Source organism: Lotus japonicus, chromosome 3, assembly GCF_012489685.1.
Source record: "Lotus japonicus ecotype B-129 chromosome 3, LjGifu_v1.2".
Lineage (NCBI taxonomy): Eukaryota > Viridiplantae > Streptophyta > Magnoliopsida > Fabales > Fabaceae > Lotus > Lotus japonicus.
In genome coordinates, this window is record NC_080043.1 from 54,620,906 (window position 1) to 54,692,994 (window position 72,089).

At 39.8% G+C, this 72,089-nt stretch overlaps 2 protein-coding genes and 1 long non-coding RNA gene across 4 annotated transcripts; 1 reads left to right on the forward strand and 2 right to left on the reverse strand.

Moving 5' to 3' along the window:
* Positions 1-3,352: 3,352 nt before the first annotated feature.
* Positions 3,353-6,963, reverse strand: LOC130749261 (uncharacterized). The gene is made up of 4 exons (XM_057602589.1): positions 6,231-6,963; positions 4,738-4,934; positions 4,306-4,660; positions 3,353-3,690 (listed from the first exon to the last, which is right to left on the reverse strand). The coding sequence occupies exons 1-4, from the start codon at positions 6,840-6,842 to the stop codon at positions 3,583-3,585; spliced, it is 1,272 nt and encodes a 423-aa protein (XP_057458572.1). The 5' UTR covers positions 6,843-6,963; the 3' UTR covers positions 3,353-3,582.
* A 1,862-nt stretch (positions 6,964-8,825) lies between these two features.
* Positions 8,826-12,239, reverse strand: LOC130749263 (zinc finger BED domain-containing protein RICESLEEPER 2-like). Its single transcript, XM_057602591.1, has 2 exons — positions 11,636-12,239; positions 8,826-11,026 (listed from the first exon to the last, which is right to left on the reverse strand). Exon 2 carries the CDS (start codon positions 11,016-11,018, stop codon positions 10,077-10,079), a length of 942 nt encoding a protein of 313 aa, XP_057458574.1. The 5' UTR covers positions 11,019-11,026; positions 11,636-12,239; the 3' UTR covers positions 8,826-10,076.
* A 14,627-nt stretch (positions 12,240-26,866) lies between these two features.
* Positions 26,867-42,289, forward strand: LOC130743315 (uncharacterized). 2 transcript variants are annotated; one of them, XR_009021435.1, is made up of 7 exons: positions 26,867-27,040; positions 27,121-27,227; positions 27,458-27,576; positions 28,333-28,442; positions 28,715-28,919; positions 39,866-39,937; positions 41,269-42,289. It is a non-coding gene; the product is annotated as an uncharacterized LOC130743315 (long non-coding RNA). The 2 variants fall into 2 exon arrangements; XR_009021436.1 differs by lacking the exon at positions 39,866-39,937 and having other exon boundaries at positions 26,868-27,040; positions 41,269-42,288.
* Positions 42,290-72,089: the final 29,800 nt, after the last annotated feature.

Sequence of the window (72,089 nt, forward strand, 5' to 3'; positions counted from 1 at the left end):
TGATACCTTGTCCATGACTCTGATTACTTATGCGCTCTGATTACTCGATTTTCATCTATGTCATAAGTTTTTCACTCTGAACTCTTATATCATTTAGCTCAGAATCTAGACTTTACTAACGTTTTCATCAAGTATTAGATTCAGGGGGAGCTAAGCTCAGAATCAAGCAGTGACTTGAATTCAGAATGAGCAAGATAAACTATTCACTTCAGGATAAGTCTTATTCTATATCTCTAAACTCTGAGTGAATTCAGTTTAATGTTTAAGAATTGTTCATCAAAAATCTTAGTTTTGTCATCATCAAAAAGGGGGAGATTGTAAGATCAAGTTCTGATCTAGTAGTACAACTCTATGTTTTAATGATTACAAGTTAACCTTTTGATATGAACAATTGTGGTACTCTAACGTGTTTTTCTGAGTGTGCTATTTACAGGCTCTGACCTCAACTCAATCTCACACAAATCAGAAGCACTGTGTATAAAGAGTGACCCAAGCAACGCTTTCGCATTCACCATGTTCAGTATGAACAGTGGAAAAGCTTCAGAAGTTCTGAAGTTATACAAACTCTGATGTGGACTCAGTCACTAGAAGTTCTGAAGATCCAGAAAGTCTGATAACCAAGAAACACTGAAGGCTCAGATGTTCTGATGGTGTAGAAGACTCTGAAGATCCAGAAGCTGAATAGTGGAAACTCTGAAGTCCAGAAGCAAGAAACTCTGAAGGCCATGTTCTTCCCTCTGAGTTCAGAATCAGAAGATACAATGGTCAGAGGATCTGTGCTTTCCCTCTAACTCTGATCAACCGGCTTCACAAGTTCCAATATGAAGCATTCCCCTGATCAGAAGTCTCCTAGGTTTAAAGGTCGCGTCGCTATCCAAGTACAAAAGCAACTGTATCTTCCTGACGACCTACCTAACGTTCTCAGCCACAGCAGAAGCTGGATTTTCCAGAACTGCCCTCCAACGGTAGCATTTCCCATGCATCGCTCAACCCTAATCCTTGGAGTATATAAAGAGGCTGAAGACTGAAAGAAACGGCTAGAAGCATTCACATACGCAAGACATATTCAAAATCTTCTAAGTTTTCTTTCATCTGAAATTCATTGAGTTTACTATTAGCTTTTTAGAAGCAAATCTCTTGTAAACAATTCTTTGATAAACAGTTTGTTTAGTTCCTTTAGGAGATCAAGGTTGATCGGATCCTAGAGAAGACTAAGAGAGTGAATCTTAGTGTGAGCTAAGTCAGTGTAATTGTTAGTCACTTGTAGGTTTCAAGTGCAGTTGTAACTCTTACCTGATTAGTGGATTGCCTTCATTCTAAGAAGGAAGAAATCACCTTAACGGGTGGACTGGAGTAGCTTGAGTGATTTATCAAGTGAACCAGGATAAAATCCTTGTGTGCTTTTCTATCTCTTATCTTTAGCACTTAAGTTCTCGAAAGATTTGTCAAAATCTTTAAGGTGGAAGTTTTATACTGAAAACGTTATTCAAACCCCCCCTTTCTACCGTTTTTCATACCTTCATTTGTGTGGGTCATTCAGTTGAAGAAAATGGAGCATTTTTTTTTCTTTCCTTTATACCCTTGTATCATTGTTCTTTTTTCTCATTCCTTTCATTGTCTCATCGTTCTTCGACCCTCCTAGCCACCCTTTGACGTCCAAAAGAATGGCACGATATGCATCTGTCCAACGAGGCAATCACCGACCTCACTTTCTTCTGTAACCAAGCTTAGGAAAAATCAATTTCTACTTTATTCAACATTTTGTGTCTTTGAGAAATCTCTTTGCTTCTTCTAATGGATGGATGGGTGTTTATGCTCAATTTTGTAGTAAGATGAGGCTCGATGGATCTTTCCTACTCTACAATCAAGGAAATAGATAGTAAATCAAACTACTCAAAAATAGTATGTTCTCTACTAGACATATACAGACTTGGGTACCCTTTTCTATTTTGATATCTTTTCACCACCCCCAAATTAAGGATAGAGAGATAAAAAGACTTCCCAATTAAAAACTTAACAATTCAATTAATTTTTTCTCTACTTTAATCATCTTTTGAGATTCTCATTATTTCTTTCATATTAAATATGAGGGTAAATTTGAAAAAAAAAAAATTTGGTCCTTGACAGCAGTGAAACAGTTCGAGATACGGTGACGGTCTTTTTCAACAAAAGACTTTCCCAGGTTTGATTTTTTTACATCACTCATATGGGGATCTAACTTATCTACCATTAGATTAATCATAAATACTTTATTGAACTTATAAAGTGATTTATATTTAGGAATAAGAATAAATCTTAAAAGATGGTTTATAGATGGGAATTGAGGAAGTATAATATAGTGTTTTTTTTTTTTAAAGCAGAAGATAATATTTTATTTATAAACTAGAGAACCAACATACAAAGAAATTGATAGAAACAAAAAGCTCTCCAACAAACAAACAAGTAAGCCCTCCCAACCCTAAATAACAACTCGAAAATCGACCACCCAAAAAGCAAAAAAAGAATCCCCAAAAGAAAACCTCTTAAAAGTTAACATCCGAGATGATTCATCTAGATATGACCTATCAAACCTTTAATCATTAAAAAATTAATAAGTACAATGTATATATTAAAAATTACAATACTAAATATATTAGTATCTAAAAATTGGCTTTTTGTTTTACATCAGAAAGATAAATTGCACCATCCAGAGATGAATCCCTGGACTCCCCCCACCCCAACCCATATGTTCTATAACTCTTACCACTTGAGCTATCATTTATACCAAATGTCTTTTATGAATTATTCTTTTAATTTTTTCTTAACTAAGGCACTAGCTAAATTGTAATACGCAACACGAATAATAAATGTGTCGATTGTGAAGATTTGTTTTATTTTGGGCAAATGTGAATTGTGAAGTTTGGATTTCTTTCGAACTTAATCTTGATTCACATCGAGTTCAACTATATAAAATTTCGTGTATCTATTGTGTGTTGAGAATTACGATATTTGAAACCACATCTCTGTTGATGCAAACAGAAAAACAAGCATGCACTAAACAACAAGATCTAGTGAAATTAGCTCTGAATATATGGTCTTGCCTTTTGAATTTGAGGCCTTCACTCGTAACTTAAAATATCATCTTAAGCTCCTTTTCTTTTTTATTAAATGCAGATGTTTGGATATTCGTTGGCACCAATGCAAATGAACTTTAGCACGTACCTCATAACAAAAAGTGAACATCACTCTTCTAATGAGTTGGAATGAAAGTTCATTGACATCGTACTAAACTGGTATCCAAACACGTACTTAGTTCCCTCCATCACATTTGCTAATGTTCTTTGTTTAATTTACACAGAGGAAAGAAGCAAAAAACTAAAATTGTAGAAGACAAAACCTTGCCATGTGACATTATGGTCAGGCCAGAGATAATAGTTAAGCTTGTGTTCTATGTGGTTTTTGGTGCCATTAGAAGCTAGACTTTCGAATATAATTCAAAGCTCCATTTCCACTTTTCGTACTCGTTTGTCCCTATGTCTTCAAATATAATAGGAACAAGAACAACAAACAGTGATTCAAGACAAACAAATATGCACTCACATGCTACAACTCTGTAACTTCACCCTCTCGACAATTTCCCACCCACACGTTCAGAATAGATGAGCCCTTACGTTGTGATGGAAGAACTCTGCAGCAGTCCCTCCTTGGTGACTGCAAAAGAAACCGATGATTACATGAAGGACTTCATATAATTTTGATAATTAGGATGTCATCAAAATTTGTGAATATCTATTATAAGGATATAACTATAAGATTTCATTATGATACCATTATGTAAATTTAAAGAGTAAACCATAAACTTGGATCCCTAAAACTAAAAGGAATTAAAATCTTCTATAATCGTTTGATGTCATCTTCTCTTAAAATTGTGTCATGTTAATTAAAAACGAATATGAATATGATAGTTATCATAACTTTATATGTGAGGTTTTTAAATGACATAACACAATTTTATTGTTGAAACAAGTAAGAGGACATCAAATAAGAACAACAGAAGATTTTGATCCCTTGAAAGCTATTGGGTCAGCCGATTTACTCCCTAAAAGGTGAAAATTATATTTTTGTCCTTTAAACATGAAAAAGCCATCAATTTAGTCCTTTGTCTTTTTCATCTTTCAGGAATGAAAAGACATATAATTTTCATCTTTCGGATATTAAAGTGATTGACCAACTATTTTTCAAGGAACAAATTTGACAATTCACTATGTACTTAAACATAAGAATGAATTGTACATAATGATTGTGTGTGTCTTTCTTGTTCCCTACCTTTTTCCAACGTAAAGGATCTGGAGTCTTTGTAACAACAATGGAAGTGATTTTATCTGGTGAATCCATTCTCCATCGGCAATAAGGAGATTTAGAATACTTGTCACGAGCATAAGTGCTAACAACTTGTTTAGCCTTAGAATCATAATGAGTATTGGTCATGTAGTAAATAAAGGGTTTCTGACAAGGGTGTTTAGCCACAGGCCTTGTGTTAAATGCATATGCAGTGTAATCAGCTCTCTTGTACCAATTGAGAAAGGTTCTTGATGGCATTTCTAGTTCTCTCGGGGACAACACTCCCCTCAGGATTTGAACCACATAGCCCCACGAAACAGATATTGACCAATACCTGTTACTAATATAATATAAAAATATTAAGATGTTATTTACCCAACAACTTGATCTTTTGGGATTATTGATTCATAACAATACCTGCTCTTATCATAGCAAATTGATTGTTGCATTATGCTGGCTGAGTCATGGTGCACAGCTTCCATGAGGTGCCTGAGGGATTGGGCTCTTGACATCCTTGGGAATATTGGTTGCACCACATCAAGGTGGTGCAAGGACACTAGTGGAGCCACCGGGTGTGCCCCTAGAAGGCCTAATAGGTCTCCATACACATCATACTGCATAAGCAAGCTAAGAGAATTAAAATCACAAAGCACTAGTCCCTATAATGGTAATATTGTTTAAACATTAAGGCGAGAAAAAAAGGATTTATTAATTACTGAATATCCCTCTTTTGAAATTTGAATTAATAGTTATAGAATAAAGTGGGTATAATTGGTTTTTTTTTCGTTCTTGATTTCACGGGTTCCAAAGTTTCCTCAGTAGATAGTCAAAGACTAATCCATTTCCACATAAAGAGATCATAAAAGTTGCTTTTGTACCTCCTAACAAAGCACTTTTCATATACATGAAAAAAGATCAAACTCTTACCAACTATTCTACCTTCTAATAACTATTTTGTTGATAATTCTGATTTGTAGACACCTAAGAATCTCATGAATACAGATCATCTACTGCCTCTCTAGCCTCATCAATCATACACATCACTATCAACTATCTAATTTGATATATTAATTTTTGTTGAGATTAATATAAGCCATTAATTACAAAAATCAATGGTTAAAATTACACGGAACAATAGTTGTAGCCAAAAATTTGTTGAGAAAATCTAAATTATACCTCTCATAATAAAGTCTTTTTCATACACATGTTAATTGATCAAACACCTCTTAATAAGTTTAAGGGACTCGTTTATCTACCAATTATGCTAAATATTGATGGAAATCCTAATATATAAACACTCACACTACACCATTTTATGCTTTTGGTAACACTGATTTATGCAACAGGCGAAAAGTGTTGCCTAAAATGCATCAAGGATCAGTTTGCGCATATTCCATAAAGAGCTTGTTTTAGGCAGCACAATCACAACACTAAGTTCTTATTTTATAATAGGGATTAGTTATTACGTGATAATTTTTGTTTATTCCACACAATAGGTTACATTTTTTCATAGTATTGTTAAAGAGTACAAGTTGCTACCAAAAGCAATAGGTAACACTGGAACATGAGACAATCGAAAAATGTGGTGTAAAGTTTAGGAAACACTTTTCGTATCTTTGACTACATTTCTGAGCTGTTGCAAAAAGAAAAAATGTTGTGGTGTAAATAATATTTTCACCCCATGTATCATTTAATTCACTTTTCTATCTCTCTCATTCTAACACGTCACATCATATAATATCCATAACTTTTCTCTAATCCCCTTTTTCCTGGACGTATTATTGAGGGTGTATACACTCACTTACGATTTACCAGCCATTTTCCAATTTATAGCCATTATCTTAATCAAAATTTCTTACTTTATCTTTTGAATCCCACACCCTCAAGAGCAAAATCACTTTGAATCTTACCTGGTGAAATCCAGCTTCCTTAGTGAGTGGTACCCCGAGCTCAGCCATGCAAGCTTGAATTCTATCATCACTTCCATACAAAGCAGGGTACCTCTGAATGCAACGATCCTGCATCTTTGCTAGCTCCATAGCCAAAGGATAGCTTATAGCAAATCCTCCCCCACCATAAGCCATGGCATATGAAAAATGTATGTTCTGAACATGACTCTCCGACGAACTCCCAACATAATAGAAGTGCCTGTGATCATACTTGTTAAGAATCCTAACCACATTATCAACCATAAACACTGTGTCATCATCGCCCATCACGAACCACCGCACATCCTTCAACCCAAGCTTTAGTGTCTCTGTCACCACCCTTGATATCCTCAATGCTGACCTTTGCCCCTGGCGGTTCACGTACCTGAATCTTGAAGTGTCACCAGAGATTCTTATCTCCGGTAGCCCTTCGTTTCTTTGGATTCGCACACGCTTATCCATCCACACAACCCCTCTAGTTTGTTTAGGCCTCCACCATGTCTTGATGTACTCTTTTCTAATGTGCCACAAGTTTGATGAAGCTGCAATCCCAAAAACAATGTGTTTCAACTCTGTTTCATGTCTGTGTTTCATCACTTCAGGGGTTAACCGAACCACAACAGGGGATTTTATTTCCTCTTCTTGTACTTCTTGTTCTTCTTCTTCACAGGGACATAACCAGAAAAAACGGTAAGCGAAAATTTATCGCATTAGAGAAGATTAACAATCACTAATTGAAAGAAGAAATATAAAAATGTTAAGGGGCGAAAATAACATTTAAGTATTATTCTATCCAGGATTTTTTTTCTCTTGGGGTGCAAGCGCGCTTTTAAAGCTCTACCTGGGTCTGTCCCTTCTTGTTCATGTTCTGTATGATCTTTTTCTTCTTCTTCTTCTTCTTCATCCTCCTTTGAATCTTTCTCTATTAGTGGTTGTCTTTGTTCAGAGGTGTGTGATATGTTGTAACTAGTGATCTTAAGAGGTTCTTTGGTGATGGTGTCATCTAAATGGGTTGTGGTGGTAGTGGTGCAATCTTGTTGGTCATTGTTGAAGAGGAGAAAATTGGTGGAATAAAGGATGTAGAGTACAATGGTGGTGAGGATCAACCAAGTAAAGATGGTTCTCAAGCCATTGTAGAGTATACGTTGATGGGAAGAAGAGTTCATTTGGTTTTTTTCCAATTAAAGCTGAAATTTTTTGCTTATTGGGGATCTTGATTCAATTTTCTAAGAGATTGTTAATTTACTATTTTCTAGCTCAGATCAGAATTGTTTGGATCACATAAAAGGGTATTAAGTGTTATCATTTTTTTACTATTTTGTTTTGATTTTGTGTTTTTTTGTGAATGTGAAGTTTGTTATGCTTGGAAGCGAAGTTGAATGCGGTTCAAATGGATGCATGGTTGACAATTGCAGTTTTATTTATCTTGATTTGATAAGTTCTTTACCTGAATTTTGACTGTATAATTTGTTTGATGATAATTACAGATGAAAATATGAGTTTAAATTTGGACTAAATTAACATTTGTTCTATTTGTTGTATGATATATGCAATTTTAGTTATTAAATGAACAAAGTATTAAATATATTCTATACTTGTAACATATCTAATACATTTACATTTTGATTCAATATATTATATATAGCACTGTTATTTTTTTTTTATGGAAAATGTAATTCAATTAAATTGTCCCCTACTAAACATCCGAGCAGACATAAGAGTCAATAGAGGGAGGATTACAGTGAAACCACGCCTCGTCATGAGACACTAAAACATGTTTGGTGACTTCGAACTATGTGTACTTATTTGCATTCCTAAATACATGTGATAAACCAATGAAACAAAATCTAGGCACTTACTTATGTATTTCTTGGAAAATCAATCCCACGTAGGAATCCTGCACCACACTACTATTGATCTTAGAAACAAGCAAGGCACAATTTGATTACCTCCAAGTAGGGGTGGAAATAGGCCAGGCCAGATCAGGCTTTACGTAAATAGGCCTGGCCTACTTAAAAATTTGTAGGCTTAAGTCTGGCCTATTATCTATCATAGCCTTTTTTTTTTGCCTGACCTTTTTAAAAGCATGGCCTGACCTGGTAACCTATTTAAAAGTCTATTTTAAAATAATTTTTAAATAGGCCAACAAGCCTACATGTAAATAGGTCGACCTATAATGTTTTAAGCAACAATATTAATAAAAACAAAAGAAAAATTTCCTGCATTTGTCTAATATACAAAAATTCCTTCAATGTAAATATTTTCTCAAAACAACAACTTGATTACTTTAAAGCACCAAAAATGAACTATTACAATGTGTTGTCAAAAGAATAACTTCAATTATTCTAAAGCTGTCAAATTGCACTAAAACAAATGCTAACAATTCTTGAAGGATCTGAGTATATAAAATGATATCATATGCATGTTACCAACAATCAAAATGTCATAGAACCTGGGTAATTCAATAATTCTTCAAGAATTCAAAAACATATGAGTTCTATAATATGCACTAATAATAAGAAAAGATCTCAACCAAGAATCAGATTTGAGTACTAAGCAACTCATTACTTTGCTATTTAATAAATCTGGAAAAATAACCTCCAAAAACTTTCCATAACATACTAGATTCATAGACAGTACTCAAGGAAAATAAGTCTCAACTAGACAACTACACAAATAACATAGGACAATATCTCAGCAAAAACCATCATATCAGTATTTAAAAAATCTGCCAGTATGCTCCTTAAGAATTATACTTATGACGCAGCCAATCCCCTCCACAAATGAGTGCTTCAATAGATTTTTCATTCAATCTAGAACGAAATTCATCAATGACTCGCCCTCCAGCACTAAATGTAGACTCAGATGCCACTGTGGAGATAGGTATAGCCAATATATTAGCGACCATCTTGGATAAGACCTTATACTTTAAGCTGTTGTTCCTCCACCATTCCAATGCACAAAATGAGTTATTATTACCGTCGGGAATATAAACACCTTCATCAAAATAAGCTTGTAGTTCTGACTTCATTGGGGGAACCGCTTCCTTTTCACGCACAAGATTCATAATTTGGTCAAATCCGGTGACAAATGAAGATCTAGATTCAGTTGAGGATGTTACATTGTTACCACCATCATTTGCATTTGCAGCCACAAAGGATGACTCCTCAATACTCATAGACACATACTCATCATATAACTTTTCCAATGAAGTTCTAACCTTACTTATATTCTCCATGGCAACTATTTCAGGTTTATATATCAATGGAAAGCATATATCAACAATGTGAAATTTACACCTAGGATCTAAAACACTGGCAATAGCCATAAGCAAATTACACTCTCCCCAGTATTTGTCAAATTTTTCTTTCATTGGGGCTGCCATTTCTCTCATGAAGTCATCTTAATCCTCAGACTCATTGTCAATTACTTGTTTAACTCTCCAAACTTCAGCAAGATATAAATTAGTAGTTGGATACTCACTACCTGAGATTACATGAGTAGCTAGATCAAACACTTCTAGAAGTTTGCAAACCTTCTCAACTTTTCTCAAATCTTCAAGTGAAGGTGAATAAACATAATGCGACTCTCTTTCATTGTATGCAGCAAAGGCAGTCTTGAATTTCAAAGAAGTGGACAACATCTGAAATGTTGAATTCCATCTTGTTGGACAATCAATAACAAGCTTCCTTTCCTTCAAGCGTTTCTGTTCAACCACATCACAAAAGGCCTTTAACCTTGCATCATTGTAGTTGATATATTTCACACTTTAACAAATATTGACAATGACACTCTTGATTTTGCTTAAGCCATCTTGCACCAACAAATTTAATATGTGAGCACAGCACCTAACATGAAACAAAGCACCATCAAGAAATAACTTATTGCTAGATAAGTTCTCCTTGAGATTTTTAAGCATTTATCATTGTAAGCCGCATTATCAACAGATATGGAAAAAATTTTATTCTCAACCCCCCAAACTTTTAAACACTTGAAAATGGCGTCAACCACATCAACCCCACGCATAGGAGCTGGCACTTTCACAAAACTCAAAACTCTCTTCTGAAGCTTCCACCCGGCATCAATGAAGTGACCTATCACCACCATATATTCAGCTACTTGGTGGCTTGATTTCCACATATCTATTGTCAAACTAATCTTATTCACACTTTTCAGCAATGCCTTCAAATTTCTCTTCTCCATCTCATATAAAGCTAAACAATCATTTCTTATGGTTTTACGAGTCACCTTTTGAAAATCTGAATTTGCATACTGGAATGCCCACATCCAAACATCATTTTCAACCACACTAAACGGCATTTCATGAACCATAATAGCAGAAGCAATGATTTCCCTCATCTTTTCATCATTGTATCTAGCACCAGAATTCAAAAACGGGTTACCTGAGTTACAAGGCTGAAAGGGTATGACACTTTGCTTCTTTTTACTAACCTTATGAGCACTCCTTTGTAAGCAAATTTCTGAATGCCTTCTCAGATGGCTAGTACTGGCTCCTTTCCCACCTGTAGAAAATTTTTCTTTGCAATATCTGCAAACTGCTTTCTTTACACCTCCGGTAATTTCAATTTCATCAAAATCTGCCCAAACTGAAGATGTTTTCTTCCTCTTTTTCTTGGTTACCAATTCTTCACCGACCTGATCTTGGACTTGTTCACCATCTTGTGCGTTATCTTGCAGCTGACTTGCCTCTGGTTGGACATGCTCGTTCACCTCAACAACAATAGGATTGCTCTCAAGTGGAGTAGACATTTGTGAATCTGAAACAAAAATAGAACATTAAAAAAAAAGACTATTAAAAAGATTTTGAATTAAGGAGTCAACTGTTCTAGAGATTAATGTTAAAACACAAGGCCTTTTGTGGCTGATAGATTAGGATTCAGGTCTTATATGCAGTTTCATCCAATCCCCAACCCTCAAAGATGTATGTATCCATGTACCGACTTGTCAATGTAACCTGGAAATTGTTGGCTCTGTCTAATAAAAAAAGATTTTGAATTATGACATATTTCCTTGAACTTTCACTATGGGTCCATTAAAAAAAAGTTGTTCACAAACTTTATAAGGAACGGTTCAAACTATTTGGTAGCTTAGTAACATGCATCCAAACAAAATAATATGGCATAGCAGATAGTATATCAGGTACGTGAACATCAGAAAATACAATGGTGGTGAATTTGGTACTACCCAGAACTTAGATAAATCAACCAGCTTGGCACACAAAAAATTTCACCAATTTAAGGTAATTTTTTGTTTCTAAAACATGCTAGTTGATCCATTAACTCCTTTTCTATTTCTGAATTTGTAGCTTATGATGATTTTTTTCTCAAAAAGAGACAAGAGATGCATAAACATGTAAAAGAGCATACCTTGTGCAGTTGTGCGGCTACAAAAAAGCAACTGATTTGGATTGTTAGAAGTAAGATGGTATTGTGCGAGTGTGCGTCAATGGTGAAGCAAGGTGGTGCGAACCGTTGAAACTTGAAAGAGGTGATGCAGAGAAATTAGGGCCGGCTCATGGAGATGGAGAATGGAGAGAGTGAGAGTCTAAGAGAAAGATTCAAAATTAGAAAGGCAACTTTATTGACAACTAATAAGAATTTGAAGGCAAATAGAAGGTCAAGGGTTACTCCAGTCTCAGGGTTCAAGAAAGAAAACGGCTGAAATATCAGGTGAAGCACGTTGGATTTGGATACTTGGAACTTGGAAGTTGGAAGGTGATATATACTTTAATAAATAAATATATATATATTATATGAGTTAATATATTAAACTGGCCGGCCTGATAGGCATAGAAGGCTTTTTTATAAGCCCAAGCTGATCTATTTAATTAAATAGGCTTCTTAAAAATCCTGAACCTAGCCTTTATATTAAACAGGCCAGGCCTTAAACAAGCCAGGCCATAGGCCCCTGTCGGCGGCCTAGCCTATTCCCACCCCTACCTCCAAAGACCAAAGCCCCATCACCAATGCAAGCATCACGCCTTCTAAGAAAAAAAAACATTAAAAAATTAAGAAAAAATATTCTTAAAAAACTAATTACAAAAGTGAGTTGTTTGCGTCATATTTACCGATGAGTAGGAGAAATACTTTAGTGGCGCTGACGCCATACCCAACCACACCAGTCAACACCAGCACGATGACCGTTGACACATGAATTTTTTTCTTGAATAATGTATCTACCATCAACACTATTAAGGGGACTTTTGTCCATACTGCATTAAAGTTGATCAGAAAGTTGTCGAGAATTTCTAGCGTTGCCATGCTACAAACGCTCCATTAAAAAATTTTGACACTCACATCATGGAAGACTCGAGATCCTCACATTTCATATGAAAAGTGAGTGAGTGCACTATCACTCTTCAGGATGTTTTGCTTTACAAATGAGTCTTAGAATTGCGGGATAAGTTGCTACCGATGCTATCTTTACTCATTGGTAATCCTTTGTGTAAGAATTTCTGACATGAACTGAACAAACATAAATGTAAGTTAAAGATAACTTGGTTTGTTAAATGAGCATTTCAAAAGTGGGCAATTTCCTTAAGAATAAAGACATTTGTAACACCCCGATTTCCGGGTGCCACTTTAGTAACCAAAAATAAACTCTACGCGGAAAACAGGTAATTTTTTTTTTCGTTTGATTCCTTTTAAATAAAGTGATAGAAAATAAAGACATAGCCCAACCACTAAACTAACCAATATACATCAAATTTAAGCATGTACAGCCTCAGCTGCACTCCTACGTCACGCGCACTCGCAGTGACTCCAAAGTAGTGTGCCCGTAGGCAAATATATACAGAACCAGAAGTGTAAGTGAGAAAATTATAATTACAACCCACCAGAAGAAAGTCGGCCTCAAAATGGCCTAAGCAAAGACCCCTATGGTCCGACTGACTCACTGTGATCCCTCAGAAGAGAACCACACAAAAAGTCATGCGTCGGGAACCTACCCTGTCCCAAAAGCAAAACGAATCAGAGCTCTACACAAAATATGACGCCAGCCTAAACCTACCCTCCCGTACCGAGTCCACAGCGAACTGAAGTCGGCAAGTTGAAGCTCAGCTCCATGCGTCGTAGAACTCCTTTCGTCAGACGTCAACGCTCGTCAGTCCGGTCCTCCATGACCCTTCCCCGGTACGTCGCCCGATGTCCCACAAGATAGATCACCCAAGCGGTGGGGGCATGACGGTCCAACAACTCATACCTGATCCCCCCCCCCTCGAGGGAGAGACCATCGAAACCCAATCCACCGTCGACATCTGGCAGCAGGCCGACCGCCCAAACACAAACATGAAACCAAAGCCAAGGCGCTAGGGTCAACTCACGGAAATAAGTAGATATACACTCAACATGTGATATGGGGTATAGATATATATGTTGATATATATATATATATATAAACAATCCTAGCATGTTATTGGCTCTAACAATGCTTCAATAAATCAAACAGCACACGATTCCAGTCAGAATGAATGTATGCGTGAAATGCAATCATGATCCGGATTGTGACGCGTTCCCGTTCGCCACAAGTGAAGCATTCCCGTTCTTCACTATGGATGAACCATTCCCGTTATTCATCCTTGGTGAACCATTCCCGTTATTCACCATATGATGAACCATTCCCGTTATTCATCATTAATGCAGTGGTGAACCATTCCCGTTATTCACCATGAGATGCACAGGTGAACCATTCCCGTTATTCACCCGATTGATGCAATATGGTTAGCCAAACATCGAATCGTCCTCACCACACAAGTGTTTAGCTCAAACCCAATCTCAAAACAAACCCAAGAGTTAGTGCCGGTCAATACAACACAACTCGGAGTTTAGTGTCGGTCAATACAACACAACTCCAATAACAAAACCCAAAATCAAAGCCAGAGTCAGTGTCGGTCAATACAACACGACTCAGAGTTAGTGTCGGTCAATACAACACAACCCCAACACCCAAAACCCAGAGTTAGTGTCGGTCAATACAACACAACTCGAATAACAAGAGTACTAGAGTACTCGGTGACTTTCAATCATCACCGTAGCTCACCTCAGTGGCTTTCCCCAATTCCAAAACCCACAACAAAAGTCGACTTTTCCCTGTCTTTCGCAATTATTTTCCCCTTTAGGTTCTCCTATGATTATTCGTTTAGTAAAAACGTTTCGAATTGGATTAGTCAACTTATGAGTTTATTTCTCAAAGTCTAAGTCTCCCAAAGTCTCTAGTTTTCGAAAGTCTAATCATTCTAAGTTTCCAAAGGCCAACCACCCATAAGAAATTTCCCGGGGAAAGTCTAAGAATACGAACAAAGGCTAAGTCTCAAAACTCAAGTTTGAACTTGCCTAGGGTTGTACATCCAACCCGAAATATCAAAGATCACCAGATCAATGAATCCCCACTCCGAAGTCGCGTCAAAACGCACAATTCAACAATATCTCAACAACACAAGTTATAGAAAACATCATAATATCAGTTCATCAACATAATCAACATCAAAGTAAAACATAAGTCGAATTCATCGACGCCTATCATGCAATCATAACTAATATGTAAGTTGCCCTAACCTCGAGCTGCTCCAGTCTCGTGGTTAAAATCTCCTTCACACAAATGCTCTGAAACTCCCAAAGTTCCTTCAACTGAACCTCGGAGAAAAACAAAGCAGAATCCAAACAAAATCGATTAGTTCGATCGCAATACAACACATAAACGATAGACAAAGCATTAAAGCTTCAGAATACGACAATCGGGTACGAAAAGACAAGTTTTCGAAAACGAAAACCTCCCCCCCCCCCAACACTACAAGCTCACGGCCATAAGAGAAAAAAGGCTCCAGCTCTTTTTCTTCGATCAAATCTGTGTACAAGGTAGTTTTAGGGTAAAACTAAGGCAAAGAAACTGTCGAAACAATTTTCGGACAATCGGATCAAAATACGGCCATTCAGGGGCGTTTTGGTCCAAAATAAAAGCTCAAAACCTCAAAGTTATCAGTTCGGAAAACAAATTTGACAGCAATGATCCTAACGACATCCGTGACAACAAATCCTAAAGGCACGAAGTCAGATTACGACTTTTCGACAATAAAGTTTCGAAATGTGCGACAAAAGAGTTTTGAATCAGTTTTTCAGATCCTGGACAACTCGATCACAATCGGCGAATACTGACGGAGGTTTTAGACTCTTGGGAACGTAGGGAACAAACCCCAACCAAGAAATCAGAGAAAACGGACAGTTTTACAAAAAGCTCAAAACTGTGAGCACAGAAACGACTACAGAAACGCAGTAGAAACAGTAATCAGAGGTAAGAATCAAGCTAGTTACCTCGGTACCTCGAAGTAGGGACGAACTGCGCGAAGATCGGTCGAGTTTCGGCGAAAATCTCCTCTCCCTCTCCTCTCCCTAACTCGCGGCCTCTTTGGAGCAAATGAGGAGATATTTTGCTTTTTCGACTATTTATAGGCAGGTGAAATCGCGGGAAAATGAAAATTTCGCGATTCCGATTTTTGCAGCACGTTCATCGATGAATTCTAAGAGAGATTCTGGCGTCAGAATTCCAGAACTCAAAACAAACCTCTGACATTTGGGAAAAACGATATCTAAAATCCCAAAAGCGGTGTAAGTTAATCTGTCCCGAAAAAATACTTTTTGCTGTGATGGTCAGACGACAAAACTTCCTTCTGAAGAAAGATTGGAAATGTCGAAACAAATCTGGCAACGCGAACGGAAACTTCGTTAGAAGCCCCGAATAGAAAAAGTCTTCATCCAACGCTTGAATCCAGGGTTTCGAAGCAAAGAAATTAGCGTCGTCGGACTTCCGAGAAGTGAATACTATCGTGCGTATAGTCCAGGGTTCCGAAATGAAACGCTGGTCGAAGGAAAAATAAAGAGAATCTTTAAATTTTCCAAGGATTTGAAATCTCACTTAAAACGTTGCTCTAGAAGCGAAATTAGTCTATTCTGGACACGCTTGCCATAAGGCAGGTGTGCAGACGACTCGCACTAATTCCTCCAGCGACTACGCAACATTCCTCAAGCAATTCCTGAACTTTCTTCTTCATTGATCTTCCTCAAACATCAAGCTCCTGTCACGCTTACCCTGATTCTACGCGTGAATCGGAAATTAACTTGTTCTGCAAATCCAGGTCTTACAACATTGAACCTTTGAAATAAGTGGACCGCTTAAGTATCAAAATATAGCACCACAAGAACGTAGGCTTGAAGATGATGCCAATGGATAACATAAATACATCGTTTGTTCATGAGAAGTTCTACTCTTAAATACATTTTTGTTCAAATGTTTTTACAATAATGGAGGAGAGAAATGTGAGATAAAGCTAGTCAAAATAAAATGAGTTATAAAAACGTGTCGAAGAAATGTATTAGGAAGGAACTCTTTCTCCGTTTCATAATAAATGTTCACTTAGAGAGAAAAAGTTTGTTTCACAATAACTGTCCATTTAAAATTTCAATAGAGCATTAATTGATGTTTTTACATATAATGTCCATATGAAAAGAACAAATGAGGACAAATAAAAATACACTTTAAAGGTTAAAATAGGAAAACAAATGATATGTTTCAAAAAGTTAACGATATTAATTGTATTTCTTAATATGTGTGTATCTTCTCTTTCTGGACAATTATTTTGAAACGGAAGGAGTACTTCTTAATTTGCTTCATTTTTGTTATTTTCACAAATTTTCTTTGTGTTCATATATCAATAAATTTAGGCTTAATCGCACTTTTGGTAAGCGATATGTGCCATTAGGGTCTCTAAACTTTAAAAATCTAATTTTACCTCCCCGACGTTAACCTCTGTTAACACTTTTGGTCCCTCCTCACTTTTCCATCAAAAAACTAACGTTTTTTGGATTTTCCAGAAAAGTGCATCCTCTTCTTCATCCTCTTCATACATCCTTCCATCATTTTCATCATATCCTTCAATTTATTTTTTTCCAGAAAATCTAAGTTCTTCAAATCCAAAAACTCGACAACCTTCCATCTTTCTTCATCTTCCCAAATTCATCATCTCCAAACTTCACTAAAAACACCGTAAACCCCCATACGTCATCTCCAATAATCCATTACAGATTGAGCAAACAACCACCCCATAAATCCCCAAACATTAAACCCAATTTTTTTATAAACAAACTTATTAAGGGGTTTAAAAACCCAGACAAAATCAAATTAAAAAACACAATTACAAACAAAAACAGAACTAAAAAACACGAGAACAAAGGGGGGCAAGGCTACAAGAAAAAACCGGCCAGGAGAAATCAACGAGAACAAAAAGCAAAAACCGCAAGGGACCCAACCTTCTCAACCAGAACAAGCAAGAAGGAAAGAGACAACAAGTCAATACGACAATGCAGAGGCACAAAACACAAAACCTTCCTCCTTCAATGCTCAAATCTGCAACTTCACCACCATCCTCGGATCTGTGAGACTCATAACCCACTCTTCCGATCTGCGACATTCAACGCACCATCTTCACCCCCTTTTCTTCGATCTAATCATTTTCTTTTATGTATTCATTTTCTTGGATATGCTAATTCTTATCCTTTTCTTCGATATGCTCGTTCTGGGATCATGGAGCGGTTACGGTGGGAGGGATAAAGGAGTTATGGGGTTGAGGGTGCTTGCGTGGATCTATTTATGCCTCTTTAGGTTTTTTATTTTCTGGGCTTTGGAGTTTAATGGTAGAGAAAAGAAGAAGCAGATGAACATGATGAATTTGCTGGGTTCTTATTTATTTTTTTTAATTAATTTTTTTGATTTAATTACATATTTTCCTTTAGAAACGTTAATTTTTTGACGGAAAACTATCCGGGGACCAAAAGTGTTAACAAAGATTCATGTCGGGGATGCGCAATAGTTTAGGGAACCCGATGACACATATAGCATTCGTGGGGGACCAAAAGTGCGATTAAGCCATTAATTTATCATCAAAGCACATCCATCCATAGTTATTAAACTTGGACTAAACTAACCGGTCTTAGCGGTTCAACAATGAATCAGATTTATAGCCGGTTCGATTGTGTCGTTCCTACAATAAAATCGGTCAAACTTGGGTTTAACCGAAGAAAATCAAATAGGTTTAACCGGATCATTATTGTCCAAATTGAAAAATGCATTGATGTGCAATTTACTAAAAAAATAATGTCATGTAAAATTGAACCCTAACACACTCATTGTTGTAAGGAAGTACAACTACCACTAAGCTAAGTTTGTTTTTGAAATAAGTTACACACAAAAATATGTATCTATCTAACGGCGAAATCTGTGGTACAAGAACAAAAATTGTGGGTAGAGTACTGGAGTGACATGTACTAGTGAGACAATTACACTTGGAATTATTGCCAAATAATATTGTAGACTTCTTAAAACTCTAAATCAACCCAATAGGATTATTCTAATTATAAACCAACCCCATAACTTACGTGTGTTACGAATTTAGTTCTTCTATCAGGTGAATTAAATGAGGTTAATTTTTTTTAGACATTCTTCATATCTGTTCATTTCCTTCTTCATTTCGCCACTGGGAAGAGAAATTCTCGTGCCAGGAAAAGGGGGGAAAACTGATTAATTGCTTACCCAAAAAAACTGATATGCTCTTTGCAACAATGATATATGCACACCTTATTTTTTAAACACTTCATTTCCACCTCTTTTTATTTCTATCTCTCTTCTCTTATCATGTATCACAATTCATACTTTCTCTCTCTTACTTTTTTTTTCTTTCTATATCACATCATTCCACCTCAAAAAGAGGTGTGAATGCAACATTATTCTGCTCTTTGTGTTTACTACTTGATCGGTTGAGAAAATTGTTGGATATTTTATGGATTAGCATTAATCATTTCATTAGAATGTTTAATCTTTGAATTATTAATATATCAATTAATGAGAATTAATTATAATTATAGTGCTTAACCACTTGATGGATATTGTTATTGGGTTTTTCTGATGAGTAACCCATAATGGGTTGGGTTATTTATTTAGGCACAGTGAGAAGCCCCTGCTCTCATCTGATAGGTTATAAACTTGCCTCCCCATTAGGCAGTTAACCTAACCTACTCTACACACTTATCAGAATAGAGAACAGTTTTTCTCACACATATTAGGATTCGTTCAAGAACATGGATTCTTCTCTTGCACCAGGTAATTAAATATTATGATTTAATTATATATGTATATATTAACCAACATGTTATGATTTTGTATCTACATCCTATCTAGGCTACCCTTATAAATTTCCAGCAAAAATGTGATGGTTTTGACTGGATTTATGTTGTTGATTCAGAAGGTGTGTCTTCTGTTGGACAACTCGTGTTTTTTTGGCTGGGGAGTGGAGGTGCTTCTTTGCTGCAATTGCTGGATGTTTTCACCATTTTCGTTTTGCTTTATCACTTCTCACTTGTTGCTTTCTGTTTCGTTTTTCAAAGAATTCAACAGAGAAATTTCAGTGTTGAAGAAGATGAATTTCTTGTTTATTCAACATAATCAGAATTTACACTGGATCAATCTATTTATACATCAATTATCCTGTAACAAACTTTCTAACCTACTAACTGAATGCCAGCTGTAAATCCAGCTGTAACCAACCAACTAATCAACTAACACTAATCTTATTACAATCAGGTCCTCATGGACTTTGTGTTAGTACTTTTAGTCCTTAATCTTTTACACCCTCCCTCAAGCTGAAGATGGAAAGATATTGACCATGGCAAGTTTTGCAACGAACCCTTGGAAAATCCGTGGTTGAAGAGGTTTAGTGAAGATATCAGCCACTTGAAGAGCAGTAGGAATGGGCAATAGCTTGAGAACTCCAGCTTGTAATTTCTCCCTTACAACATGGCAATCGATCTCAAGATGCTTTGTTCTCTCATGAAAGACAGGATTGGCTGCTATATACAATGCACTTTGATTATCACAAAACAAAGCTGGGGTTTTTGTGCAAGTAATCTTAAGATCCTCAAGAAGATAAAGTAGCCATTGTAGCTCACAAGTAGCATAGGCTAAGGCTCTATATTCAGCTTCACTTGAAGATCGAGAAACAGTAGTTTGCTTTTTAGCTTTCCATGAGATTAAGGAACCTCCGAGGAAAAAGCAATAACCAGAAATGGATCTTCGTGTGTCTGAGCAACCAACCCAATCTGCATCTGAATACCCTTGAAGAGAAAGAGGAGTATTCCTTGGAAAGAAAAGACCTAACCCAGGAGATGCTTTCAAAAACCTCAAAACTCTTAATGCTGCTTTATGATGAGTGTCCATTGGATTACTCATAAACTGACTCAGTTGCTGTGTAGCAAATGAAATATCAGGTCTTGTAGTAGTAAGATAGAGTAATCTTCCCACTAGCCTTCTGTATGCAGCGGCATCAATACATGGTTCTCCTTGGTCATGAACCAACTTAGATGCTGGATCTAGGGGTGTTGTGACTGTCTTACTGCCCAATGTTCCAGTTTCTTGCAGGAGATCTAGACAATATTTTCTCTGGCAAAGAGAAATTCCCAGTGAAGAATGTGCTACTTCCAAGCCAAGGAAGTATTTAAGTACACCTAGATCTTTAATTCCAAAAGCCTGATGCAAGGAATCTTTTACCAGCTGAAATTCTGCAAGCCAATTTCCAAACAGTATTACATCATCTACATAAACAAGTAACCCAGTAAAATGATCCCCTTGGAATTTGACAAACAGAGAGTGATCTGAGGATGTTTGTGAATAACCAAGATTCTTCAAATGCAAAGATAACTTCTCATACCATTTCCTACTTGCTTGTTTAAGCCCATACAATGATTTCTGTAATTTGCATACTTGATTAGGCTTAGTTGAAGAGACTCCTGCAGGAATTTCCATATAAACATCTTCATCTAGTGTACCATGCAGAAATGCATTATCTACATCGAGCTGATGTAAATGTCAATTCTTTGCAGCTGCAAGGGCTAGTACAACTCTTACTGTAGTAAGCTTAGCTACAGGGGAAAAGGTATCAAAATAATCCAGTCCTTCTATTTGATTATACCCCTTTGCTACTAATCTTGCTTTATATCTTGCAAGGCTACCATCTGCATTCCTCTTAATTCTATAGAACCATTTACTGCCTATAGGTTTTACTCCTTGAGGTAAGTCCACAAGCTTCCAAGTTCCATTCTTCTCTAATGCAGATATTTCTGCTTGCATAGCTTCTTGCCAGTGAGAATGTTGACTTGCCTCTGCAAATGTAGTTGGTTCTTGATCTGTAGAAAAATTACAAACAAAAGACTTATGTGCAGAAGACAGCTTATCATGAGAATAATACTGTGTAATGCTATGAGCTGTACTACTTCTGGAAGGCAAAGAATCATATTGGAAGCCTTGGAGATATGCTGGCCTTTTAATATTTCTGGTTGATCTTCTGAGAGTAGAATCATTTCTCTCCAAATCTGTAGCTTGCAATGAAGTATCCTGAGATGAAGATGACAATTTCTCAGACTGAGATGAGGATGTCTCTGTGGAGGAAATAGGTTCTGTAACTGAAACAATCCTTTCTCCCTCAAGTACTTCACTTTGAGTATCAAAACTGGCTTTGTTGGTTGTATCTTGACTTTGTGTTTGCAAATCCAAACAGGTCCAGGGTTGAGATGCTTTACCCTTATAAGGCAGAACACACTCATGGAAGACCACATCTCTAGATACAAAAATCTCATGGGAATTCAAGTCCAAAAGTACATAACCTTTGATCCCTTGCTTGAACCCCAAGAAAACACATTTTCTTGCCCTTGGTTCTAGCTTTGATCTATTAAAACTTTGAGTACTTGCAAAGCATAGTGAACCAAAAACTTTAATCAGCTGTAAATCTGCTTTCTCCCCAAAAAGTAATTCATAAGGAGATTTATCACATAACAGTTTGCTTGGTATCCTGTTCATGAGATAGATAGCATGCAAAACAGCATAGCTCCACATTCTCTTAGGTAGACTAGATTGAAAAAGCAATGCCCTTGCTATATTAAGTATATGTTGATGCTTTCTTTCTACCCTCCCATTCTGCTGAAAACACAGCTTTTCTGGTGTAGAATGCCCTGAGCAGAATAGAAATCTAGCAAGCTAAACTCTGGTCCATTGTCACTTCTGATGACCTTAATAGCTCGACCAAACTGTGTCTTTACTAGAGTAACAAAGTTCTTAACCTGATGCTGAACCTCTCCTTTACTCTTAAGTAACACAATCCATACAAATCTACTATGATCATCCAAAACAGTCAAGAAGTATTTATGATTATGAATAGAAGAAGTGGCAATTGGGCCCCAAATATCCATATGCACTAGATCAAAACATTCTTTTGCATTATGCAAACTTTCTGAAAACATTTTCTTCTTTTGTTTTGCCAAATGGCAAATATCACAAACAAGTGATTTATTTACAGAAATAGAAGAGTACAAAGCATTCAATGCATGAATCCTATCATGTGACAAGTGACCTAGTCTGAAATGCCACAATGCACCAGGAGGAATAACCTGTCCTGAGCTATTTATTTCAGTATTTACATTATTAACAGCAAAACAAGTACTAGAAAAACCAGGAACAACTAGATGGTAAAGCTCATCCTCTTGTAAGCTACCCAAACCAATCCTCTTCTTGGTGTGAACATCCTGAACAAAACAGGTAAATTCACCAAAAATGACTTCAAAAGCAGTTGCTTTGGCTAACTTGTGAACTGAGATCAAATTGTATGTAAAATTAGGTACAAACAGAACATGTGTAAGCACAATTAAGTCAGTGATCTTAATAGTGCCAGCATAGCTAGTTTGGATAGATGCACCATTAGGTAATTTTACACTAATTGGTTTTATCTTGGTCAATGTATCAAAACTCATTCTGTCAAAGCATATATGGTCACTAGCTCCAGAGTCAATAATCCAATCCTTAGTATTATATTGTTGTGAACAAGATAAGGCAAGAGGCTTACCATGACCAGTGGTTTCTGCCTCACAGAATCTGGATTTGAGCACATGATTGACAGAAGCACCTCCAATGTCTTTAGACTTCTGTGAAACTGTTGCTTGTTGTATCATAGTCAGGATCCTCTTATACTGATCAGCAGTGAAAAGATCCTCATTTTCTTTGTGCAAAACTGAGCCTTCATCTGCATCATCTGTAGAATCATAACCTCCAGAGATATTATTAACATGACTAACAGCATTTGAATCAGCCTTGGGTTTAAAAGTTGTAGGATAGCCATGAAGTCTATAACAAACTTCAATAGTGTGCCCTGGCTTCTTGCAATGTGTACAGTACTTTCCAATGTTCTTGTATCCTGAACCTGAAATTTTTCCTTTTCCATAAGACTTCTTCCCTTCTACTGCATTAACCAGTGCTTTAGAATCTTCATTTTCTTCAAAATCAGATTGCCTTTCATGCTGCATAGCTAGTGATACTATCTTAGCTATGGAAGGTAAAGGACGCGACATTAATATTTGTGATTTTACCACTCCAAAACTCTCATTCAGTCCCAAGAGAAACCGGATAGCATTATCTTGTTCCCTAAACATCTTAACATGCTCAATTGCTTCACATCTACAGGGTACTGCACATCTACACTGTGGAATTGGGCGATATTGCTCCAATTCTTCCCAAAGTGTTTTGATTTCAGTGTAGTAATCATTCACAGATAGTGTATTTTGTTTCAAATTTCCTATTTCATTTTGCAATTCAGAAATTCGAACTAGATCGCCCTGTGAAAACCTATCACGCAGATCCTTCCAGACATCACATGCATTCTCAACGAAAACTATGCTATTGGCTATGGAAGATGTTACCGAATTGATGATCCAAGAATGGATTAGACTATTGCAGCGTTCCCACGCTTCATAATTTGCATCTCCAGACACTGCGACTGGAATTTCGCCATTGATGAACTTGAACTTGTTCTTCGCTACTAGGGCTCGCTTCATCGATCTCGCCCAAGCGTTGTAGTTCCTGCCACTGAGAGGTGGTGTCACCATTGTGGCAGAGGGATTTTCACCGGAATGGATGTAGAACGGTGAAATCGGATTCTGTGCTGGCTCCAAGACCACATTTGTTGCGGATTGCCATTGTTGTTGCTAGCTTGTGCTTGACGCACCATGGTTGCGGAAGCTGGTGATGGCAGAGCCCACGTTAGGGCTCTGATACCATCAAAGAATTCAACAGAGAAATTTCAGTGTTGAAGAAGATGAATTTCTTGTTTATTCAACATAATCAGAATTTACACTGGATCAATCTATTTATACATCAATTATCCTGTAACAAACTTTCTAACCTACTAACTGAATGCCAGCTGTAAATCCAGCTGTAACCAACCAACTAATCAACTAACACTAATCTTATTACAATCAGGTCCTCATGGACTTTGTGTTAGTACTTTTAGTCCTTAATCTTTTACAGTTTTCTTTTATTCTTCTACTCTGCCTTTTCTTTTTTATTTGCTGATATGTAAATGAAAATATATATAATGTATGTATACCTCAGTGGCTGATATATAGCCATTTTGATCTTTACCCATTCTAATAGAAGTTTCAATACATGGTAGTAATCATATAAACAGTGGTACTTTCAAAAAAAATCATATTAACAGTGGTAAAACCTAGTTTTACAGAGATAATTATTAAAAAGGAGCATATTTAGTAAATTAAAATTTAACTGGGTCATAATGTAAAGGCTTAATTGCAACTTTGGTCCCTGACGTTTAGTAATTCTACGATTTTAGTCTCCCACCTAATTTAATTACACAGATGGTCCCTGACTTTGCTGGCAGTCTGCAACGTTGGTCCTACCGTTTGTTTGTTAATGGAGGAGGTTTACGTGGATGGTCACTTAACTGATGTGGAAGTTGAATTGGAGAGAGAAAGAGACCAGCAACTGATTCAACCTTCTTCCTCGTCTTTAGGGACTCGTTCGTTCTTTATCTCTTCCCTTTTCGCTAAATCTCAAGCTTCAAAACATCTTCCTCACGGTGCTTTGTTTTTTAAGGAGGAAGAGGGTAGAAGATGACCGTTGCAGGTCTCACGTGCAACTCACGTGCTTCCCTCTTTCTTCAGTCCTTCTTTCTCTCTCCAATTGGACATCCACGTAAGCCTCCTCCGTTAACAAATAAACGGCAGGACCAACATTGTTGACGGACAGCAAAGTCAGGGACCATCCGTGTAATTAAATTAGGTGGGGGACTAAAATTGTGGAATCGGTAAACGTCAAGGACCAAATTTGCAATTAAGCCTAATGTAAATAGTGTAAAACAGTGTTCAGTCAGCACTTACTTATCCACTTCATCTTAAATGTCCAAAGATTATTGGTACATGTCACTACTTATCTACACTTATTTGAATTTATGAGCACCGAAGCGTGCAGCATGAAGCATTCAACAATTTATTTCACTTAGATTGAATCTTAGTGTTGATTCACAAGAATTTGAATTTTTAATTGCATCATATTCACTCTTTCATTCCATTCCATCTGAAAGTGCACACATTAATTCTTTACCGTCTCTCACTCTCCTCTCGACTATTGGTTTTCCTTTGTCTCTTCTAGAGCTGGGCGAATTGGCCCGCGCCCGCGGGCCGGCCCGCTTAACCCGCAGCCCGCGCGGGCTGTGGCCCGGTGTTTGGTTGCCCGTTTAAAAGCGGGCCTACGCGGTCTGGCCCGCTCAACCCGCGAGTTCAGGCGGGTTGAACCGCGGTTTTGCGGACTGGACCGCATTACAAAAGAAAAAAAAAGTCTTGAATTGAAGAACTCAGAACTGGCCCAACAGAAGAGAAAAAAAAAAAGTTTAAGACAAGACAAAAGTCCAACCCATTCCTCTCTCTAAAATCTGATTTCATTCCTAAAACTAACAAATCCTAAATTACTTTGGTTCCTCAATCCTCTCTCTCTCAAAAACACGACACTCCCCTCTCTTGAAGTCCCAGCGCCAGCCCAGCAGCCACTCGCCCACCACGCCACGCCACCGCGCCGCCGCGCCACCGCACCTCCCCCCGCGCCACCGCACCTCGTGACCACGTTTGCTCCTCCTCTCTTATCTCTTTCCCCTTGTCTACCTAAAGTCCTAAACCCATTTTCAACGTTATGTATTGTTTCATTTGTTTGGTACTTTAATAAAATTAGCCTTACTTTCTGCACAATGGGAACAAAATAGCTTCATAACTAACACAGACAAAGACAATGGAATTTGAAATTTCCCTTTCCATGCACAAATATGACAACAAACCGCCATCCTTCCTCTAATTGCCATTTTCACATTGTAGAGCTTGCTGCAATTTTGAACAAAAACAATTAAGTTTCATCTTCTAATGTTGTCTAAAATATATGCTAAAAAATCCATTTATTTTTTAATTTAGTCATTTATAAGGTTTTTAATGAAAAAAATATTTTTAATTTAGTTTTAAATTGTATTTTTATTATTTTTTAATTTGGCCTGTGGCCCGCGGGCCAGCCCGCTTATCCGCGGGGCGGGGGCGGACCAGCGTAATAGAGGCCCGTTTAAATGCGGGCCTACGTGGGGCAGTCCTACGCGGGGCGGGCTTAAGCGGGGCGGGCCAACGCGTGGCGGTCTAACCGCATACCCAGGTCTAGTCTCTTCACTACCCTTCAATCCCTCATCAGTCTCTTAGCCCCTAGATCTTTCACATTCTCTTCACTACCCTTTATTAATTTCTTTCACTTCCATGTGAAGATGGTTTCGTCCCCATTTTCATTTCTCTCTTCTTTCTGAATTTCTATGCGGTTTCCAGAGTTGTCACTTTTATGGCATCTTTCACATTTTATTTTAATTTCAGGTTTATCTCCTTTATCATTACGAGGTTCTTCATTTGAATGCACAAGGTTCTGATTTGCAACCCTTTCTTCACCGTGGCAGAGATAACGAAGAAATCCTAAGCATCCAACGCAGCAAACACGAAAAGGGTTTTTATGAAATCATGTGCGGCTGCTTCTATCATTGTTGTTTGTGTTGAGTTCTTCCAGGTGAGTGTCTTCCCTTTTTTGTATTCTCATTCGGATAGTGTTGAAGATGAGAGACCCTTGATTTTCCTAGCTTACTACTATTTTGTGATGCATCAGACATGGGGCTTAATCCCTTATGTAGTTTGATGTTTTTTTTTTTTTTTTTTCACTTTCTGCTCTTCTGTTTTGACATATTGGAGGTTGACTTGATTTGTAAATTTTGAAATGGTCTTCTGGTCTGTTTTGTACAGGTTGTGAATGAGACATTGTTCAAAACAATCATTATAACATGAAGGCTGAAGAGATTAATTGAATGGTTGAATATGATCATTTTCCAGATGTGATGCTAGAAAGAAGTGGTTTGACTAAGGTTTGCACATATTGCTTTTTGTCTATGCTGCAACTCTAAATATTAAGATTTAATACATATGGAAATCAGTTTCAATACTCTGAAAAAATGCTATCTGTCTTCCCCGAGGTTTGGGTAAGAAACCCAGATGATATAAAAGGAGCTCTATAGGTTTGTAGAATTTGTGATTCATTGCCCTTTATCAATATTTGAGAAACGTCCTCTAACGTTGATGAAAAGAAGAGACAGATGACTCACTCAACTTCTTTGTCTCTCTAGCTAATTAATTTAATTTCCCCTCTTAATAATGATTGATTTGGTTAGCTATTCCTTGCTTTATGTATACTTTTAAGCTTATAAGGAAATTTTGAAACGATTTTTTTTATAATTGTAAGAACCACCCAAATTTTTATTAGATAATATTGAGTATGTGCAATGTCTTATTTGAGCCAGTGATTAATTGTGCATTTAAAACAGCTTATGTCTCTCTTATGTCTGCGAAGGCGTGCATTAGTTTGATGCTAAATTGGTAATGTGATCAAATGATGAATGCTTTGGTTGCTTTATTCACCAATTTTAGACTATTGTTTTAGAATAGTGATAAAAATTCAGTCATTACAGTTTGGGCAATGACTTTAAGTTGTAGATTGTTGATTTGTTTATCCCTTTTGCTTTAGTTGTTTCGTCATATCCATTTTGACAGATTTCGTTTCATGTGGAATGACTCAAGCATAACTTATCTAAATTCTTTGTGCTTGGACTGTACTTTGATTGCAGATTGTCACCTCCTTTCAACAGTTGCAGTAGGAGTAAAGAAGGCAAGGAGCGGAAGAAGTATGTGCTAACTAGTAACAAAGCTACTGCAACTCTAGCTTTAATGACAAAAGGTTGGGCATTAGAATAACTCAAATGGTTGTGATAAAAAGCAAGAGGTGTATCCTCTATGTTGCCTGTTAACATAATATATGAAGTCTTTGCATGTGATTTTTTTATCTTCACTGGTTCCAGCCAACGGACTTGACATTTCAAATCAATAATCCAAAGTTTAAATCTTAATCTTTGAGCAGAAATATTCAGGATCTTTGTTTGTTCACACCTGTTATTATAATGCAATGTTGGAAATTTATCGTTTGGTCATAATTCTGTTTTGTAATTATAGGCTACAATAGCTGGATTTTTGTCAGGGGGCTGTCCATTGAAGAAGGGGAACTGCTACTAAAGAGCAGTGTCAAATTGGCAGTTGAAGCCGGTGACAATTTCTGGAATTTATTGAAAAGAAATCCTAGTAATAAATATAGACAAACTTTGGCTGCAGCCTCTATCGGAAGCTATGGGGCTTACCTTGCTGATGGCTCAGAATACAGGTACTTTTGCACCTCGTAACAGTTGACACTTCACTTTAGATCCTACTCATTCTCCTGAGGAACTCCTTTATGTATTTTCAGTATGTTAACTCTACCTCCGATCGCAAGGGGGCCTGACCCATATCTCAGATAGTTTAATCAGCTAAGTCTTTCTGGGACAGCAAATTACTGTAGAACTAACCAGACTGCGAGACAAGGGACTTATTGACGTATTTGGAAAAAAAATGACAGAAATCCTTTGCTACACCGCTTGCAGACAGGCGTCGATCAATTCGACTTATGCTTTACTTTGATGTTGATTATGTTGATGAACTGATGTTGTGATGTTGTGCTTTGTTGGATTGTGCGTTTTGACGCGACTTCGGAGTGGAGATTCATTGATCTGGTGATCTTTGATGTTTCGGGTTGGATGAGCAACCCTAGGCAAGTTCAAACGAGGGGTTTGGGACTTAGCCATTTGTTGGGATTCGTTGGTTTACTTAGACTTTCCCCGGGAAACTTCTTTTGGGTGGTTGGTTTTCGGAAAACCTAGAATGAATAGAATTTTGTAAACTAAAGACTTGGGAAACCTAGATTTTGAGAAATAAACTCATAACCTGACTAATCTGAATTGAAATCATTTTTATTAATGTTTAAGTATAGGAAAACTGAAGGGGAAAATATTTACGAAAGACGGGGAAAAGTCGACCTTTGTTGTGAGTTATTGGAATTGGGGAAAGCCACTAAGGTGAGCTATGGTGATGATTGAAAGTCACCGAGTACTTTACGTACTCTTGTTGATGGGGTTGTGTTGTATTGACCGACATTAATCCCTTGGGTTCTCTTGTTGTTGGAGCGGTGTTGTATTGACCGACACTTAGCGCTCTTGTTGTTTGGGCTGTGTTGTATTGACCGACACTAGACCCTTGTGTATTCTTGTTGGTGGAGCTGTGTTGTATTGACCGACACTTACTCCGAGTTGTGTTGTATTGACCGACACTAACTCATGGGTTTGTTGAGATTGGGTTGTGAGCTAAACACTTTCGTGGTAAGGGCGATTCGTTGTTTGGCTAACCACGTTGCATTCAATCGGGTGAATAACGGGAATGGTTCACCTGTGCATATCATGGTGAATAACGGGAATGGTTCACCTTGCATAAATGATGAATAACGGGAATGGTTCATCATATGGTGAATAACGGGAATGGTTCACCAAGGATGAATAACGGGAATGGTTCATCCAGGATGGATTTCATCCAGGATGGATAACGGGAATGGTCCATCCATAGTGAAAAACGGGAATGCTTCACTTGTGGCGAACGGGAACGCGTCACAAATCCGGATTCATATTGTGCATTTCACGCATACATTCATGCTGACTGAGACTGTGTGCTGTTTGTTTATTGAAGCAATGTTAGAGCCATAACATGCTAGGATTACTTATATGCTTATATAACAACTTATATATATATCCTGTCACATGTTGAGTGTATATGTACTTATTGCTGTGAGTTGACCCTAGCGCCTTGGCTTTGTTTGTATGTTTGTGTTTGGGCGGTTGGCCTGCTGCCAGATGTCGATGGCCGACTGGTTCTCGGGGGTCTCTCCCTCGGGGGGGGATCAGATATGAGGTGCAGGATCGGGATGCCCCACCGCTTGGGTGATCGATGTTGCTGGTCACCGGGCGACGTATCGGGGAAGGGTCATGGAGGACCGGACTGACGAGCGTGGACGTCTGACGAAAGGAGTTCTATGGCGCATGGAGTTGAGCTTCAACTTGCCGACTTCAGATCGTTGTGGGTTTGGCTGGGAGGTTAGGTTTGGGCAGGCGTCATGTTTTGTGTAGAGCTCTGATTCGTTTTGCTTTTGGGATCGGGTAGGTTTCCGACGCATGACTTTTCGTGTGGTTCTCTTACTGAGGGATCACAGTGAGTCAGTTGGACCATAGGGGTCTTTGCTTAGGCCATATTGAGGCCGACTTTCTCCTAGTGGTTTGTAATTATAATTTTCTCACTTACACTTCTGGGTCTGTATATATTTGCCTACGGGCACACTGCTTTGGAGTCACTGCGAGTGCGCGTGACATGGAGTGCAGCTGAGGCTGTACATGTACATATGTTGTATATCGGTTAGTTTAGTAGTTGGGTTTTGTCTTTACTTCCTTATCGTTTTGATTTAAAGGAAAGAAAACGAAAAAAAAAATTACCTGTTTTCCGCGTAAAGATCATTTTTGGTTACTAAAGTGACACCTGGAAATCGGGGTGTTACATTGTGGTATCAGAGCTTAGTCGAGTCTTTTGGGAGTCTTTGGGGAATAGGTCTTCTGTGCTAGGTTGTGTGACTCTGCAAAGAGTGAAAATTGATTGTCTGCAGAGCGATTTTCTCTCTAATTGCTTGCGTTACTACTCAATCGGATTGAGTGGTTTGTCTAGTGCTACCGTATGGCTAGTACTAATCGGACGTTTGATGAGATATAGGATGGTGGACCTTAACCGGATGGCGGAGGCAATAGCTACACTGATCGAGGCAATGATGAACCAGGCTGCGGAAGACGCTTATATGCGCGCTGAAGAGGCTGCACGTGAGCATCACCAACGACTGATGGCGACGGCGATGTATCAACAAAGAGGAATGAACCGAACAGGAGTTGGGGGACCAATAAGGTCAGGATCTCAAGGCTACAACAGAAGGGAGAGCTACCATCAGTGGGGACCGTATCAGCGTTTCAAGGGAAGAGATCTTATCTCAAGAGTCTACAAACCAACGACTGCTGATACTGGAGGGGAGCCAGTTGGTGACAAAGGTGTGACATGTACTCGTTGTGGAAAGTTTGGGCATTTTGCTAACAAGTGCTCAGTGACTGGATGGAGATGCTTCAAGTGTAACCGAGAGGGGCATCTAGCTGTGAACTGCAAGACACCCCAGGAGGAAACGTCTGATAGTAAGATGAAAGGGAATGATGCTACCAGAGATTGTAAGGCACTCAAGGGCGAATCATCAGGGAATGTTGGGAAAGGAAAACGATTTGCTACAGAGGAAAGGATTCATACCAAGGAGGGGGCAAGAGCTGAGGAGTTGAACGAGGAAGAACGTGGGAACGATGGTAATATTTTAACTGTTCTTTTATTCTAGAATAACTTACTCTTTTCTCTTCGAAGCGAGTGTGACGCGCCTAACTTGTATTTACTACTTAGACTATGATCCTATGATTATTATCCCTAGTAGGACCTTATTCGAAGTTGCTCGTGTTTTAACTATAGGAGTTACACGAGGTTGGGAATAGCACACTAAGTCTAGAAAGTAGCCTTCCACCGATGCGATTATGAGGAAGCTAGTAGCTGAAGAACGAATCTTGGGGAGATTCCGTATGGGTAGTATACGTGTCATGTTGAGGGTGTGTAGTTTCGTAGCGGGATCATTAAAGAATTTAGTATCAGGATATTTGTGACTACTGGAGGATAGGAACTCATTGACTGTTCCAGTGGGTTTTTCTAAATTTCCACCTTCGATGTATTAGGCCTGATCAACCTAATATTGAGGGGGTGATATTCGGAATCACAGCTGGTTATGGACTTTGATAGAAGGACGGGTAAGATGAATTTGAATTGATTGAGGATTAGTCGGATTTGGGAGGAAAGTTCGTGTTAAGCATTTGATTGTAAAAGATTAAGATTTGAATCTGTGGAAGTCGACGAGTGTCGTATAGACATTGATTGGTTAGTTCGTGTGATTACTCCAAGTAGAGGTAGACCAAGTTAAGAGATTTAGTGCTGGAAAAGTATTAAGTAGTTTCTCGGAAGTTATGAAGTCATAGGTTATGTGATTGCTGAGGGGAGTTGTTAGAGACTAAATAAGTTGGATTTAATCATGTTTTAGATGATACCTTGATGGTAGCGAGATTGAGAAGAATTAGCTCTGAACTAGATTGTTATAGTCGAGTTCGAGGAATAAGTTTTGCTAAGCGTTTGATTAATATGTGGAGACATTATAGTCTTAAGAGATGAATTTTCGTTTGAAAAGTGTTGAATTAATGATTAAGTTGGAGAAAGAAAGTTTTAGCATAAGTTGAATACTTGAGGTTGGTGATATGGATTCCAAGGAAATATGCTGAGATTACTAAGTGAGATTTACTAAGTTGGATTGAAATCTTAGGGTTAAGATTGAATCTTGAGAGCCGAGAATCACGTACGAGTAGGAGATCTTATGGTTGTAGGTGTGACAATAGGAGTTGAATCTTAGAAGATTGAAGACCTGAAGGTGAGTTTCGGGTTAAGACCATTGAGGTGTAGTATAAGAGAGATCTTGAAGTAAGGGAATTCTGGGTTGTGTGGAGTGTTAAGGTTGGTGATCGATTGATGTTGATTATGAGGTTGCGGACATCATGACCATGTGATAAGATTTGAATGATGTTAGCATAATAAGTTATGATTATGGATAGCAGGATCAAGTGGTGAGTGTGGAAGCATGACGACACTTATCAGGTCGTTTGGGTAAGTGAAGGAGTTATAGTTTTAAGGAACGGATATTCATTTAAGAAGTATTGAAGGATTAAAGGTCGTTAGAGGACCAAACTTGGTGTAGGTTTAGGTTTTAAATCTATGAATGTCTATCTAAGGTGTGTAAGACTCGAAGGTTGTCAGAATTTGATTGAGAGATTAAGAAGTTGAGTGACGAGATGGTGATGGAGTGACAAAAAGGAAAGTGTTAGTATTAAGATGAATACTTGAAGTTGTTATGTTTGGACAAGTTCCTCAGAGTTTAAGAGGGAATGAAACTTTGTTATGGATTTTGATGGTGCATATTACGGGTAACAAGTGAATTTTACTAAAGTTGAATGAGAATCCTAGGGCTAAGGTTGACCTAGTGAGCTGAGATTCATGTACACATAAGAGATTTAGTGGTGTTAGCGGCTACGATAACAGTTAAATCTCAGAATGTTGAAGGATCGGATGATACAATGGCTAGTTAAGTCCCTTGGGGTATAGTTATGATGTAATCTTCTAGAGGATAAGTCTCGATTTGTGCGAAGTGTTAGGGATTTCAGTGAGTGTAAATAGGTTTGAGTGAGGGAAGTTTCGAGGAAGAAGACGGTAAAAACGGATTGTTAGATATTAAGAGGAGGATTATTGTAACACCCCGATTTCGGTGGCGTCACTTTAGTAACCAAAATAAACTTAATGCGGAAAAACGTGAATATTTTTTTTTTTCGATAATAACTAAGACAAGACTGAATTAAATAAAACCCAAAAGCGAAAAGCAATAGAACTAATATACAATATATAAACAGCCTCCGCTGTAAGTAACCTCGTCACGAGTAAACCTCCAGTGACGGAAAGAAAAGTGTAACGCCCGAAGGCAAAATGTACAAACCAAATCTAAAGGTAAGTGTCCGCAACACTATCCCTCAAAACTGAGAATAAGCTGGCCCATCGGCCTGAAACAAGACCTCCTAAGTCCAACCAACTCTCTGTGATTCCCGTAAAGAAGCCACACAAAAAGCTATAGGTGGGAAACTACCCTGTCCCCAAAGAAAACAAATGATGTTCAGAGCTAAGACTCTACTCCTACACTAATCCCATCTCGAGGAGCTCACACCAGCACTAAAACCTACATGCTAGCATGATCGTCGCCCGAATCTGAATCCAGAACGACCTAGTCTATGTACACCATCCGTCCTCCTCTCGCTACCGCGATGCGCTCCTGTTCCAGCTTCTCCACTCTAGTCTCCCCCGAAGGGTGAACCGTCATGAACCCGCCCGCCAAAGACATCTGACAAAGGGCGTTTGTCCGCCAAAGCACACACAGAAGACGCGAAGGTCAACTCCAAAGAATTATGTAAATAATAAACCCAATAGGTACAATTAATAGATAGCCACTTAGGCTTATAACTAGAGATATCATTCCTAGGGTTGCATGTTCCACAAAATCATAACGACAATAATAACAATTAGCATGTTCCAAGTAAGTTTATCAAATAGCAACCACACTCATCAACTAAGTCAGTATGCATGTTGCGTGATATGTATGCAGGTTAACCCAGTCAACCAATATGCAATCCGGAACGGATGGACATCATCGGATCAGCCCTTCACCAGCCACGGTGGTGCCATTTCGGCCCGTGATGTCTCTTACTCCAACAGGGGTAGTCAGATCAGCAGTAAACCCGTAGGTCTGCCATTTCGGTCTGCTACAAGAGACGTCTACAAACGCTCTTTCACGGCATTCCGGGTCTTATGACCATTTTGGAAACCGACGAGGTCCAGAGTACGTCCTGTGTTAATACCTCATTAATGTTGCATGTATGCAAAATGATTAGTCAAACAACGTCTCCGACCTCACTCGACACGTCGCCACGTGTTCTAGGGAAGTTAAAGTCTCTAAAAGCTTACCCTAAGGTAAAGTCGATTCTGCGACCAAAAGACACACTTCATAACGACACATAGCTGCTCCAACAGCACCACAACACACGCTGCTCCAACAGCACAATAACACACGCTGCTCCAACAGCACAACAATAAACGCTGCTCCAACAGCACAACATCAAACGCTGCTCCAACAGCACAACGACAACATACTCAACACTTGGATCCGACGACACTCCTCGTTTTCCAAAATTAAGATTTCACTTCCAATGCCTTCCTTCGAGGTTGTTATCATTACTTAAAGATTTAGAGGTTATTTAAGGTCTTATGAGTTTTCTTTATAAAATAGATTCCATTTTGTCTTATCGCAAGTCTTATACATTTGCAGGATCTCCCAATCCCAAGTCGCTTCCAGAGGATGTCTCGATCCACTAAACAAAATCAAGGCCCGAACCTCGTTCGTCCTATCAAACTTTCTCAAAACTCTCAAAATAAAATCGGCATGACCTGCCCGCTATTCTCACCATTCAGAATCTCAGATTTCTAGTGTAAAGCATATTTAAATCATCACAATCAACAACATGTCATATATCAAGAAATCTCATTATTAACACTTAGCACTTAGCATATAAAGCATGCACCACACATCCTAGATTACCCACATAGCACATAGCATGTAAGTCAATCTTCAAAAACATTCAGTAGATGAATCATCTACATTGTCAGCCGAAGCCTCAGAAAACATTTTCAATCACACACAATCTCAGTGCATAAACAGTAAACAATGTCGAAACATCGACCCTAAGCATTAACTAGAGATTCAGTGAGAAGCCCTCACCTGCAGATTCTCCAGGATTATCTTCTAACTCTTCCTCACAAGCAAAGCGTTGCTCCTCAGGAAATTCCTCAAAAGTTCCTTTAAAGCAAAGTCACAGAAATACTATCAGAATCTATCGAGAACTAAGCTATCGATACTTATTAAGGTTACACGAAGTACTCTATACTCTAAGGTACGATAATCTAGCGCGAAAGGACAAGTTTTCGGAAAAGGAAATTTCCTCCTCCCCCTCTAATAGGCTCGGCCACTTTGGTTAATTATGGGGCTCGATTTTTCTTCGATCAAACTTGGTTCCTATGCTTTCATAAGCCGTAACTAAGGGTATTCTGAACTCGGAAAAATTATCGGATCAAAAATTGTCGCAGGGGTATTTTGGTCATGATTTTTAACTTAGGATTTTCAAAACTGAAATCCCAAAAATAAAATTTTGCAGGGACGTCACCAACGACGTTTATGACAACTAATCCTACTAACACTAAGCTAAGGCGATAGTTTTTAGCCTAAAGGTTGAAGCTTTACCTCAAAAACTCCAAAAATGGGTATTTTAGGTTCAAATTGATTCCGGCGGAATTCCGGCGACATAACGGAAAATCTAATCCGGCAGAAGTGATCTTGGGCACATATAGAAGAGGTTTAGAATCAGAAATGAAAGATTCAGGATAGTTTTGCAAAAACCCATAAACTATCCACTCAGAAAACTCTACAGAAAAGCTATGGAAAAAGCGATCAGAGGTATGGATTAGCGACTATACCTCGAAGCCTTGAAGCAGCAACTGATTAATCGACGATCAAGCAAGGTTTGAACAAAAACTCTTCTTCCTTCTTCCTTGTTCTTGGCCGCGGGTTTGAAGAGAGAAAATGGAGGAGAATTTGAGTTTTTCTTCCTTTCTTTGCTATATATAAAGGTTGGAAATTCGCGGGAAAATGAAAGTTTCGCGAATCTGATTTTTCCGGCGTCATTCTCCGTGAATTAATAGATATGTTTTGGCAAAAGGATTCCAAAACTATAAAGAGGTCTCCTTGTATTTTTGGCAACTAAAGCAAAGTCGGTGCAAAGTCGGTGTAAAACTATTTTACCCGATAAGTTGCTTTTTGCATCGAATGTCGGAATGGAAAACTTCCTTCTGAAGAAAGATTGAAATCATCAAGAGAAATGGGTGTACGCGTGTAGAATATCCATTTGAAGCTCTGAATAGATAAAGTCTTCATTGTCGAGAAATTCTAGGGTTTTGAAATACCAGGGATTCGGTTTCGGCAAACTTCCGATGATTGGAATCGGACGTTCGTAGATCCTAGAGTTTCGCCTCGAAACGATTGTGATATATGGAAGAAGAGAAATTATAACATTTCTCTGAAGATTTTTGGAATTGACTGCCATCGTGCCTAAAAGTGAAAATTAGCTATATACTAGGGTTTCTGACCTAGGTTTAAGCGTAAAACGTTCGTACTATAACTTTTATCGATCATAATGCAATCCTTGAACTTTTCCTGAACTTTCTCCTTCATAAATATATTTCATTTAATAAACTTTCGTTCAGGTTTCCCTTCACATTACATCAACCCTAATCGTGAATAAGAAGTTTATTCACTTAGCATGAACTTAAAAACTCGGGCTTTACAATTATCTTATAAGTTGTTGATAAATTGATGTTGAAGGGGGATAAGATTTGTGAAGGACAAGGAATAAGGACATAAGTCGAGCTTTAATTCGAATGGTGACTAAGTAGGAGATTGATTTCATTGTGCGAGTGATGATAGTTACGAAGTTGGATGTGACGTTAATGGACTATTAGATTCCAACGCAATATTTCGTCTAGGAGTTATCAAACGGACAAGTGGAGTTTTGGACTGTAGATGAAGATCACGAGGACGAGTTGAGTATTTACCTTAAGATGACAGAGAGGCACCGAGTTTAAGAAGAATTCCGGACGACCGAAAGTAAAGAAGTAAGTGGCTAAGGTTGTGCGACTGCACGGAGTGCCAACCGGTATCATTTCAAGCAGAGGTCCGACGCAAGTAATCGAGTCAGACGACATGAGGTTGAATGATGTTTTGTCTTTTGAGACGCCGACAGTTAGCAGTGGGGATAGAAGAGTGAAACAGTTAAGGGGAAAGCAGATTGCTTAAGTAAAGATTATGAGGAACAATGACACAGGCACTACTACATGAGAATTGGAAGATAAGATCGAGGAACTGTATTCCGGACTTTTCGCAGAACTCTGAGTTTCGAGGACGAAACTTTCTTTTTGGAGGGGAGTATTGTAAGACCTGGATTTTCAGAACAAGTTAAGTTTCCGACTCACACGTAGAATCAGTGTAAGCGTGACAGGAGTTTGACATTTGAGAAAGATTAATGAAGAAGAAAGTTCAGGAATTGCTTGAGGAATGTTGCGTAGTTGTTTTCGGAGTTAGTACGAGTCGTCTGCACACCTGCCTTATGGCGAGCGTGTCCAGAATAGGCTATTTCGCTCTTAAAGCAACGTTTTGAGTGAGATTTCGAACTCTCGGAAAATTTAAAGATTCTCTTTATTTTTCCATCGACCAGCGTTTCATTTCGGAACTCTGGACTGTACGCACGATAGGTTTCACTTTTCGGATGTCCGCCGACGCTAATTTCTTTGCTTCGAAACCCTATTTTCGAGCAATGGATGAAGACTTTTTCTATTCGGGACTTCTAACGAAGATTCCGTCCGTGTTGCCAGGTTTGTTTCGACGTTTCCAATCTTTCTTCAGTAGGAAGTTTTGTCGTTTGAGCATCACAGCAAAAAGTAGTTTTTCGGGACATACTAACTTACACCGCTTTTGGCGTTTTGGATATCGTTTTTCCCAAATCCTAGATATTTGTTTTGAGTTCTGGAATTATGACGCCAGAATCTCTCTTAGAATTTCTTGGTGAACGTGCTGCAAAAATCGGAATCGCGAAATTTTCATTTTCCCGCGATTTCACCCGCCTATAAATAGGCGAAAAAGCAAAAATCTTGCCATTTCACCCATTCAAGGCCGCGGTTTGTGGAGAGAGAGGGAGAGGAGAGATTTTCGCGAAATCTTGACCAATCTTCGTGCAGTTCGTCCCTACTTCTAGGTATCGAGGTAACTAACACGATTCCTACCTCTGATTGTTGTTTCTGTTGCGTTTTTGAAGTCGTTTCTGTGCTCACAGTTTTGAGCTTTTTCTAAAATGGTCCGATTTCTTCGATTTCTTGGTTGGGTTATGTTCCTTACGTTCCCCTGAGTCTAAAACCTCTGTCAGTAAACGCTGATTGTGATCCAGTTGTCCAGGATCTGAAAAACTGTTTCAAAACCCTTTTTGCTCACATTTTGAAACTTTATTGTCGAAAAGACTTAATCTGACTTCGTGCCTTTAGGATTTGTTGTCACGGATGTCATGAGGATCGTTGCTGTCAAATTTGTTTTCAGAACTGATAACTTTGAAGTTTTGAGCCTTTATTTTGGACCAAAATGCCCCTGGATAGTCATATTTCGGCCCGATTGTCCGAAAATTGTTCTGACAGTTTCTTTGCCTTAGTTTTACCCTAAAACTACCTTGTAAATTGATTTGATCAAAGAAAAAGAGCCGAAGCCCTTTTTCCTTTGAGGCCGTGGACTATTTCCTTTAGGGGGGAGTTTTTCGGTTTCGAAAACTTGTCTTTTCGTACCTGATTGTCCTATTCTGAAGCTTTAATGCTTTGTCTATCGTTTATGTATTGTTTTGCGATCGAACTAATCAATTTTGTTTGGATTCTGCTTTGTTTTTGTCCGAGGTTCAGTTGAGGGAACTTTGGAAGACTTAGAGCAATTGTTTGAGGAGAACTTTGTTTGCGAAGCTGGAACAGCTCGAGGTTAGGGCAACTTACTGTATATTAGCTATGAATGCATGATAGGCGTCGATCAATTCGACTTATGCTTTACTTTGATGTTGATTATGTTGATTAACTGATGTTGTGATGTTGTGCTTTGTTGGATTGTGCGTTTTGACGCGACTTCGGAGTGGAGATTCATTGATCTGGTGATCTTTGATGTTTCGGGTTGGATGAGCAACCCTAGGCAAGTTCAAACGAGGGGTTTGAGACTTAGCCATTTGTTGGGATTCGTTGGTTTACTTAGACTTTCCCCGGGAAACTTCTTTTGGGTGGTTGGTTTTCGGAAAACCTAGAATGAATAGAATTTTGTAAACTAAAGACTTGGGAAACCTAGATTTTGAGAAATAAACTCATAACCTGACTAATCTGAATTGAAATCATTTTTATTAATGTTTAAGTATAGGAAAACTGAAGGGGAAAATATTTACGAAAGACGGGGAAAAGTCGACCTTTGTTGTGAGTTATTGGAATTGGGGAAAGCCACTAAGGTGAGCTATGGTGATGATTGAAAGTCACCGAGTACTTTACGTACTCTTGTTGATGGGGTTGTGTTGTATTGACCGACATTAATCCCTTGGGTTCTCTTGTTGTTGGAGCGGTGTTGTATTGACCGACACTTAGCGCTCTTGTTGTTTGGGCTGTGTTGTATTGACCGACACTAGACCCTTGTGTATTCTTGTTGGTGGAGCTGTGTTGTATTGACCGACACTTACTCCGAGTTGTGTTGTATTGACCGACACTAACTCATGGGTTTGTTGAGATTGGGTTGTGAGCTAAACACCGTGGTAAGGGCGATTCGTTGTTTGGCTAACCACGTTGCATTCAATCGGGTGAATAACGGGAATGGTTCACCTGTGCATATCATGGTGAATAACGGGAATGGTTCACCTTGCATAAATGATGAATAACGGGAATGGTTCATCATATGGTGAATAACGGGAATGGTTCACCAAGGATGAATAACGGGAATGGTTCATCCAGGATGGATTTCATCCAGGATGGATAACGGGAATGGTCCATCCATAGTGAAGAACGGGAATGCTTCACTTGTGGCGAACGGGAACGCGTCACAAATCCGGATTCATATTGTGCATTTCACGCATACATTCATGCTGACTGAGACTGTGTGCTGTTTGTTTATTGAAGCAATGTTAGAGCCATAACATGCTAGGATTACTTATATGCTTATATAACAACTTATATATATATCCTGTCACATGTTGAGTGTATATGTACTTATTGCTGTGAGTTGACCCTAGCGCCTTGGCTTTGTTTGTATGTTTGTGTTTGGGCGGTTGGCCTGCTGCCAGATGTCGATGGCCGACTGGTTCTCGGGGGTCTCTCCCTCGGGGGGGATCAGATATGAGCTGCAGGATCGGGATGCCCCACCGCTTGGGTGATCGATGTTACTGGTCACCGGGCGACGTATCGGGGAAGGGTCATGGAGGACCGGACTGACGAGCGTGGACGTCTGACGAAAGGAGTTCTATGGCGCATGGAGTTGAGCTTCAACTTGCCGACTTCAGATCGTTGTGGGTTTGGCTGGGAGGTTAGGTTTGGGCAGGCGTCATGTTTTGTGTAGAGCTCTGATTCGTTTTGCTTTTGGGATCGGGTAGGTTTCCGACGCATGACTTTTCGTGTGGTTCTCTTACTAAGGGATCACAGTGAGTCAGTTGGACCATAGGGGTCTTTGCTTAGGCCATATTGAGGCCGACTTTCTCCTAGTGATTTGTAATTATAATTTTCTCACTTACACTTCTGGGTCTGTATATATTTGCCTACGGGCACACTGCTTTGGAGTCACTGCGAGTGCGCGTGACATGGAGTGCAGCTGAGGCTGTACATGTACATATGTTGTATATCGGTTAGTTTAGTAGTTGGGTTTTGTCTTTACTTCCTTATCGTTTTGATTTAAAGGAAAGAAAACGAAAAAAAAAATTACCTGTTTTCCGCGTAAAGATCATTTTTGGTTACTAAAGTGACACCTGGAAATCGGGGTGTTACACCCAGGCATTGGGGTGCAACTGGCAGGGGGTCGCGTTGATGTCCCGCAGCACTGAACAAACGAAGGGTGAAAGGGAAGTTTTATCCCCAGGTCGGTAAACAGATACTCATGCATGTAGAAGAATTGGAAGTTATGCACGTCGCCGGCCTTGCAGCGAATCCAAGGACGCTCGACCGTTTTGCAACCCCCGTGGGCAAGGATGTTGTCCAGGGGTTTCTCGTGGCAAAAACCTTCGATTGCTGAGGAAAGGTCCGAGATTGAGTCGCAGGTCTCATAATCGGAGGGCTGATTGATAGCCTCCAGTAGGGGAGCGGAATGAACAACAAGAGGGAGGGACTGGAAAGTCTTAAGACGAAAGGTTGTAACTTTCGACTGGTCAAGAGGAATCCTGCCAGGAGGGGGAGGCCTGATTGGCACCGTGGCCACCTGGCCACGCCGTGGGGAAACAAGCGGAATTGGATGTCGGGATGAGCTCCTGGTTCGGTGTTTGGGTGGCATAGTGGAGGAGAAGTTCTCAAAAGGGGATGAAGGGGGTGTCGAAAGCGGAGGCGTCGGAGCAATCGTCAGAGGGCTATCAGAGGAATGAGAATAGTGGAGGATTCGAAAGTGGCAAATGGTGGAGAAAGAAGGTTTTTATAGGTAAGGGACTGATGACGGCAGAGGAAGCGTGTAGGATTTGAGTGGCCGTTTCATTGCGTGCAGAAGATGAGGGGTGGCACCTCATGATGACGGAAGGGACTTTCGGGCCAACAGAGGCTCTACGTACATTAGGCCTAGATCCCCTACTATGAATAAGGAGCGATTACCATTTGTAAGAGACTTTTGGGCTCATTTGATCAATACACACTTGAGATTCAGTTATTTTTTCTCTCTAAGCAGTTACTCTCTCTCTCTATATATTCTCTCTCTTAGTGCAATCTCTCTACTAATAAGTACTAAATCCGATCTTAATGTTCATGGCAAGAACATTCTTAATTAATTAATTCACAAATCCCAAATTTTCATTGATTTTTCAATTGCGTACATAAAACAAAATGTCCACATTCATATAGATTTATTAAAAAGAACGGGGAAGTAAATCATAGTTCAAAATATAAATTCATATTTCAAACAAATGTATTAAAGCATAGTAAAAACAACGAACTACCTCGTACCACCACGGTACAAAGAGAAAGTTAACCAAACATGGGTTCAATAGACATAATCAAAGGAAATAACAGAGATGAATCCAACTCTGAGAAATCTACTCTTCTAGCCTCCAGGTGAGCCTCCATCATTCTCCACCTATCAGATGAAGAAGAAGCATACGTGAAGTCAAGAAAAAGGTTTTAAACATTGTGGTTCTCCCTTTCGTCACGTGGCCCATATGCCACATCACCTGCAAGAAGAAAAAAAATAATTAGAACTCAATAATGATTGCTATAAACCAGTAAAAATCATAAAAAGACTAAAAATAAGAAATTAGTCTAAAATTAGCAAAAAACACTCAAATAACCCTATTTAATAAAATAAAGTAAAGGAAAATATGAAAAAACAAATACTTTTGTATATATCTTAGGCTCATCACATGTCAACCAGGATGTTGAACGAGGCTATGCACTTTCTATTTTTGGGAGGTAAGGGGAGCCCAATGGACATTAGAAATAAGGTCTGAAGAGAATTCAAAGTCACATTCTTATCCAAAATTTTAAGACATTGGTTATATGAGTCACCTCTCTTATAAGGTCTTTACCTCCCCATTGTTAGTTATTTATTGGAAAATTTTGAATCTATCTGCTCGAAGTATCGATTCCTAGACAGTTGCATCCACTCACCTTGTATGGGTCTAAGTTTCAGAATTCCTATCCAGGCATGGAAAATCATTTTTTTTCCAGGATATTGCTTGTAGGTTTGGGAGTTTCGTGTGTCTCAATGATGCTACAATACATAGGAGAAGATTCGATGAAGCGCATATTCTAATAGTTGCCCTTATTCCCTTCTTATAGGAGCAACCCGTGAACGTTATGACTAAGTATGTGATCTCTAAAAATATTATGTCGTTCTAATAATTGCCCCTATATACAAATTGTTCCGGTTGCGTCAACAAAGTCTAACACAGTTGGTAAATAGTTTAACTCCTTAAATATTTAGTTTATGGTTCGATTTTTTGAGAGGGTGCATGAGGAAAAATTTATTGGGAGAGACCTAATTATGAATGTTGGTTGTGGGATACTTTCGGGGAATATTTTTTTGCTGGTTGCTTGAAGTCACTAGCCTGCATCCGACAGTCTTGGGGTTATTTGCAGTATGGTGTAATAATTTAGGAAGTCCTAGATATAGTCCTTTAGTTTAGATTGTAGATTATGGCGTATTATTGTTTTGTTGCTTGTTTTGGGTCTATTTTGGGTTGGAGTGTTTTTTCACTCTATTCTTTATTCATGCTTGGAAGGTATTTTAGTGGGTTGATTTATATTGATATGATTTTTTTCGGGGGAAGGGTTATCATATACTCTAGCTAATCCTTGATCTTGCTTTATTAATGCGGTAGGTTGATGTATCATTATTACTGAGATTTATGTGTGTGTTTGGTTTAGATTTCTCATCTTACTCACTTGACAGAGTTTGTATTCTCAAGTTTCAAACAATTAAATAAATATGCTTTTAGCTAGTTGTAAAAAAATAAATGTACCTCTCATTTTCTCTTTTTTTGGTTTGTTGGATTCAATTTTTTGTCAAACGTAAAGTGTAAAATTTATAAAGATAATTAGTTTATGACATGATAATAAACTTTATATTTCTATGTTACATTTTGACCATGTGATAATAAAAATAATTGATTTAATTAATATTTAATTATAACTTACACCTATACTGTATAAAATAAAATGTATCTATATGATGAAATATATAGTTTAGATAAATAAATACTAAAAATATTTATTATTAAAGCATTTTCATAGTCTTCCAAATTGATTTGAGTAGAATTTTCTAATTTAGAACATAACTATGGTTCCATGGGATACACCAGTCATTTTTTGTGTGTGTTGTGTGTGTAGATCAGCTCTTCTAGGGTTTGCAACCCAGGATGGGCAAAGCCACCGGAAAGCAAACATCGATGATTATTGCAATGACGTCCTGGGCGAGACAAGGTGCTGCCTGGTGAAATATTAATCAAATAGAAGGTGTCAAGCGTACTAGGGTTTGCAACATCTCTACTAGGGTTTGCAACACAACAAGGTTCTATCATTTGTGGTGTTTATTGACAGAATTCATGAGCATGTTTATGAGGAGAAAGTCGATGAAATTTTTCAATAGTGGGGAAGGTGAAATATTTGAATGTTAAGAAGCGGAGAAAGGCAGGGATGAGTTTCAAGTTTGGCTTTGTTTGCTATGAAACAATGCAAAAATTTGGTGATCCATTAACAAAATTAATGGTTGGTGTTTGGACGACGTGTTTTTAGACATCTCAAAAATTAAATATCTTGTTAAGGATAAGAGTAAGAGGAAAGAAAGCAGAGATAAAGGGTAGAAAATGTCTTGTCAAGATGGCAAAAGGAATAAACGACACAAAGATAATTACAACAAGGACGACATGGAGGGAAAGGAAGAGAGTCTTGATGGTGGTGGCAGGGAGGTAGTTTTGTTGCAGAAGGAGGATGTCTATGTTGATTATGTTGTCGAGATGGAGGATAAGGAGTGGGTTAGTAGGTGTACAGAGGCAACTTTTTTTGATATTCAGGATTTTGTTTCTTTATATGAGCGGTGCAGGTTAGGGTGCTTCTCTTTTTTCTACATCAAGGCGTTCGACGCAAAGGGATAAATTTTGGAGTTTGACTCCAATTAAGATAGGGACTTCTATTTGTTAGAGGCTAGGAACCCTTTGGAGGAGATTTTCGAGTTAGTGCGGCCTTGCTCGAATTTCATGACTGCTAAGTCTTGCACAGATGAGGCTGTGGAGAATTCCATTAGTGGCTAGGAACATGCGTTTTTTTACAATCATAGGTAATATGATCGAGAGATTTGTTCGGGTCAACGACGCAACAGAGAAGAAGGACCATCTTCATTTTTCTAGAATTTTGGAGGAAGTATGTGATCCTTTACTGGAGCAATGCAAAGTGTGTGCGTGGAGAGGGAGGCACCGTTCTCGTGCGGATATAAGGATGTTGCAGTTCATACTTATGCGTCTTTGGAAGTGACCAAAGACAAAAAGAAGGAAAACGACTGCGTTATGGAGGAGGAGAAAAAGGTCCTTAGGGTCGTGAGTTTGTTGTGGTCGTAGAACAACTGTGTCGTCAAACGGGGCACGAGAGGATGGGGAGGCCTTGCAGCAGGGGCTCATTTTTTGGCTCATTAATGTTCATGATGGGTTGTGATTCCTTTCCAGTTTCAGTGTGCACCATGGTTGTATCAAGGGGCCTCGGGTGGAGTATAATGGGGGTTATCAACATTGGTGGGGATATTATCAATGGCTTCCTAATCAATGTGTTAGGCATAAGGATGGTGTCTGGTATCAGAATGTGGTCGGTGTTGGTGGCTTGGAATGGTTGGATAGGTGAGCAGAGGTATAATTCTCCAAACGAAGCTATGGCTTGTGTGGTGTAGAGCACACTTCGTTGGGACTGTCAGGTTTCGTGTGCAATGACAAAATGAACGACGATTAAATCTAGAGCCGCTGAGAGCTTGGTAGAAGGTGAAGATTGTGTTTCGGTTTGTAACCAGGATTCTCACAACTCATATAAGAGGATTCGGGCTTGCTATGGGCTCCAGCCTTATGCTCAACCAGGTTCAACGGTGGGGGCACAATAAATTCAGATGTTTGGGAATTCTGTGTTGCGTGTGATGAGGGTGAGGAAGCAACGTTGGGTGATAGTGTTTTAGGTAGGTAGAGGGACAATATCTATTAGAGGGGTTTCTTGATGAGCCCCCCTCAAGAGTCACTTGTAGAGCCGGTAAAGCACAGGAGAGGACAACCCAAAGAGAAGAGGGTTTCGTCGGCAAGCAACGTAAAGAAGGACCGATTGAAAAGGAGAAAAATAAGCCAAAGGAGCAAGAAATTGCTAATAAGTAGCGGTTTGAACAAATCAAAAGGGAGTCTAGGGTGATGAATAAGGCTTGTAAACCTTGGCTTTTTGAAAAGAACATGGGGTGTTGGAAAAGTAGAGGGAGAAAAAATCAAATGATTATGGGTTTAGCAGCCCAAATCAAATCTAATCATCCTAGCCTGTATGATAAGGGTAGTGCGGTTTTGTTTGGTTTTTTTCGATTGGTTTTGTCTTGTGGGTGGTTTAGGTTATTGTTCATTTTTTTGGGCGGTTTGTTTGGGTTTTTGTTCCTACTTTTTCATAATTAATATAATTTCGCTTTAGAAAATAAAAACTATGGTTCTATATACCAAATTACATTGAGTTTGAGTGATTACTAGAAATGATCGGGGCACCACACTGGTTGCAAGTAAAATCTTCCATGGCTTGCTTCAGCACACTTTTTTCTGCTCGGAGCTTCTTATTTTCCTCTCTAAGACGTACGTGCTCCAGCCATTCGATTTCCATCTGATTTAAGCAAAGAAATCAATTTAATATATCAACAACCATGTGGATGAATACTAATGAATATCAATTTACCTTCAATTTGGTTCTTCTATTCTGAAACCAGTACGTGACTCTCTTTATATCCAAGCCAAGTCTATTACTAAGATCTGATCTTTGAATCTCATCAGAATAAACAGTCTTGCTGAACACACTAAAACAATTAAGAGAAATAACCAAAATGAAAATCACGCCTGCTAAACATGTCAATTACAATTGTAGAAAAAATAGCATAATTTCACAAAGTTATACGCTTCAAGCGCCTCAATTTGTTGAGGAGAGAGTCTCTTCCTTTTTCGGAGCTGGCCACCACCTGCATATAGATTATCATCAGATGCGCCGTCGGAGTTATCACGTCCATTCCTATTTTGGTAATCGTTGTTCCTCATTTCACTGTTGCCCTCCATTTTCCCTTGCTGCAATGCAGTATAGTTCCATTAGCGACAACGACATCAACGACAAAAAGTTAACAACATAAAAAAACAATTCATAATCAATAACGAGTAAAAATTAAAAAAATTCATTGAAAATGACATAAAAACAAGAGAATATGAAGTGTAAAGTGGATACAAGTTAAAATGTCAATGGACTCGTTTCTCTTCTCTTCTCCTAGAGATTCTGTGTCAGTCTCATTTGTTCTTGGTGGTATGTTAAAAATGTCAAATTATATATTCCTATATATAATACCCGTGCGATGAATAAGATTATTCATAGTATTTTTAATATTAAATAAAAAATATTATATTTGAAATAAAAAAATATTAAATATTTTTAGTTATAAAATATAATAAAATTGTATTTAGACATTTCAATAAATAATATTAGAGTAATAAATAATTAATATTTTTATTAATATCAAAATAAAGTTAATTTGAATTTTATATATATATATATATATATTCTATATACTTAAATGTAATGCCTTTTTTTATCCTAACTTTAATACTTAATACATTTGTTATATTTAATAATAGAAATTAATTTAATTCATAATTTTAAAAAAGTCCTTATTTTGTGATTGATGATTGAAATTTAAATGATAATAATCTTCATTTTAATATATGAGAAAATAAAAATTTTTACAATTAGTTATAAATATAAAATATTATTCACTACTATAATTATTGCTATTGTTAATGTAAAGGTCAAGTCAATTTTAATTATTCTTATTATTATTATTACCATTCTTATTGTTATTATTATTTTAAAATCTTCCTAAAGTTGTGTTTAATAATTAATATTTAGATAATATTAATATTTAATTTAAATATGAGAAATTGACTTTTTTTGTTTTTGAAAGCACAAATTGTATTGATATAAACACGACATACACCCTCTCAAAGGGGATCAAAAAACATGAGGAATCAATAAAGGAAGCCTAACATAAAGGCCACACCTTAAAAACACGGCCCCAAGAAAAAAACAAAATTCAATTTCTCATATTGAAATTAAATATTAATATTATTGAAATTTAAATTATTAAGCACAACTTTAGGAATATTTCAAAATAATAATAATATTAATAATAATAATAATAATAATAATAATAATAATAATAATAAGTAAAGTTGACTTGACCTTTACATTAAGAACAACAATAATTAGTAGTTAATCATATTTTATATTTATAACTAATTGTAAATTTTTTGAATTACTCATATATTAAATTAATATTATTATCATTTAAATTTCAAAATTATTTTTGTAAATAATATAATGAATAATATAAAAGTTTATTAATAACTAATCAATATTTTTCATAATGTGAGTCAATTTAACTTTACATATTATTATTTTATAAAAAATATTTCTCAAAATGTGTTTAATAGTTAAAATTTAAATAATAATATTTTCTTTAAAGTATGAAAAAGTAAAAAGTTTACAATTATTAATTAATATTAGTGTATAAAAGATTGTTAAATAATTAATATTGTTATTAATGTATATATCCAGTGAAGTTTACTTATATAGATTTTTGTGATGGCACTTTTTCAGTTTTGAATAATTAATTGTTTGACTTTTGAACCAAATTGAGTTAAATATTAAATAATTAAAGACAAGCTACTATAATGTTACTTTATGCACGCCTTTTCAATCTCTCAAATTAAGGAGTGATGAAGAAAGAAATTATTTATTTATTTATTTGGTACAATGCATAAAAAGAAAGAAAAGCAAACGAGCAAAGATCCCAGGAAAAGTCCTCACAAAGGAGACACTCGTCGTATTAGCAAGAAGCAAATGACTCATTCCAACAGGCAGTGTCAAAATTAAGAGCAAAGTCTCATCTTGGCGCGCACCATATTTAGCTAGAAAGACAAGTATTCCCCTCTCTCAAAGTATGTCGGAGCTTCACCTTCCATGACCGATCAATCAGGTCCTTGTTATCCCAAATAAAAGAAGCATAGTGATGTCTAAAATATGACAGGTCATTCACCGAGGTGAAAGAATCTAACGAGTTCGTTTGACACTCAACAATTTGGAAGCCAAGATTCCAAGCCAACTCCAAACCATGAAACATGGCCAACAACTCCAAATACAGGAAATTTCAAGCATTGACATACACAAAAAAAACCCAAGCCAAACTCCAGCCATAGCACTAAGGGATCCCCCAAAACCACCACACCCAGGAGACCCTAGCATGCTGCCATCAACATTTAAAACAATACAGTCCTGCAGTCAAATGCTCCACTGAACACACCTAGAGAGTCTCGGGCAACCACGTAAGACCAAAGGGAAAGCACGAGAAATATCAAAGTCCATGACAGAAATTATCTGCGATAGATTGTTGTCACCCATTCGCACATTCTCGATGTAGACAATGTTGCACGCCCTCCACACCCACCACAAGGTAGAGATAGCAACGGGTGCGGGGGTGTCCATGAGCTGCTTGATCCAAGAACGTGAATCTATCAAAACCAACAGTTTAGCCTTGGAACAGTCACGCATACAGTGAAGCATGGATTCATCCTTCACATTACACACGTCGCACATACCCGAATCTTCCATCCCTTATTGGAATCACAATTAGTTCGTGAGGAGCGCATCCTAGAAAGAAAAAAACCATACAAGAACGACACACTTGAGAGGCACCTTCAATTTCCAAACCTCATGCAGCATAATAGAATTATCACTCGTGAAGTCTCAAGAAAATCTCCACGCCATCCTCAGGAAACCCCGAACCCCAATCCAAGTTAACCAAACCCATGTGGAGCTTCCTATGGAGAAGGACAAACCTTTGGAAATTCCAGAACCATGAGGAAGTCAACCCTATAGAGCCAACATCCAGAAGATGACAGGTTTGGATATTCTTCTTGCCATGAACATTAAGAGAGAGTATAGCCCCTAGAGTAGAGAGATTTCACTTAGAGAGAGAAAGTTTGAGAGAGAATATAACTGAATTTCATGTATTATTTAGCAAATGAGTCAAGAGTCCTTTACAAATGGTAGACGCTCCCTATTTATAGTGGGGGAGCTGGGCCTAATAAGTGTAGCTGCCTCTTGTTGGGCCGGTTGGGGCTCACTGAAGGAGGCCTAATTCCCAGTCTATGCAACCGTCGCTTGCCGAGTAACCGCTAGGCGTAGGCCCCCCAGGGGCTCGCCTAGTCCACCAGTCCACAAGACACCAAGCACGAAACATGAGGGATAAGTGTGTCTTAAAGATAAAAAACAACTAATACAAACGCTATTACATAAAGTAATGGGTGGCCAACATGGCGTTAAAAAGCGCAGTCATATTTTGTGAGTCCACAAGCGGCGGTTGTGGTGAGCTTGGTCACCACGTTAATGGGCCGATTGTGGTGAGTCTAGTCGCCAGGCATGTTGACACGTCAGAAGTGGAAAAGTCAACGTATCTCCAAGATCTCAACTGCCCTTCTCGAAATGTCATCCCACGTCATAAAGTTGCGGAACCAGAGTCAATCATGCGCAATAACTATGCGCCGCCCGCCCTCCACGAGGAAACGCTTCACCCGATGTGTTCACTCTCTCATCATCATGGGGCACGTTCCCCCACCAACAGTCGTGGCCTCATACGCGTCCCTTCCTATTCCCCCTCAAGCTTATAAAGACCCCATGACTTCACCATCCATTCTTTTCACAAACTCTCTGCTCCCTACTCCTTCCAGATATCTTCGCCGATCGTTCACTCTGGCACTGCTGCGATTTACTCCCTTTCTTCCACCCTTGCTCGCTTTTCCCGGTGAGTTCCTCCGACCGATCTTTGCTTTTTATTTTCGCATATTCCTGTTACTGCCGCTTACCCATACCATGTCACTCAAACGTCAAGCCAATGATCCCCTCTACGATACCAACCGTAACTCCTCTTCGGTTTCCCCTCCCCAGCACGCCGGAGGCACCGGATGAAACCCCTCCTTTCGAGGGAGTTCCCCTTCTTGACCCTGAAGAGATAAAATCCTTCCGGCTCTAGACTTCAGAACCCTCTCAAGCTCTGTTCGAACCTCTCCTCCTCAAGCCGCCATCGACCAACCCTTCGATAATGAAACCTGCGACCCCATTGCCGACATCGGGCGCAAAGCAGGGGGACTTTGCCACGAGAAACCCTTCGAGAAAGTCCTTCGGTCCGGCGGTTGCGAAGACAAGGATCGCCCGTGGCAACACCGTGCAGATGGGAACGTCAAGAAGTCTCGTTTCTTTTATGTTTATTAATACCTGTTTTCTGAACTCGGGGTAAAACTCCCCTTCTCACCTTTCCTTTGTCGGGTGTTGAGCGAGATTAACGCCACTCCTTACCAACTGCATCCCAACGGCTGGGCTTTCATAAGGTTTTTTGAGATGCTTTGCGGCGTGATTCACCTTGAACCGTCACCCGCCCACTTCTTTTATTTTTACGATGTTGACCCCAAATCCCTTCAGTCCCGCGGCTGGGTTTCTTTGAAGTCCCCCCTCTCTCAGACGCAAGCGCCTTAATGCACACAATAGCAACCCCAAGACGAGCTTTTCTCTTCGATACTTCCGCGTTGTTGTTCACCCCGCATATCTGGAAGTTTTTACCCTTCCGGAACGAGACCGCCCTTTTCCCCCTTTACTCGACCGAAAAACCTCGAGGCGTTCCCGGTCCGCCTGAGAAGTCCTTGACCGATGATGACAAAGCCATTATCAGTTTCTTCGCCAAGCTCCCCATCCTCGACTGCACCAAAGTCATCGAAGCCTCCAAAAACTCCACCCTTCCCCAATTCCTAGGTGTCTGCATGCTCCCCTCCTATTGTTTACTTATATAACTGCAACCTTGCGCCCCTTCATTTATTATTTCTACTTACTAATGAGCTCTTTCTTTTTCAGGAAATATGAATTTCTCCAACGCCGAACTCTTGCGCGTCCTCGCTGCAAAGAAGGTCGCCCAACACTTGTTCTCGCCAAGAACATAGAATCAAGGCATAGTGCCAAGAGTGTGTGGAATGTGATCAGAGATTTTAGAGAGATGAGCTCTTAACTGCTTAGAGAGAGAAAATATAACTGAATTTCAATGTTGTTATTGCCAAATGAGCTAAGAGTCCCTTACAATTGGTAACCGTCCCCTATTTATAGATTTGAGGTTGGGCCTTCGTGCCTTTAATCTGTCTAAATGGGCCGGTTGGGCCTTGGGGAGAGAGGCCCAAGGCCCAGGCATGTTCCGCGCCTAAGGCTGAGTCCCCTGGGCGAGGGACCCTGGGGTCTCGCCCAGTCCACAAGTCCACAAGACACCGAGCTCGAAGCATGAGAGTTAAGTGTGTCTTTAAACAGAAGAAACCAAGGCGAGGACTATGAAAGACTAAACAATGATAAAACCTAAAGTTTTTAACAAAATGAAAAAACAATTGCCATCATGGCCGGGGGAATAAAGTCAAAAAATCTTAGTATTCCAAACTTTTCGTTGCACCACCCCTTTCCTAGGCAAACTGAGTCCACAAGCAGTCCTAGGGCAATGATGGCACTTGACCTGCTCGCCTTGCCAGCACTGCGCACGTGCCCTAAATCATGACACTTTTGACAGGTGTAGTGCGTTCGCCACGCGTTGCGCCCTGAAGTAGTTTTTTAAGCCAGCAAATCCACTGAATCTCAACTGCCACTTTTGAAGTGTCTTTTCGAATCTTCAGCGAACCCTGCCAACCCGAATTTCAACCAATAAGCTTCCTTTACGGTTCCTTCCATTTATGCGCCACGTCAAACCCTGACATTTTTGAATTTGAACCAATCAGCATTAACGGCTACAACTTTTCGCCTAACACGCTGCCTTTACTTTCTACTTTCACATCCTTTAAATTCTCTTCCCCACATTTCCCCTATTTCCTTCACTCCTGATTCCTGTCCCGACTTCCCTTACTAATCCTGCGAATCCCTTGCTCTGCTCCCTGCTCTTTCGTCCACAACCCCACCTCTTGTTAGTTCTTTTCTCTTCTCCTTCTTATTTTTGATGTTCTCGACAGGGGCTCTGTCCTCTCTCGAGGAAATCAAGGCTCACCGCTTGGCAACCTTCGCCACTCTTCCCCCTTGTCACGGAGGCACCCTACCAAGAAATCCTTGACCAATCATCTGAACTGTCAACCAGCGAATCTGTCTATAACCTCGCTAATCGAGTCGGTGGGTTTTGCTACTCCTCCTTGCTAAATGACCTCCTTCGCACCACCGGCTGTCAAGAACAAGACCGCCCTTGGCAGCACCGAGAGTTTAACGACCTCAGATACTCTCACTTTTTCTTCATCCATGAATACCTATTCCTTGACCTGAACATAAAACTTCCCTTCTCACCTTTCCTTACCCTCATGTTGCGCAGCATCAACGTTTCCCCTTGCCAACTTCACCCCTGTTCCTGGGCCTACCTACGATGTTTCGAGATTCTTTGCCACAGTGTTGATGTTGCGCCTTCTCCTGCCCTTTTTTCCCTCCTTTTTGAGGTGGATCTTCGAGGATCTCAAGGTTGGGTCGTCTTGGTCCCTCGGCCCGGTCAAGAACGATTTATCCCTTACGGGGCGGGCTCATAATCTTATCTTGCTCGGAGATATTTCCGAGTGGTCGTCCATCCTGCTTACCCCTCATTATTCACGGAGAGGGGAGGAGAAACCCTTTTCCCTCTTTACTGGACCTCGTCCCCTCGATCCTTAAATGGCCCCCACACCATGTCTCCTTCTCCCCGAGACAGTATCGCCCTGGAAACCTTACTTCAACTTCCGCTCCTGAATTGTATTGACCTGCTTAATGCCCCCAGGATCTAAATTGCTTCCTCGATTATGTCCTGATTCCTGTATGTTTGTCGCTTACTTTCTTCCTCGCCTTTCCCCCTGATGACTGTTTTTCTTTTCCTTTTTCAGGTAAAACGATGAAGTTCTCTACCGCTAAGTTGTTGAATGCCTTTGTTCTTAACAGCTCCAAAGCCTCCCCCTCTGGCCATGCTGGGGAGAAAAGACAGAGCTCGCCGGCGGACGAAGGTGCCCTAAAGAAGAATAAGGCGAGCGAGGCGAACCCCTCCGTTACTTCCCCTGTTTTTGGTGAAGAGGGCATCATTCCCGCCCCTCATACCTCTTCAGATGCGGGCAAGTCTCTTGCAGCTGATCACCGGGGCGAGGCGAACGCCTCTGCCACAGCTCACACATCGCCGTCTGGCAACTGCCCAAACTCTCCCACCAATGTTTCACCAACCCATCCTTCTCCAAAGAATGTCAATGAGGAGGAGGAATCCTCGCCCGATCGCCCGAAGGGCCCTTTGTAACACCCCGATTTCGGTGGCGTCACTTTAGTAACCAAAAGTAAACTTAATGCGGAAAAACGTGGAATATTTTTTTTTTCGATAATAACTAAGACAAGACTGAATTAAATAAAACCCAAAAGCGAGAAGCAATAGAACTAATATACAATATATAAACAACCCCCGCTGTAAGTAACAACCTCGTCACGAGTAACCTCCAGTGACGGAAAGAAAAGTGCAACGCCCGTAGGCAATATATACGAACCAAATGAAAAGGGTGAAGTGCCCGCAACACCATCCCTCAAAACTGAGAATCAGCTGACCCAATGGCCTGAAAATAAGACCTCCTAAGTCCAATCAACTCTCTGTGATTCCCGTAAGGAAACCACACAAAAAGCTATAGGCGGATCTACCCTGTCCCCTAAGTAACAAATGAAGCAAGACTGTCAGAGCTAAAACTCTACTCCTACACTAATCCTAACTCGAGGAGCTCATACCAACACTCAAAACTATGTGCTAGCATGATTGTCGTCTGAATCAGAATCCAGAACAACCAAGTCTACCAGCCCTATCCGTCCTCCCCTCGCAACCGCAGTGCGCTCCGATGCTGGACTCACGGGCTTAGGGCCCGAACCCTGATCATCAATGATCGCAACAGAGGGTGCACTAGACCCTGCCGAAGGCACTCCCACTGGAATCTCCTCTAAGGGATCCTCCTCCTCTGAAGATGACGGTGGCGGCGGTGCTCCTCCGAATCCTGGTCCGCAGTGAACGCCCGGTGGCAAGTTGAAGCTGATAGAGCATCGCCTCAACACTCCTGACCTCAAGAGTCCTCCACTGTCCACGTGGTCCTCCATGATGCGCCCCGAATACGTCGCTCGGTGGCTCGCGGGGTCAACCACCCACGATCCGGGGTCGTCCTGATCTATCATCTCGTACCTAATCCCCCCCGAAGGGTGGACCATGGTGAACCAGTCCGCAATATTCATCTGACAAAAGGCGTTGTCCGCCAAAGCACACACAGAAGACGCGAGGGTCAACTCTAAAGAACTATGTAGATAATAAACCCAATAGGTACAAATAATAGATAGCCACTTAGGCTTATAGCTAAAGATGTCATTCCTAGGGTTGCATGTTCCACAATAACATAAACACAATAATAGCAGATAGCATGTTCCAAATAGGTTTAACAATTACCAATCACACTCAACAACTAAATTAGTATGCATGTTGCATGATATGTATGCAGGTTAACCCAGTCAACCACATGCATTCCGGAAAGGAATGGACATCAAACGGATCAGCCCTAACACCAGCCACGGTGGAGCCATTTCGGCCCGCGTGCCTCTTACTCCAACAGGGGTAGTCAGATCAGCAGTAAACCCGTAGGTCTGCCATTTCGGTCTGCTACAAGAGACGTCTACAAACGCTCTTTCACAGCATTCCGGGTCTTATGACCATTTTGGAAACCGACAAGGTCCAGAGTACGTCCTGTGTTAATACCTCATTAATGTTGCATGTATGCAAAATGATTAATCAAACAACGTCTCCGTCCTCACTCGACACGTCGCCACGTGTTCTAGGGAAGTTAAAGTCTCTAAAAGCTTACCCTAAGGTAAAGTCGATTCTGCGACCAAAAGACACACTTCATAACGACACATAGCTGCTCCAACAGCACCACAACAAACGCTGCTCCAACAGCACAATAACAAACGCTGCTCCAACAGCACAACAATAAACGCTGCTCCAACAGCACAACAACAAACGCTGCTCCAACAGCACAACAACAAACTCAACACTTGGATCCGACGACACTCCTCGTTTTTCCAAAACTATGATTTGACTTCCAATGCCTTCCTTCGAGGTTGTTATCATTACTTAAAGATTTTGAGGTTATTTAAGGTCTTATGAATTTTCTTTATAAAATAGATTCCATTTTGTCTTATCGCAAGTCTTATACATTTTCAGGATCTCCCAATCCCAAGTCGCTTCCAGAGGATGTCTCGATCCACTAAACAAAATTAAGGCCCGAACCTCGTTCGTCCTATCAAACTTTCTCAAAACTCTCAAAATAAAATCGGCATGACCTGCCCGCTATTCTCACCATTCAGAATCTCAGATTCCAGTACAGAGCATATTTAAATCATCACAATCAACAACATGTCATATATCAATAAATCGCATCATAAACACTTAGCACTTAGCATATAAAGCATGCACCACACATCCTAGATTACCCACATAGCACATAGCATGTAAGACAATCTCAAAAACATTCAGTAGATGAATCATCTACATTGTCAGCCGAAGCCTCAGAAAACATTTTCCAATCACACACAATTCCAGTGCATAAACAGTAAACAATGTCGAAACATCGACCCTAAGCATTAACTAGAGATTCAGTGAGAAGCCCTCACCTGAAAGTTCTCCAGAATGATCAACTAGTGCTTCCTCGCTCTCAAAGTGTTGGTCCTCGGGGAAATCCTCAAAAGCACCTTTACAATAAAATCACAGAATACTATCAGAATCTATCGGAAACTAAGCTATCGATACTTACTAAGGTTACTCGAAGTAATCTATACCCTAAGGTACGATAAACTAGCGCGAAAGACAAGTTTTCGGAAAAGGAAATTTTCCTCCTCCCCCCTAATAGGGCTCGGCCACTTTGTGCAATTATGGGGCTCGATTTTTCTTCGATCAAACTTGGTTCCTATGCTTTCATAAGCCGTAACTAAGGGTATTCTGAACTCGGAAAAATTATTGGATCAAAAACTGTCGCAGGGGTATTTTGGTCATGATTTTTAACTTAGGATTTTTCAAAACTGAAATCCCAAAAATAAAATTTTGCAGGGACGTCACCAACGACGTTTATGACAACTAATCCTACTAGCACTAAGCTAAGGCGATAGTTTTCAGCCTAAAGGTTGAAGCTTTACACCAAAAACTCCAAAAATGGGTATTTTAGGCTCAAATTGATTCCGGCGGAATTCCGACGACATAACGGAAAATCTAACCCGGCAGAAGTGATCTTGGGCGCATAACGAAGAGGTTTAGAATTAGAAATGAAAGATTCAGGATAGTTTTGCAAAAACCCATAAACTATCCGCTCAGAAAACTCTACAGAAAAGCTATGGAAAAAGCGATCAGAGGTAAGGATTAGCGACTATACCTCGAAGCCTTGAAGTAGCAACTGATTGATCGACGATCAAGCAAACGATGAAGAAAAACTCTTCTTCCTTCTTCCTTGTTCTTGGCCGCGGTTTTGGGAGAGAAAATGGAGGAGAATTTGTGTTTTTCTTCCTTTCTTTGCTATATATAAAGGTTGGAAATTCGCGGGAAAATGAAAGTTTCGCGAATCTGATTTTTCCGACTTCATTCTCCATGAATTAATAGATATGTTTTGGCAAAAGAGTACCAAAACTATAAAGAGGTCTCCTTGTATTTTTGGCAACTAAAGCATAGTCGGTATAAAACTATTTTACCCGATAAGTTGCTTTTGGCATCGAATATCGGAATGGAAAACTTCCTTCGGAAGAAAGATTGAAATCATCAAGAGAAATGGGTGTTCGCGTGTGGAATATACATTTGAAGCTCTGAATAGAAAAAGTCTTCATTGTCGAGAAATTCTAGGGTTTTGAAATACCAGGGATTCGGTTTCGGCAAACTTCCGATGATTGGAATCGGACGTTCGTAGATCCTAGAGTTTCGCCTCGAAATGATTGTGATATATGGAAAAAGAGAAGTTCTAACATTTCTCTGAAGATTTTTGGAATTAACTGCCATCGTGCCTAAAAGTGAAAATTAGCTATATACTAGGGTTTCTGACCTAGGTTTAAGCGTAAAACGTTCGTGCTATAACTTTTATCGATCATAATGCAATCCTTGAACTTTTCCTGAACTTTCTCCTTCATAAATATATTTCATTTAATAAACTTTCGTTCAGGTTTCCCTTCACATTACATCAACCCTAATCGTGAATAAGAAGTTTATTCACTTAGCATAAACTTAAAAACTCGAGCCTTACATTACTACCCTCCAAAAAGAAAGTTTCGACCTCGAAACTTAAGGGTTAGTAAAAAGTTCTGGATACTGTTCTTGAATCTTCTCCTTCAGCTCCCATGTCGCATCACCAGTGTCTTTATTCCAAATGACCTTCACTAACTCGATCTCTTTCCCTCTCAACTATTTTATCCTGGTGTCACGAATGCTAATTGGCGGTGTCTCGAAAGACAGATCATCCTTCAACTCAATGTCATCCAACTCGATAACATGTGTCGGATCCGCAATATATTTCCTCAGTTGTGACACGTGGAATACATCATGAATATTTGATAGAAATGGAGGTAGTGCAATCTGGTAAGCGACTGGTCCAATTCGACGAGTGATCTGATACGGTCCAATAAACTTGGGCGTAAGCTTCTTTGACTTGATTGCTCGACCAACTCCCGTCGTCTGAGTAACTCTCAGAAATACATGATCTCCTTCTTCGAACTCCAGAGTTCTGCGCCTCTGATCTGCATAACTCTTCTGTCTACTCTGAGAAGTCCTCATCTTCTCTCTGATCTGCTTGATCTTCTCAGTGGTCTGTTGCAGAAGTTCCGGTCCTACCAACAGATTTTCTCCGTTTTGGTACCAACACAAAGGTGTTCTACACTTGCGGCCATACAAAGCCTCATACGGTGCCATACCAATGCTCGTATGAAAACTGTTGTTGTATGTGAACTCAATCAATGGCAACAAGGTATCCCAACTGCCCTTGTTGTCTAGAACGCAAGCGCGTAGCAAATCCTCCAACGACTGAATAGTTCTCTCAGTCTGTCCATCAGTCTGCGGATGATAAGCAGAACTTAGTCTCAGCCTCGTTCCCAAAGCTTCTTGAAGAGCTCCCCAAAAATGTGATGTAAACTTCGGGTCTCGATCGGATACAATACTTGTCGGTACTCCGTGAAGTCGTACAATCTCCGCTATATATAACTCTGATAGTTTCTCCACGTTGTACGTAGTCCTCACCGGTACGAAATGAGCCGACTTAGTCAGTCGATCCACGATTACCCAAATAGAATCGTATCCCTTCTGAGTTCTTGGCAAAGCCACGACCTAATCCATCGATATGCTATCCTATTTCCATTCTGGCACATCCAAGCTTTGTTGCATACCTGAAGACTTCTGATGCTCCACCTTCGCCTTCTGACATGTCAGACATGCAGCTACATACTCAGCCACTTGTCTTTTCATTCCTGGCCACCAAAAATTCACCTTCAAGTCCTGGTACATCTTCTTCATTCCAGGATGAATGCTTAACTTGCTCTTGTGACCTTCATCCATAATCAATCTTCTCAAGTCAGGGTTGTTAGGTACACAAACCCTATCCTTGCACCGTAGGATATTGTCACTTCCTACCTTGAATTCTGGGTCTTTACCTTGACTTACCAAATTCCTTTTCCCGAGCAGAAACTCATCTTGTAACTGTTGGTCTCGGATTTCTTCCATTAATCCATTGGTAATTCTGATCATCCCAAACTTCAGTTCTCCCTCGGATAATTTCACATCCAAGCTCATATCTCGAAATTGTTCCAGCAGTTGCAGCTCCTTCACCATCATCGACGAGATGTGCATCTTCCTGCTCAAGGCATCAGCAACAACATTTGCCTTTCCAGGATGATATTGCAGAGTGAACTCGTAATCTTTGAGAAATTCCATCCACCGACGCTGTCTCATGTTCAGCTCCTTCTGCTCAAACAAGTACTTCAAGCTCTTATGATCACTGAATATGGTGAAATTGCATCCATATAAGTGATGTCTCCAAATCTTCAGCGCAAATACGATTGCAGCTAGTTCCAAGTCATGAGTCGGATAATTCTTCTCATGCACCTTCAGTTGTCTTGAAGCATAAGCAACCACCTTCCGATGTTGCATCAGCACACATCCCAAACCTTGATGCGAAGCATCACAGTATACCTCATAAGGTTCCTCCGGTTGCGGTAAGACGAGTACAGGTGACGTCGTCAATCGTTCCTTCATCGTCTGAAAGCTAGTTTCGCACGCTTCAGTCCATGCAAAAGGTTGGTCCTTCCTCGTCAGTTGAGTCAAAGGTCCAACAATCTTCGCGAAATTCTCGATAAAGCGACGATAGTATCCCGCCAAACCGACAAAACTTCTGATCTCCGTCACTGTCTTCGGCCGTTCCCATGACAATACGGTCTCTACCTTTGCTGGATCCACAGCTATCCCCTCCTTAGAGATCACATGGCCTAAGAATTTTACCTCTTCGAGCCAAAATTCGCACTTAGAAGGATTGGCATACAACTCCTTCTCCCTCAGCACTTGTAAAACTTGTCGCAAGTGCTCCTCATGGTCTTCAGCATTCTTTGAATAGATCAGAATGTCGTCGATAAACACCACGACGAATCGATCTAGGAATGTATGGAAAGTCATATTCATGTAAGCCATGAATATTGCCGGCGCATTTGTCACCCCAAATGGCATCACTAAGTACTCATAGTGTCCATAACGGGTTCTGAATGCCGTCTTCTGGATATCCTCGGTCTTGACCCTGATTTGATGATAACCCGACTTCAGGTCGATCTTCGAGAATATGGTAGCTCCCCGCAGTTGATCCATCAAATCATCAATCCTAGGTAACGGATACCTATTCTTGACGATTACCTTGTTCAATTGTCGGTAGTCGACACATAGTCTCGACTTCCCGTCCTTCTTCTTTACCAATAAGACTGGCGCTCCCCAAGGTGAAACGCTTGGTCGTATGAATCCCTTCGACAAAAGATCTTCGAGTTGGGACTTCAGTTCCACTAGCTCCGCAGGTGCCATACGATATGGTGCAATCGAAATCGGCCCTGTTCCCGGTACGATGTCTATAGAAAACTCAATGTCGCGTACAGGCGGCAATCCAGGTACATCGCCAGGAAAAACATCCGTGAATTCTTTCACCACTGGAATACTGCCAACTTCCGGGTTCCCTTTGCTCTTCAAGCTTAGCAAAACAGAATACTCCTGAGATCCCTCGTTCAAAGCGACGCTGATGTGATTGGCAGATAGATACTCGGAAAGATCCGAATAAGGAAATACCACTCTCTTTCGGTTGCAGTCCAAAAGACAATGATAGCGGGACAACCAATCCATTCCTAGGATAACATCTAGGTTCTTAAGAGTTAGGCATACTAGGTTAGCATGGTAGATCCTATTGTTGTATGTTATCGGACAATACATGCATGCTGAATTAGCAAGTAGAGTCTTGGCAGGAGTAGCAACTATCAGATCGAAGCTCAAAGCAGTAATAGGAAGTCTTAATCTGATTGCACAATCTCTAGAGATAAATGAATGCGTTGCTCCGGAATCAAAAAGTACGGATAGAAGGTTACCGTCAATCTCGCAGTCGCCTCTAATCAGTCCATCTACCCCCTCAGCATCTTCACCATCCATGGTGTAGACCCTCGCCTTTGCAGCAGGACGCTTTCCTTGAGCAGTGTTGACGGTTGGTTCCGTCTTTGGTGCCCTGCACTGAGCAGCAGTATGCCCCAACTTGTTACAGTTGAAACATTGAGGTCTCGTGTCTGGACAAGCACGAGCAAAATGCCCCGGCTTCCCACACTTGAAGCACGTCAGTTCCCTGTTCTGAGTCTGACCCCCAGAACCACCAGCAGCCCCCACCATGGGCCTGTAAGATCCTGACGCAAACCCTCTACCAGCAGGACGCTGGTACGGCCTCCTGTTTTGAAACCTCCCCCTGTTCTGAATATTCTGAGAGCTCGACCTCATCGGCCCTCCAGTTCCAGTCCGGTTCAACCTCCGGTTCTTCATTAGCTCTACTTCCGTGGCCTTCTCCACCAACGACTGGAATCGCATGATTCCCAGTGGCCTCACTGAGTCCTCAATATCCGGCCTCAGTCCATTAACGAAACGCTTGCACATATAGCGTTCGTTCACATGGTCGTGGAAGAATTGGAAATGCTTCGCCAAGGATTCCAGCTTCGAAGCAAATTCCGGCACCGACATACCTCCCTAACGGAGGGTTAGAAATTGTGACTCCCGCTCATCCCGAGCACTTGTTGGAAAGTACTTTTCCAAGAATGCGGCCCGGAAAGAATTCCAGTTGATCTCTTCATGGTTAGCTTCCATGATCCCCTTGTGGCCCTTCCACCAGTACTCAGCATCACCGAGCAACAGATAAGTCGCCATGCCCACCTTGGCACCCTCAACAGTCTGTAGGACGCCGAATATCTTTTCAACCTCCTGAATCCAGAGATCTGCTTTGTCTGGATCAGTACCACCAGAGAACTTGGGTGGGTTTTGCCTTCTGAAGTCATTGAGGCCTTTGTTCTGGTCCAGAGTTATTTCCCTCTGGCGCTGATGTTGTTCACGTGCTTCTTCAGCAGCACGCCTCATGGCGTTATCATTCGCCTGTGCGGTAACGGCTTGGGCCATAGTGGCCATCATCTCAGCTAGCTGGTTGGTATTCACCATATTCTGTTAAAGGAAGCAAACAGTCAGTACTCATCATAAGATAGCATCTAGCATCACTATACAATATGAGTAAGCAATAACTTCAATCAATTTTTAAGCGAAAAATCGCTTGCAGACAATCAATTTTCACTCTTTGCAGAGTCACACAACCTAGCACAGAAGACCTATTCCCCAACAACTCCCGAAAGACTCGACCGTGCTCTGATACCACAATGTAACACCCCGATTTCGGTGGCGTCACTTTAGTAACCAAAAGTAAACTTAATGCGGAAAAACGTGAAATATTTTTTTTTTCGATAATAACTAAGACAAGACTGAATTAAATAAAACCCAAAAGCGAAAAGCAATAGAACTAATATACAATATATAAACAGCCCCCGCTGTAAGTAACAACCTCGTCACGAGTAACCTCCAGTGACGGAAAGAAAAGTGCAACGCCCGTAGGCAATATATACAAACCAAATGAAAAGGGTGAAGTGCCCGCAACACCATCCCTCAAAACTGAGAATCAGCTGACCCAATGGCCTGAAAATAAGACCTCCTAAGTCCAACCAACTCTCTGTGATTCCCGTAAGGAAACCTCACAAAAAGCTATAGGCGGATCTACCCTGTCCCCTAAGTAACAAATGAAGCAAGACTGTCAGAGCTAAAACTCTACTCCTACACTAATCCTAACTCGAGGAGCTCATACCAACACTCAAAAATACTCCCTCCGGTCCTATTTATAAGCAACAAAAAAAAAATTCACATAGTTTAAGAAATGTAGTTAAACTAGATAAAATGCATTAAATTTGTCTTAAATTAAAATGAACTTCCAAAATTACCCTTTGTTATTAGTGTTGGAAAGTGGAAAAGAAAGAGAATAATTAATGAGACACATTTTACAAGTTAGAATTAATAAGGGCATCATTGGAAAAAATTAATTAATATAGCTCAAACTTTCATTTGGTTCTTATAAAAAGGACCAAGATTTTTCTTCTCTTTCATGCTTATAAATAGGACCGGAGGGAGTATGTGCTAGCATGATCGTCGTCTGAATCAGAATCCAGAACGACCAAGTCTACCAGCCCTATCCGTCCTCCCCTCGCAACCGCAGTGCGCTCCGATGCTGGACTCACGGGCTTAGGGCCCGAACCCTGATCATCAATGATCGCAACAGAGGGTGCACTAGACCCTGCCGAAGGCACTCCCACTGGAATCTCCTCTAAGGGATCCTCCTTGTAACACCCCGATTTCCAGGTGTCACTTTAGTAACCAAAAATAATCTTTACGCGGAAAACAGGTAATTTTTTTTTTCGTTTTCTTTCCTTTAAATCAAAACGATAAGGAAGTAAAGACAAAACCCAACTACTAAACTAACCGATATACAACATATATACATGTACAGCCTCAGCTGCACTCCATGTCACGCGCACTCGCAGTGACTCCAAAGAAGTGTGCCCGTAGGCAAATATATACAGACCCAGAAGTGTAAGTGAGAAAATTATAATTACAAACCACTAGGAGAAAGTCGGCCTCAATATGGCCTAAGCAAAGACCCCTATGGTCCAACTGACTCACTGTGATCCCTCAGTAAGAGAACCACACGAAAAGTCATGCGTCGGAAACCTACCCGATCCCAAAAGCAAAACGAATCAGAGCTCTACACAAAACATGACGCCTGCCCAAACCTAACCTCCCAGTGCCAAACCCACAACGATCTGAAGTCGGCAAGTTGAAGCTCAACTCCATGCGCCATAGAACTCCTTTCGTCAGACGTCCACGCTCGTCAGTCCGGTCCTCCATGACCCTTCCCCGATACGTCGCCCGGTGACCAGCAACATCGATCACCCAAGCGGTGAGGCATCCCGATCCTGCAGCTCATATCTGATCCCCCCCCGAGGGAGAGACCACCGAGAACCAGTCGGCCATCGACATCTGGCAGCAGGCCGACCGCCCAAAGACAAACATACAAACAAAGCCAAGGCGCTAGGGTCAACTCACAGCAATAAGTACATATACACTCAACATGTGACAGGGTATATATATAAGTTGTTATATAAGCATATAAGTAATCCTAGCATGTTATGGCTCTAACATTGCTTCAATAAACAAACAGCACACAGTCTCAGTCAGCATGAATGTATGCGTGAAATGCACAATATGAATCCGGATTTGTGACGCGTTCCCGTTCGCCACAAGTGAAGCATTCCCGTTCTTCACTATGAATGGACCATTCCCGTTATCCATCCTGGATGAAATCCATCCTGGATGAACCATTCCCGTTATTCATCCTTGGTGAACCATTCCCGTTATTCACCATATGATGAACCATTCCCGTTATTCATCATTTATGCAAGGTGAACCATTCCCGTTATTCACCATGATATGCACAGGTGAACCATTCCCGTTATTCACCCGATTGAATGCAACGTGGTTAGCCAAACAACGAATCGCCCTTACCACGAAAGTGTTTAGCTCACAACAAAGGTCGACTTTTCCCCGTCTTTCGTAAATATTTTCCCCTTCAGTTTTCCTATACTTAAACATTAATAAAAATGATTTCAATTCAGATTAGTCAGGTTATGAGTTTATTTCTCAAAATCTAGGTTTCCCAAGTCTTTAGTTTTCGAAATTCTAATCCTTCTACGTTTTCCGAAAACCAACCACCCAAAAGAAGTTTCCCTGGGAAAGTCTAAGTAAACCAATAAATACCAACCAGGCTAGGTCTCAAACCCCTCATTTGGACTTGCCTAGGGTTGCTCATCCAACCCAAAATATCAAAGATCACCAGATCAATGAATCTCCACTCCGAAGTCGCGTCAAAACGCTCAATTCAACACAACATCACATCATAAGTTATGAAAACAATCATAACAATAAACCATCATCATAATCAATATCATAGCAAAGCATAAGTCAAATTTATCGACGCCTATCATGCAATCATAGCTAATATATATGTAAGTTGCCCTAACCTCGAGCTGTTCCAGCTTCGCAAACAAAGTTCTCCTCAAACAATTGCTCTGAGTCTTCCAAAGTTCCCTCAACTGAACCTCGGAGAAAAACAAAGCAGAATCCAAACAAAATCGATTAGTTCGATCGCAAAACAATACATAAACGATAGACAAAGCATTAAAGCTTCAGAATAGGACAATCAGGTACGAAAAGACAAGTTTTCGAAACCGAAAAACTCCCCCCTAAAGGAAATAGTCCACGACCTCAAAGGAAAAAGGGCTTCGGCTCTTTTTCTTTGATCAAATCAATTCACAAGGTAGTTTTAGAATAAAACTAAGGCAAAGAAACTGTCGGAACAATTTTCGGACAATCGGGTCGAAATATGACTATCTAGGGGCATTTTGGTCCAAAATAAAGGCTCAAAACTTCAAAGTTATCAGTTGTGAAAACAAATTTGACAACAACGATCCTCATGACATCCGTGACAACAAATCCTAAAGGCACGGAGTCAGATTAAGTCTTTTCGACAATAAAGTTTCGAAATGTGAGCAAAAAGGGTTTTGAAACAGTTTTTCAGATCCTGGACAACTGGATCACAATCAGCGTTTACTGACAGAGGTTTTAGGCTCATGGGAACCTAGAGAACATAACCCAAGCAAGAAATCGAAGAAAACGGACAATTTTAGAAAAAGCTCAAAACTGTGAGCACAGAAACGACTTCAGAAACGCAACAGAAACAACAATCAGAGGTAGGAATCGTGTTAGTTACCTCGATACCTAGAAGTAGGGACGAACTGCACGAAGATTGGTCAAGGTTTCGCGAAAAATTCTTCTCCTCCACTCCCCTTAGAACTCGCGGCCAAGAATGGAAGAAAATGGAGAGATTTTGCTTTTTCGCGCTATTTATAGGCGAGTGAAATCGCGGGAAAATGAAAATTTCGCGATTCCGATTTTTGCAGCACGATCACCGAGAAATTCTAAGAGAGATTCTGGCGTCATAATTCCAGAACTCAAAACAAATATCTAGGATTTGGGAAAAACGATATCCAAAACGCCAAAAGCGGTGTAAGTTAGTTTGTCCCGAAAAACTACTTTTTGCTGTGATGCTCAAACGACAAAACTTCCTAATGAAGAAAGATTGGAAACGTCGAAAAAAATCTGGCAACGTGGATGGAATCTTCGTTAGAAGTCCCGAATAGAAAAATTCTTCATCCATTGCTCGAAAATAGGGTTTTGAAGCAAAGAAATTAGCGTCGGCGAACTTCCGAAAAGTAAATACTATCGTGCGTACAGTCCAGAGTTCCGAAATGAAACGCTGGTCGATGGAAAAATAAAGAGAATCTTTAAATTTTCCGAGAGTTCGAAATCTCACTCAAAACGTTGCTTTAAGAGCGAAATAGCCTATTCTGGACACGCTCGCCATAAGGCAGGTGTGCAGACGACTCGCACTAACTCCGAAAACAACTACGCAACATTCCTCAAGAAATTCCTGAACTTTCTTCTTCATTAATCTTTCTCAAATGTCAAACTCCTGTCACGCTTACACTGATTCTACGTGTGAGTCGGAAACTTAACTTGTTCTGAAAATCCAGGTCTTACAATGCTCCCCTCCAAAAAGAAAGTTTCGTCCTCGAAACTCAGAGTTCTGCGAAAAGTCCGGAATACAGTTCCTCGATCTTATCTTCCAATTCTCATGTAGTAGTGCCTGTGTCATTGTTCCTCATAATCTTTACTTAAGCAATCTGCTTTCCCCTTAACTGTTTCACTCTTCTATCCCCACTGCTAACTGTCGGCGTCTCAAAAGACAAAACATCATTCAACCTCATGTCGTCTGACTCGATTACTTGCGTCGGACCTCTGTTTGAAATGATACCGGTTGGCACTCCGTGCAGTCGCACAACCTTAGCCACTTACTTCTTTACTTTCGGTTGTCCGGAATTCTTCTTAAACTCAGTGCCTCTCTGTCATCTCAAAGTAGATACTCAACTTGTCCTCGTGATCTTCATCTACAGTCCAAAACTCCACTTGTTCGTTCGATAACTTCTAGACGAATCCTCCCCCTTGGAAACCGCTAGTCCATTAAAACACCTCTAACTTCGTAACTATTTTTACACACACCAAGAAATCACACTTCTACTTAGTCACTATTCGAATTAAAGCTCGACTTATGTCCTTATTTCTTGTCCTTCACTAATCTTATCCCCTTCAACATCAATTTATCAACAACTTATAAGATAATCCTCTTCTTAATATCTAACAATCCAGTATTATCGTCTTCTTCCTTAGAACTTCCCTCACTCAAACCTATTTACACTTACTGAAATCCCTAACACTTCGCACAAATCGAGACTTATCCTCTAGAAGATTAAATCATAACTATACCTCAAGGGACTTAACTAGCCATTTCATCATCCGATCCTTCAACATTCTGAGATTTAACTGTTATCGTAACCGCTAACACCACCAAATCTCTTATGTGTACAGGAATCTCAGCTCACTAGGTCAACCTTAGCCCTAGGATTCTCATTCAACTTTAGTAAAATTCACTTGTTACCCGTAATATGCACCATCAAAATCCATAACAAAGTTTCATTCACTCTTAGGCTCTAAGAAACTTGTCAAAATATGACAACCTCAGGTATTCATCTTAATACTAACACCTTCCTTTTTGTGACTCAATCACCATCTCATCAATCAACTTCTTAATCTCTCAATCAAATTCTTACAAACTTCGAGTCTTACACACCTTAGACAACCATTCATAGATTTAAAACCTAAACCTTCACCAAGTTTGGTCCTCTAATGACCTTTAATCCTTCAATACTTCTTAAATGAATATTCGTTTCTTAAAAACTATAACTCCTTCACTTACCCAAACGACCTGATAAGTGTCGTCATGCTTCCACACTCACCACTTGGTCCTGCTATCCATAATCATAACCTATTATGCTAACATCATTCAAATCTTATCACATGGTCATTATGTCCGCAATCTCATAATCAACATCAATCGATCACCGACCTTAACACTCCACACAACCCAGAATTCCCTTACTTCAAGATCTCTCTTATACTACACCTCAATGGTCTTAACCCGAAACTCACCTTCAGGTCTTCAATCTTCTAAGATTCAACTCCTATTGTCACACCTACAACCATAAGATCTCCTCCTCGTACGTGATTCTCGGCTCTCAAGATTCAATCTTAACCCTAAGATTTCAATCCAACTTAGTAAATCTCACTTAGTAATCTTAGCATATTTCCTTGGAATCCATATCACCAACCTCAAGTATTCAACTTATGCTAAAACTTTCTTTCTCCAACTTAATCATTAATTCAACACTTTTCAAATGAAAATTCATCTCTTAAGACTATAATGTCTCCACATATTAATCAAACGCTTAGCGAAACTTATTGCTCGAACTCGACTATAACAATCTAGTTCAGAGTTAATTCTTCTCACTCTTGCTACCATCAAGCTATCATCTAAAACCTGATTAAATCCAACTTATTTAGTCTCTAACAATTCCACTCAGCAATCACATAACCTATAACTTCATAACTTCCGAGAAACTACTTAATACTTTTCCAGCACTAAATCTCTTGACTTGGTCTACCTTTACTTGGAGTAATCACACGAACTAACCAATCAATGTCTATACGACACTCATCGACTTCCACAGATTCAAATCTTAATCTTTTACAATCAAATGCTTAACACGAACTTTCCTCCCAAATCCGACTAATCCTCAATCAATTCAAATTCATCTTACCCGTCCTTCTATCAAAGTCCATAACCAGCTGTGATTCCGAATATCACCCCCTCAATATTAGGTTGATCAGGCCTAATACATCGAAGGTGGAAATTTAGAAAAACCCACTGGAACAGACAATGAGTTCCTAACATCCAATAACCACAAATATCCTGATATCAAGTTCCTAACGATTCTGCTACGGAACCACACACCCTCAATCCATGTAAAAGGTTAATCTTTCCTCGTCAGTTGAGCCAAAGGTCCAACAATCTTGGCAAATCCCTCAATGAAGCGTCTATAATATCCAGCTAAATCCACAAAACTTCTGATCTCTGTCACCATCTTCGGTTGCTCCCAAGCCAAAACAGTCTCCACTTTCGCCGGATCCACAGCTATGCCCTCCTTCGAGATAGCATGGCCTAAGAAATTGACTTCCTCCATCCAGAATTCACACTTGGAAGGGTTCGCATGCAGCTTTTTCTCCCTCAACACTTGTAAAACTTGGCGCAAATGTCCTTCATGTTCCTTTGCGTCCTTCGAATAGATCAATGTGTCCTCAATAAACACCACCACACGCCGATCTAAGAACTCCTGAAAGATGCGGTTCATGTAATCCATGAAAACAACAGGTACATTCGTCACTCCAAACGGCATCACTAGGTACTCATAGTGTCCGTAGCGTGTTCTGAAAGCAGTCATCGGTATATCCTCAGTCTTCACTCTGATCTGATGGTAGCCTGACTTCAAGTCTACCTTGGAAAATACGGCAGCCCCTCCTAATTGATCTATCAAATCATCTATCCTCGGCAACGGGTATCGGTTCTTGATCGTCGCCTTGTTCAGTTGTCGATAATCCACACACAATCTCGACCTTCCGTCTTTCTTCTTGACTAAAAGCACTGGCGCTCCCCACGGTGAAACACTTGGTCGAATGAATCCTTTTGCCGAAAGATCCTCCCCGAATCCGATTCAAAACTAAACGCCCTAAAATCCTACGTATCGTACCCATAAGGAATTTCCCTGAGATCCTAGCTTCCTTATCAACGCGTCGGTAAAACAACTTCCTAGCTCAGCGTGCTATCTTAGGCCCCGTGTAACTTCTATAGTTAAATCACGAGCAACCTCGAATAAGGTCCTACTAGGAATAATAATCATAAGATCATAGTCTAAGTAGTAAATACAAGTTGGGCGCGTCACACTCGTTTCGAAGATAAAGGAGTAAGTTATTCTAGAATAAGAGAACAGTTAAAATATTACCATCGTTCCCACGTTCTTCCTCGTTCGACTCCTCAACTCTTGCTCCTTCCTTGATATGAATCCTTTCCTCTGTAGCAAGTTGTTTTCCTTTCCCAACATTCCTTGATGATTCGCCCTTGAGTGCCTTACAATCTCTGGAGAAATGTCCCGGTTGGTTGCAATTAAAGCATAGTTTTCCCTTGATCTTGCACTTACTAGCATAGTGCCCTACTTACCTGCACCTGTAACACGTCACTGCTCTTCCCGAAGTCTTGTTTCCTGTCCCTTCGGTAGCATCATTCCCTTTCATCTTACTATCAGACGTTTCCTCCTGGGGTGTCTTGCAGTTCACAGCTAGATGCCCCTCTCGGTTACACTTGAAGCATCTCCGTCCAGTCACTGAGCACTTGTTAGCAAAATGCCCAAACTTTCCACAACGAGTACATGTCACACCTTTGTAACCAACTGGCTTCCC

Excerpts from the sequence above, each read along its gene's own strand:
- LOC130749263 (XM_057602591.1), bottom strand. The coding sequence starts at position 11,018 with ATGTCTACTCCACTTGAGAGCAATCCTATTGTTGTTGAGGTGAACGAG.
- LOC130749261 (XM_057602589.1), bottom strand. The coding sequence starts at position 6,842 with ATGAAACACAGACATGAAACAGAGTTGAAACACATTGTTTTTGGGATT. Across the intron at positions 4,661-4,737 it reads ATTTGCTATGATAAGAGCAG|TAACAGGTATTGGTCAATAT; the intron begins GTATTGTTATGA and ends ATATTATATTAG. Across the intron at positions 3,691-4,305 it reads ATCCTTTACGTTGGAAAAAG|TCACCAAGGAGGGACTGCTG; the intron begins GTAGGGAACAAG and ends TTTCTTTTGCAG.